Source organism: Phyllobates terribilis, unplaced genomic scaffold (assembly GCF_046119375.1).
Source record: "Phyllobates terribilis strain yellow unplaced genomic scaffold, ASM4611937v1 Scaffold_4__5_contigs__length_816908805, whole genome shotgun sequence".
NCBI lineage: Eukaryota > Metazoa > Chordata > Amphibia > Anura > Dendrobatidae > Phyllobates > Phyllobates terribilis.
The window spans coordinates 160,881,716-160,953,804 of record NW_027362764.1 but is presented as its reverse complement, the minus strand read 5'-3'; the positions used below and the strand labels follow the sequence as shown (position 1 = coordinate 160,953,804).

General features: G+C 42.1%; 1 protein-coding gene across 5 annotated transcripts; it reads right to left on the bottom strand.

Annotated features, from left to right (window-relative positions):
* Positions 1-15,488: 15,488 nt before the first annotated feature.
* NPY (neuropeptide Y) lies at positions 15,489-62,355 on the bottom strand. 5 transcript variants are annotated; one of them, XM_073676551.1, is made up of 4 exons: positions 62,229-62,348; positions 61,049-61,236; positions 55,529-55,609; positions 15,489-15,668 (listed from the first exon to the last, which is right to left on the bottom strand). In XM_073676551.1, the coding sequence occupies exons 1-4, from the start codon at positions 62,235-62,237 to the stop codon at positions 15,644-15,646; spliced, it is 303 nt and encodes a 100-aa protein (XP_073532652.1). In that variant the 5' UTR covers positions 62,238-62,348; the 3' UTR covers positions 15,489-15,643. The 5 variants fall into 5 exon arrangements, with proteins under 5 accessions (XP_073532652.1, XP_073532649.1, XP_073532650.1 ...); XM_073676548.1 differs by lacking the exon at positions 15,489-15,668 and adding an exon at positions 53,511-53,643 and having other exon boundaries at positions 62,229-62,355; XM_073676549.1 differs by lacking the exons at positions 15,489-15,668; positions 62,229-62,348 and adding exons at positions 53,511-53,643; positions 61,723-61,876.
* Between the last annotated feature and the right edge of the window lie 9,734 nt (positions 62,356-72,089).

Below are 72,089 nucleotides of genomic sequence, written 5' to 3'. Positions count from 1 at the left end.
CAGAAAGATAAGGACTGGAAGAAATGGTGTCACAGGGATCATCTCCCTCAGCAAACCCCCCCCTCCTCCATCTCACTGTGCTTTAAAGAATGCTGTGTTCATAAATGTGCCTTTGAATTAGAACTGTGCTGTCCTGTACTACTGGCAAGACTGTGAACTGCTGTGCTGCTAAGGAAACTGTACTGTTTGTCACTGGAACCTGTTTCTCATAAGACTTAACTTGCACTGGCTGTGTGGCTTCTTATTAAATGCTACTGTTCTACCATTTATGAGGATTCTTGTCAAGTGTGTCTGGTCAGCAAGTGAAACATCCTACGTGTCTGTGCCTGAGGGTCAATACCCATGTGTGCCTGAGAGAAGCTGCAGCACATGGTCTATGGTTGCCCTGAGTAATGGTTCCCCCAGGATTCCAAAGAATTCATGTAACCTGTCTCACCCCTATCTGAACTTAGCGGCGTGCCTGTAACACTTGTACCAAAAGTGATCTATTAATATACTGTAACAATAATGTCTCCTTAAGGGTTTGTCCCAACAATGGAAGTGGGAGCTCACCTTGCCTGCAGCCTCCCAACTTCCTGCTTGAGTGAGAGTTTAGGTCAGCAGCATCTTTGGTCGTTGTCCTGTCCTGTACACTCCTGTACACCAGGGTTGCCAACTTGATTTTTTCTTTTTTCTAGACATATAAAAAATTACAGACCTCCAACACTGTTTACAGACATATTGAAGAAAAGGCGCAGACATCCCATTGGTTCAAAATATGGAGCCACGCAGGGGCCCAACAAGTAATGGGATTTGTTTTTTGTTTTTTTTTCAAGAATACACTTTTCTATCTCTATCAGTCTCTTAAGGCCCCCATACACATTTGACTAATGTTGAGTGAGCACACCAATATTGGCAGGATTCGCAGACTAATATGTATGGGGGTACCGACTCTCCCCCAATAGATGATGTTGGGGAGAGAAGGATGCGGCACGTCGGATATCCATTATCCGATGTTTTTGTTCTCCAGGAGATAAGCCATTGCTAGTAGTGTTGAGCCACCCCCGTAGTGTTCGAGTTCGGTTCGGTTCGTCGAACACCCGTGTGTTCGCCGAACTGTTCGTCGAACACCTTCGAACACCGTTAAAACCAATGGCAGGCAAACAAAAACACATAGAAACACATAGAAAACACCTTCAAAGGTGTCCAAAAGCTGACAAACTGCTCAGAAGACACAACTAACACATGGAAAAGTGACAAGTACATATAGTCATGCGAAAAGAAAAGAGGTGGAGGAGTAAAAGGAGGGGGAGACACAAATATAGGCATGTCATGCCCTTCTAAAATCCAAAAAGTGAGAAGCCGACACGTTCAGTCCGCTTCTGCCCGTGCCACCTCCGTGTCGCCGGGTTTGTGCCATAGCCGCGGTGAACCCTGACGGCCAGCCCCCCTCTCCCAATACTGGTGCCTGTCCGCTGGTGGGTCGAGCGAGCCCCCCTGTGGTGGAGGCAGCTCTAAGCTTTTTAATTTAAATTGTCTCTCTAATTTGAATGAATACACTTTAAATCCATTTACAAGGATCTATTGGAGGGCAAGTCTCATGCCAGCAGCCGCGTAATTCCAGCTCCAGTAGCGTCCACTAAAGCTGCTGCAGTTAAAAAGCTTTTATAAGGATCGAGCTCAGCTGTCCACCGCAAGGCATCCTACTGCCAGTCCCAGCCCCTATGCCTTGGGGTGCCTCCTGATGCTCTTCACTGAGTATCCCGTGGTCCCGAAGCATTTCCTTTGAAAAAATTAAGTGTCCAAACTACAGGTGGTGTAGCTTGCTTAACAGCCGGGATAATCCGCTGACTAGCAGACACTGCTACTAGGCACAAAGTATTTCCTGGGCTAGATGCAGTTAAAAATTTGTAATTAGATACTCTCGTTGGATGCTGAGAAAGCATTCCATAGAGTCTCCTGGCACGCCATATATGATTCTCTTAAAAAGCTTGGGGTAGGGGTCTAGGGGACCCTTTTATAGCCAAAATCACGGCCCTGTATCACAATACGTCACCTAGGCTGAAGATAAATGGAACTGTAGCACCCTGAGGGCTCGGTTGCTACAGAGGTATTGCACCTCACCCAGAGGTGTGATATCTCACTCTCAGGTAAGGATGGAGTGTGGATCAGGACCCGACACCTGCATGCATTACACCACATTGCCGTGGGGCAGGGCGACCAATATGCCTCTGAGATGGGCACGACAGTCCCTGTCCCTGGCTGGAGTGGGGGGAGGGAACACTGAGGAAGGGGAACCCTGTAGTGCAGGAGCAGGGAGGAAGCAGTTCCTGGGTGCATTGAGAAGGGAGTATAAAAGGTGGGCACCATCTTAGTTCAGTGCAGAGAAGTCTGAGCAGAAGTGGTAGGGAGCAGGGGCTCTGCATGAGCTCTGCTCCGGAGGCGGGCCTAGTAACAGAGGCCCAGGCCTGGAAGAGGGAGAAGGAAGGAAGAGGAGCGGAGAAGGCTCCAGGAACGAGGAATGAAGGGATCCCAGGGGTGCGGACGGGTGAGTCGCCACCGCACGCCCGAATCCACCTGCGTGGAGGGGTCAGGCCAAAGGGGGAGACCGGTCCCCGAAACTAGTGGAGGCAGGAAACGACCCTCAGCTAGAAACCGGAGGCTCTGACATTTTATGTGGCGTAGCCCCTCGCTACACCCGCTAGGAAGGCACCACATAGGGTCAGGGAAACTGGCGCCAAGTTTACCAAGAGGAGGCCCGAGGCAGCCGGACAGAAGGGTTGGTAAGAAAGGCCAGACAAAGGACACACAAAGGGGGTCCTGTGAAGCGCTCCAAAGTTATCTGGGAGTTGTCTGAGCCCCTCACCTGGTGAGCACAGTACGACGTGGGCAGCCATTACCTGCAGACGTGGTCTGGATAATAAGAACTGTGAGTAAAGGCCCTGGACTGCATCACTGACTCCGTGTCGTTACTGCTGCTGCCCTGCACCATCACCCCCATCCTCCGCATACACTGCCCTGAGGCTATACTCCTCCCGTGGGGAGTTATGCTACGCTCTGCTGCACCCACAACACCAGCCTCAGCGGTCTGCCCTGCAGCGGCGGTTCACTCTGACCGCAATCCACGGGTGGCGTAGTCGGACATTTAAACATCAAAACCACATAAATAGTTCCGCCACTGGTTTGACCACCCTGAGCCACGGAACCGGGTCGCCGCCACGAAGACTACAACCACCAGCATCCACCAAAAAGGGTCCGGCTCCGGATGTCCCAAGGCCCAGGGGGTGCATCAGAACATTTTCATCACCTTTCACAATCACCAATGGGACAAGGCAGGGATGTCCTCTGTCCCCTCTCTTATACATCCTAGTGACGGAGCACCTGCTCTCATCAATTCGCCATAACCCCAATATTAGGTGGATTGAGGTGGGAGGCACCGAGTACAAGTGCTCTCTATTTGCTGATGATGTCCTAGTATATATCACTCAATCACATATATCCATCCATGCTGTTATGGCTGAAATAGATCACTTTGTTACATGGTCAAATTTTAAAATCAATGCAGCGAAGTCTGAGGCCCTCGATGTCTCCCTCCCCAAATCCATATAGGATTCCATCCAGTCCAACTTTCCCTTTGCCTGGCCCTCACAGGGTATCAAATACTTAGGAATTCCTATTCATAGAGACCTCTCCCATCTATGTTATCTTAATTTTGGGCCCTTTATTGAACAACTCCATACAGACCACGGTTGGCAAGTTAGAACTGTAAGATTCACTACGTGAACCACTGGTGTTTTGTGGAAAAGCACATGTACACTGTGTTCCAAATTATTATGCAAAAAGTGTTTAGGAGTGATAAGGGAAGAATTTGTTTGTTTGTCAGTTAAACTCATTGATGGTGATGTGTGTCAGGGCTCTTTATATCACTGTAAGCAATTGCAGACACCTGTGCTAATTAGTTTGGCAGGTGTGTCCAATGAAAGGCAAGACTACTTAAGAAGGCTGTCTCACATTATTAAGCAGCCTACATTTTCTGCCAAAATGGGAAAGAAAAAGGATGTGTCGGCTGCTGAGAAGCAACAAATTGTGGAGTGTTTAGGTCAAGGCATGACTACAATCAACATTGTGCGATGATCAGGATGAAGTGTCTTGGCAATCAAGAAGTATGTAGCTGATTCACAGTACACACGTGTGCGTGCTGATAAGGGCAAATTGAGGACTCTTTCCTACAGGCAATTACGTCAGGTTAAAAGAGCAGCGGCAAAAAAGCCTTGTCATAGCAGCAGACAAGTTTTTGAAGCTGCTGGTGCCTCCAACGTCCCCCGAACAACAAGATGCAGGGTCCTTCAGAGGTTTGCAGCTGTGCATACGCCATCCTGTCGACCTCCTCTATCCACTTCACACAAGCAGAAACGGCTCCAGTGGGCTAAACATTACATGAAGACTGATTTCAAAACTGTTTTGTTCACGGATGAGTGCCGTGCAGCGCTCGATGGTCCAGATGGATGGAGTGGAGGATGGCTGGTTGATGGACACCCCACGCAAACATGGCTACAGCGCCAACAAGGAGGAGGTGGAGTAATGTTTTGGGCTGGAATCATGGGGAGAGAGATTGTCGGCCCCTTTAGGATCCCTGAAGGCGCTAAAGATGAACTCCATAATGTATGTGGATTTTCTCAAACAGCACTTCCTGCCATGGTTCAAGAAGAAGAACCGTGTATTTCACAGCAAGATCATTTTTTTGCATGATAATGCACCATCTCATGCTGCACATAAAACATCTGCATCTCTGGCTGATATGGGCATAAAAGGGGACAAACTTATGGTGTGACCCCCATGCTCCCCTGACCTCTACCCCATTCAGAACCTCTGGAGCATCATCAAAAGGAGTGTCTATGATGGCGGGAGGCAGTTCACATCTAAGCAACACCTCTGGGAGGGTATTCTGTCCTCATGCAAAGCAATTGAAGCAGAAACCATCCAAAACCTGACAAATTCAATGGACGAGAGAGTTCAGAAGCTCCTTTCGAACAAGGGGTCCTATGTGAAAATGTAACATCACCTAGAATAAAGTTTTGAGTTGAAAACTGTTTGATTTCAGTTTCTAATAACCTGCTAATGCTTATAATTTCAAAAATGACCATTTTTTTGGTCTTTATTAAAATGAAAAGGTTGATCGAAAAGTTTGGGGGATCTAAGAGTGTGGCAACCCAGTAGTCATGATTACTTCGAATTCTGACAATATGAGGGTCATGTTGCAGGTAGTGCAGCAAGAAGGCACTTATGTGTCTTGCGCATCTCGGAGCCCCAAAATTATTTTCCGGGCTAGATGAAGCTAAAAATTATTATTAATTTTAAATCTGGTGTAGCTTAGTATAGATGGCCTAATAGGATCAGTGCTGCACACTGCTACAAAGCCCAAATTATTTTCCAGCCAAGATACAGATAAACATGATTAGTAATTTTAAATCTGGTGGAGCTTATTATAGATGGCCTAATAGAATCAGTGCTGCACACTGCTACAAAGCCCAAATTATTTTCCAGCCAAGATACAGATAAACATGATTAGTAATTTGAAAGCTTAAAACGGTTGGTAGGGTGATTTTAACCAATCATCAAGCTTTTACTCTCCCCAGGATGACACAGGGGTAGAAAAATCGTTTCGGATCCATGATTTGTTCATCTTTATGAACTTGAGTCTGTCTACATTATCAGTGGAGAGCCGCGCGTGCTTATCTGTCAGCACACCACCAGCAGCGCTGAACACACGTTCAGACAGAACGCTGGCTGCGGGGCATGACAAGATCTCCAAGGCGTAAGTGGCTAGCTCCGGCCATTTATCCAGATTGGAAGCCCAAAAAGAGCAAGGGTCCAGTGACACAGTCCTGGCTTCAATGTTTACTTGGAGATACTCCTGTACCATCGTCTCTAGGCGTTGACTATGTGTCAGACTTCTTGTCTCCTGTGGCCTTGCAAAGGATGGGCTAAAAAAGTGGTGAAATGATTCCGCAAAACTGATGTTACCAGCAGATACTGTGGTTCTGTTACGGTTTGAGTGCTGAACACTTGACGGTCCCACGGTTGGCAAGTTGGAACTGTGAGATTCACTACGTGCACCACTGGTGTTTTGTGGAAAAGCACATGTAAGATTCTGCAACAGTCTCTGCTGATACTCCTGCATGCGTGCATCCCTTTCTATGGCAGGAATAATTTCGGCAAATTTATTTTTGTACCGGGGATCTAACAGTGTGGCAACCCAGTAGTCAGGATTATTTCTAATTCTCATAATTCGAGGGTCATGTTGCAGGTAGTGCAGCAAGAAGGCAGTCATGTGTGTTGCGCATCCAGGAGCACCAAGTCCCTGTTGTGTTGGTGGCGAGGTAACAATCATGCTTCCTTCCTCTGTCCTCTCCCCCCAACCTCGCACAACAGAAATGTGATCAAGGTCTCCCTCATCTGATGAGTCTTCCATCAGTTCGTCCTCCACTTCTTCCTGGGCTCCTGCACCTTCCTCACTAGTTTGGCTGCTACCATGCGCCCTGGTAAAACCATCTCCCCCACCCTCACATGCCTGCCGCCTTGGTGCTGACGACCGTCTGGACCTTGCAGATGTTAGTCCTTCCGCATACAACTCCTCCTCCTCTACTTCCTCCACCTCCTCTTGTGCCACCACCTGACTCCGAATTCTGTTTAACATGTGCTCCAGCATGTAAATCACCAGAATAGTCATGCTGATAATGGCATCGTCAGCACTAAACATCTTCGTCGCCATTTCAAAACTGTGCAGAAGGGTGCATAGGTCCCTGATCTGAGACCACTCCTCCAGCGTGATTTGCCCCACCTCTGGATCTCGTTGGCCCAGGCTATACGTCAGAACGTATTGCACCAGGGCTTGTCGGTGCTGCCACAGTCGCTGCAACATGTGCAGAGTTGAATTCCACCGGGTAGGCACATCGCATTTTAGCCGGTGAAGTGGCAGGCCCAACGACTTCTGTAGAGATGTAAGTCGCTGAGCTGCGGGATGCGAACGGCGGAAGTGAGCACACAGCGACCGTGCCCTCTGCAGAAGGCCATCTAGTCTGGGATAGTGGGCTAAAAATTGCTGGACAACCAGGTTCAACACGTGAGCCATACAAGGCACGTGTGTGACATTGCCCGGCGAAGGGCCGCACCCAGGTTTGCAGCATTGTCGCACACGGCCTTCCCTGGTTTCAGGTCCAGTGGAGACAACCATTCATGAAATTGGTTCTCCAGAGCTGACCACAACTCTTCAGCTGTGTGACTCACATTTCCCAGACATTTCAAAGTAAAAACCGCCTGATGACGTTGAGCCCTACTGCCAGCATAGTAAGGAGGTGTGCAGGATCCCTTCTGCGCAGTTAGAAAGCTTGTGGCATGACCAGACAGGCTTTGGGTGCAGGTGGAAGACCGAGAGGAGGTTGAGGAGGCAGAAGCAGTGGAGGAACTTTGACATAAAGAGGATTGACGCACAACTCGTGGGGACGGCAAGACTTGGACAGCAGCCCCTTGTCCTGCTGTCACCATAGTTACCCAGTGCCCAGTCAGCGACATGTAACGCCCCTGTCCATGCCTACTCGTCCAAGTGTCTGTGGTGAAATGCACCCTGTCACACACAGAGTTTCTCAAAGAAGCGGTGATGTTGTGTGCGACATGCTGGTGGAGCGCAGGCACACCTTTCTTTGAGAAGTAGTGCCGACTGGGCATCTGGTACTGGGGCACTGCGACGGACATAAGGTCTTGAAAATCCTCTGTGTCCACCAGGCGGAAAGGCAGCATTTCTGTAGCCAAGAGCTTGCAGATGGTGAAATTCAACCTCTTAGCTTTCTCATGGCTAGGAGGAAATGGTCTTTTACTTGTCCACATCTGAGGGACCGAGGGCTGGCTATTGTGCTTAGACGGGGTTGATAAGGGTGTCCCCGGCAAACTGCCGGTCTGTGAGGAAGATGCAGGCGGACATGTTAGGTTGCCTTGATCCAAAGGTGGTGCTATCGATGTCGGACAGCGCTCAACACCAGCTGGTGTTACCACCTCCAAAGAAAATGATGACCTGCCAATCACGCTGGCTGTTGCGGGTAAAGAGGTGGCAGGTCTGCGCCCCAAAACAGGTGTGACTGCTGTCCCCCCAGTCACAGAGGATGAAGAGGCCACGGATGCACAAGATATGGCAGACGGTGGTTGGCCCGGCCGGCTAGGCCGCATTGTAGCACACTGAGCTTCCCACTGCAACTTATACTTCATGTCCATGTGCCGGTTCATGCATGAAGTACTCAAACTATGTATTTTTTGGCCTCTACTTAGCTTTTGCTGACAAACGTTACAGATAACACGAGTTGGGTCATCTTTATCGATCTGAAAAAATGCCCAGGCTATGCAAGGCTTAGCACCCATGCGACCTGAAGAGCCACCACGACTTGTGGTGAGAGGCAGAGTTGTGTTTGAGGATGCAGTTGTTGACGTGCTTCCAGTACTACGTCTCTGTCCAGGAAGGCGCAACCAGACCTCGTCGTCACTAGCATCTTCCTCCACCTCTTCTGCTGACCTCATCTCTTGGCTGACTGTGGGTTGACAGTAAGTGGGATCTCCAACCTCATCATCATCACCCTGTGCGTTATCACACCCGTCGTCCTCAGAGCCAACCTGTTCCTGCCCTGACAAAAAACTAAAGTTGTCGCTCCAATCAGGTATTTGAGTCTCATCATCGTCTTCCTCATTGTCTCCACCAACAGGAGTTACAGTTTGGGAATGAGGGTCTACATTATGGTCAGAACCTTCTGCGTCTGGTCCTGGATCCGACTCATAAAGATTCTGGGCATCAGTGCAGATCATTTCCTCGTCTGGATTCACAGAAGCGCTGGAGTCGACCTCTGATTCCCAGGCTATAGTATGAGTAAACAGCTCTGCAGACTCAACCATCTGTTCTACCTCATACTCAGACGGGCAGCTGGAGATTTGGGAGCTGTGAGGAAGCAAGTGCGATTGGGGTGACACCTTTGAGGACTGGAGTATTTGTGATGTTGAAGTTGATGTGGAGGAGAGCCCACTTAAAGGAGCACTTGATATCCGTTGAAGCACCTGCTGTTTTTGTGCCTCATCTGGAATTTGTAGCGATTGGCGTGGCCGTAAGAAAGGGATCTTATCACATTGTCCGCTAAAAGAAGTAGACATTTTAGTTTGGCTGGAAGATGGTCTTTCTTCTGCAGATGTTACTGTTGCTTTAACACCTACCCCACGGACACAACCTTTTTTCCCCTTCCCAACACGCCTATTCCCCTTTCCACCAGCAGCAGGCCTTTTTCCACTCATTTTGGTGGTTAACTAATTCATAACTCTGGAGTTGTTTGCACAAAAAAACAATGGATGGGAACCGAGCAGAGCTGAGTGGCCAAACTGTGGTATTAGGCCAAAACTATTGGCTGGGTTAGATGGAGAAAAAAATTATATTCGATTTGCAACCTGATGGAGGTCAGTATAGATGGACTAATAGAACAAGTCCCACACACAGCTAGAAGCCCAAATATTTTTTCAGAGGTAGATGCAGAAAAAAAATATATTCAGTTTGCAACCTGATGGAGGTCAGTATAGATGGACTAATAGAGAAAGTCCCACACACTGCTAGAAGGCCAAATATTTTTTCAGAGCTAAATGCAGATAAAAATTATTTTAATTTGCAACCTGATGGAGGTCAGTATAGATGGACTAATAGAGAAAGTCCCACACACTGCTAGAAGGCCAAATATTTTTTCAGAGCTAGATGCAGAAAAAAATTATATTCAGTTTGCAACCTGATGGAGGTCAGTATAGATGGACTAATAGAACAAGTACCACACACAGCTAGAAGCCCAAATATTTTTTCAGAGGTAGATGCAGATAAAAATTATTTTTAATTTGCAACCTGATGGAGGTCAGTATAGATGGACTAATAGAGAAAGTCCCACACACTGCTAGAAGGCCAAATATTTTTTCAGAGCTAGATGCAGATAAAAATTATTTTTAATTTGCAACCTGATGGAGGTCAGTATAGATGGACTAATAGAGAAAGTCCCACACACTACTAGAAGGCCAAATATTTTTTCAGAGCTAGATGCAGAAAAAAATTATATTCAGTTTGCAACCTGATGGAGGTCAGTATAGATGGACTAATAGAACAAGTCCCACACACAGCTAGAAGCCCAAATATTTTTTCAGAGGTAGATGCAGATAAAAATTATTTTTAATTTGCAACCTGATGGAGGTCAGTATAGATGGACTAATAGAGAAAGTCCCACACACTGCTAGAAGGCCAAATATTTTTTCAGAGCTAGATGCAGATAAAAATTATTTTTAATTTGCAACCTGATGGAGGTCAGTATAGATGGACTAATAGAGAAAGTCCCACACACTGCTAGAAGGCCAACTATTTTTTCAGAGCTAGATGCAGAAAAAAATTATATTCAGTTTGCAACCTGATGGAGGTCTGTATAGATGGATTAATAGAACAAGTCCCACACACAGCTAGAAGCCCAATATTTTTTCAGAGGTAGATGCAGAAAAAAAATATATTCAGTTTGCAACCTGATGGAGGTCAGTATAGATGGACTAATAGAATGATGCTATGCCCAAAAGATTTTACTTCACTAGGTGCAGTAAAAAAATTGGTATTCTATACACAGGTGGTATATCTTGCAACACAGATAGGCTACTCCACTGACTAACACACTCTGCAATAGGCCAAAAAGGATTAGCTTTGCTAGATTCAGCCAAATGCTGTGAAAAAAACTTGCACAGCACTGGCACAGACCTGCCTGGCAAAAACTGATAGGAACTGATGTAACCTAGTCCTGAAAAGGACTGCAATTACAATTAGTCTTTACTCCCACAATCTATCTATTTAAGAGCACAGACCTCCCTGATAAAAGTCGTAGGAAATGCTGTAACCTAGTCCTTAAAAGGACTGCAATCACAACTATTCCCTACTCCCAAGCTATCTGTAGATTTGTGCGAAAATTGGCTTGAAATTAACAAGGTATAGCGCACACAGCAACAGCGGTGCCGTCTAACACGCAGCTGCAGCAGTGAGAAAATGGTGGCGACGGGGAAAATGGCTTGGTCTTATAGGGCAAGGACATGTGACATACACTGCCAATGACACATGCCCTTGCTTGTGTGAAAAACAGCAGTTCGCTCCGTGTGTGCGCTGCTGATAGGCTGACAGATTGCACCTCCCCACTGCAAATGCGGGAAAGAGAAAAAAAAATGGAGATCTTCATTATTCCTGCAGAGATCCATCCCCTGCCCCTCCCCCCACCCCGCTGTACACTCAAACTGCGTATTAACATTAATTTTCATCATTACTGAGAAAAAATCCAGTTATGATTTTGGTGCACGAACAGTTATCGAACATAACCTCGAACAGCCAAATTTTTCTCAAATCGTTCGTGTTCGCCGAACGGCTCGAACACCGCCCAAAACAGCTCGAATTTGAGATTGGAGAACAGTTCGAGTAGAACAACGCTCATCTATAATTGCTAGAGGAGAATGGCAGCAGCTTTCACATAAGGGAACACAGGATGAACTGAGTTCTCCTGTATTGGACTTCAGTGTATTGGGGACTCAGGACAGTGATTTATTGTGTATGGGGGCTTTAGACAATGAGTGGAATAGTGGTGTACAAGCTCAACAACTGATCCATGCAATGAGTGCACTCCAGATCCCTATTTTCCAGATCAGTGAAGGATATGAATTAAACTATAATTTAAAGAGGATCTGTCACCAGGTCAGAATGGCCAGACTTTGCTCTTTTTTTTGTCCTACTGCTCTCTTCAGTAATCCACTTTTTTTAAACCCACCATAAGTTCCAGAGATGCGGGGATTTTTTTCTATCTTTTTAGATTTATGGTGTCTACAAGGGGGCGTTGCTTACAGGGTAATAATGCAAAGTAAAGACACGCCAACAGGGAGTACCATAAAAATCAGCATTAAATGAAAAGGTCCATATCTCTGGAGCGCCGTATGGTGGATTTAAGAAAAAAACTAATTTTGTGTTTTCATTGACTGTAAGCCATAATCATCAACATTATCAGAAATAAACACTTGAAATAGATCACTCTGTTTGTAATGCCTCTATATAATATATGCGTTTCACTTTTTGTATTGAAGAACTGAAATAAATTAACTTTTTGATGATATTCTAATTTAGTGAGAAGCAGTTGTACATACAGTCATGGCCAAAAGTGTTGGCATCCTTGAAATTGTTTCAGAAAATAAAGTATTTCTCCCAGAAAATTATTGCAATACCACATGTTTTGTTATAGACGTTTATTTCTTTTGTGTGTATTGGAACAACATAAAAAAACAGAGAAAAAAAGGCGAATTGGACATAATTTTACCTCAAACCCCAATAGTGGGCCAGTCAAAATTGTTAATATTAACTTAATATTTGGTTGCACAACCTTTGAAATAAATAACTGCAATCAATCACTTCTTATAACCATCAACAAGTTTCTTACACCTCTCAACCGGAATTTTGAACCACTCTCTTTTTGCAAACTGCTCCAGGTCCCTCATATTTGAAGGTGCCTTCTCCCAACAGCAATTTTAAGATCTCAGGTGTTCAATGGGATTTAGATCCGGACTCATTGCTGGCCACTTCAGAACTCTCCAGCGCTTTGTTTCCATCCATTTCTGGGTACTTCTTGAAGTATGTTTGGGGTCACTGTCCTGCTGTAAGACCCATAACCTGGGTTGGAAACCCAGCTTTCTGACACTGGGCACTACATTGCGACCCAAAATCCTTTGGTAATCTTCAGATTTCATGATGCCTTGCACACAGTCAAGGCACCCAGTGTCAGAGGCAGTGAAACAACCCCAAAACATCTTTGAACCTCCACCATATTTGGCTGTAGGTGCTGTGTTCTTTTCTTTGTAGGCCTCATTCTGTTTTCAGTAAACAGTAGAATGATGTGCTTTACCAAAAAGCTCGCTCTTGGTCTCATCTGACCACAAGACGCTTTCCCAGAAGGATTTTGGCAAACTTCAGTCTAGCTTTTTTATGTCTCTTTGTCAGCGGTGGGGCCCTCCAGGGTCTCCTGCCATAGCGTTTCATTTCATTAAAATTTTGAAGGACAGTTCGCTTTGACACTGACATGTCCAATTTGCCTTTTTTTCTCTGCTTTTTCGTGATGTTCCAATACACACAAAGGGAATAGACATGTGTATAACAAAACATGTGTAATTGCAATAATTTTCCGGGAGAAATACTTTTTTTTTTCTGAAACAATTTCAAGGGTGCCAACACTTTTGTCCATGACTGTATATATATATATATATATATATATATATATATATATATATATATATATATATAGTACAGACCAAAAGTTTGGACCCACCCTCTCATTTAAAGATTTTTCTGTATTTTCATGACTTTGAAAATTGTACATTCACACTGAAGGCATCAAAACTATGAATTAACACATGTGGAATTATATACATAACAAAAAAGTGTGAAACAACTGAAAATATGTGTTATATTCTAGGTTCTTCGAAGTAGCCACCTTTTGCTTTGATGACTGCTTTGCACACTCTTGGCATTCTTTTGATGAGCTTCAAGAGGTAGTCACCGGAAATGGTCTTCCAACAATCTTGAAGGAGTTCCCAGAGATGCTTAGCACTTGTTGGCCCTTTTGCCTTCACTCTGCGGTCCAGCTCACCCCAAACCATCTCGATTGGGTTCAGGTCTGGTGACTGTGGAGGCCAGGTCATCTGGCGCAGCACCCCATCACTCTCCTTCTTGGTCAAATAGCCATTATACAGCCTGGAGGTGTGTTTGGGGTCATTGTCCTGTTGAAAAATAAATTACAGTCCAACTAAACGCAAACCGGATGGAATAGCATGCCGCTGCAAGATGGTGTGGTAGCCATGCTGGTTCAGTATGCCTTCAATTTTGAATAAATCCCCAACAGTGTCACCAGCAAAGCACCCCCACACCATCACACCTCCTCCTCCATGCTTCACGGTGGGAACCAGCCAAGTAGAGTTGGTTGGAACCAAAGATGTCAAATTTGGACTCATCAGACCAAAGCACAGATATCCACTGGTCTAATGCCATTCCTTGTGTTCTTTAGCTCAAACAAGTCTCTTCTGCTTGTTGCCTGTCCTTAGCAGTGGTTTCCTAGCAGCTATTTTACCATGAAGGCCTTCTGCACAAAGTCTCCTCTTAATAGTTGTTGTAGAGATGTATCTGCTGCTAGAACTCTGTGTGGCATTGACCTGGTCTCTAATCTGTGCTGCTGTTAACCTGAGATTTCTGAGGCTGGTGACTCGGATAAACTTATCCTCAGAAGCAGAGGTGACTCTTGGTCTTCCTTTCCTGGGGAGGCCCTCATGTGAGACAGTTTCTTTGTAGCGATTGATGGTTTTTGCAACTGCACTTGGGGACCCTTTAAAAGTTTTCCCAATTTTTCGGACTGACCTTCATTTCTTAAAGTAATGATGGTCACTCATTTTTCTTTACTTAGCTGCTTTTTTCTTGCCATAATACAAATTCTAACAGTCTATTCAGTAGGACTATCAGCTGTGTATTCACCTGACTTCTGAACAACACAACTGATGGTCTCAACCCCATTTATAAGGCAAGAAATCCCACTTATTAAACCTGACAGGGCACACCTGTGAAGTGAAAACCATTTCCGGTGACTACCTCTTGAAGCTCATCAAGAGAATGCCAAGAGTGTGCAAAGCAGTCATCAAAGCAAAAGATGGCTACTTTGAAGAACCTAGAATACAAGACATATTTTCAGTTGTTTCACACTTTTTTGCTAAGTATATAATTCCACATGTGTTAATTCATAGTTTTGATGCCTTCAGTGTGAATGTACAATTTTCAAAGTCATGAAAATACAGAAAAATCTTTAAATGAGAAGGTGTGTCCAAACTTTTGGTCTGTAATGTATATATATATACGCATACACACATATATATATATATATATATATATATATATATGAACAATATTAATATTTTTCAAATTCGAAGTAAAGAGCAATAATTTGCAGGAAATTTCAAAGACAAATATTAGTAAAAAATAAAGTACTTAGAAAGCAAATTTGCTGACTTTCCAGCCTAATCTCATTTCAGAGGCTCTTACACATATTAAGCACTTTAGTTTAAGGCAGTTTTTGAAAAGGGTTTTAAAGGTTTTTATTTTGCTAAATTGTTCAACATAATTACCATTCACATACAGTATCTTACTTTGTTCCACAGAAAAGATACACATGATGGAGGAAATCCAGTCATTGATGTTACATAAGTGGACTGAAATGGATGATATTTGATCACATCTGTAGATTCATTTAACCTTTTCACTGCCAGAAGTGTTACAGGTGTTACAGCAAGCATCCCTTTGATGTATTTTCTCTGCATCAGCACACACGAGATAGGTCTTTCTAATTTCTTTGTTGCACTTTCAGAGCACAAATTCTTTATTTCAACAATAGATATCTTTATACAAATGTAGTGGAGGAATAAAACAATTCTACAGAATTCAGCAAATGTCTGCATGCATTGGTCTTATTTTTGGAGGGTTGATAAAAGTCTGATTTGTCATATAGCAATGAAATGTGAATCAAAAACTTTGAAAAAGAGTGATGATGGGGTTCCATTTTCATCACCACATAGGAGGGTCTTCAAACCTGAAACATACAAAAACAGAATTACATTTTTTATTGCTAAATTGAATTATGTTATACCATTAATTCAATGCAAGGTGAGTCAAAATTCGGGAACTACCTTGATGTCTTTTTAAAATAAGTTTTGGACTGATTTAAAAGCATAGCACAGGAGAGCAGTGCATGTGCCCCCAGAGATTTGGTGCTAGGGGCACACAGGGACAGTTGTTCATGGCACAAAAATTCAATTGAGGCAGATCATTTTTCTCACCCCCCCCCACCCGGTCAATATAATCCAGGACGACAGCTGCAGTACCGTTACAGAGCTTAAGAATAGAAACAATAAAATTACTATGACATTGGCTGCTGTGCTCTGCATAAGCAGCAACTAAGATGAAAAAGTGCTCAGTATAATGATTATACTGAGCACTGTGGCCTATGCAGAGCATTCTGCTGTGCTGCTGCCTAGGCAGCAACAGAGATACTGTATAACAGATGTGCATCTCTTAGTAAATAAAGACTAAGGTCCCGATTTCACACCAGTCTTGATGAGGGTGCATGTGGGTGTCAGACACTCCTGATTAATTAAGAGGCGCATCTGAAAGTGACATGTGCCTGCATCTGCATCTCGCCACAAATCTTACTCCAGTAGCTCGCCATGAAGTTGACAAGTGGGGGTTGCCACTCCCACGCTTCGCCCCAGCTTCTCTCACTTTGACATAGCTAAGAGAAAATAACGTGAGAATGCCAAAAGTTGCAAAAGAATTCTGGCTTAGAAGCTTTGATGAATCATGCCTCTGTAGCACCCTGAGGATTCGGCTGCTACAGGGGTATTGCACCTCAACCCAGAGGTGTGATATTCCACTCCCGGGTAAGGATGGAGTGTGGAACTGAGCTAGTAGGCTGCATGCACTACACACATCCCATTTCCGGGGAACAGACCGATGGTACTCCCACTAGAGAAATGTGCAGGTACAACAGTGTCTGTTCCTGGCTGGAGTGGGAGGGGGGTGGAACATCCCAGTAGTGTAGGGGCAGATAGGGGGAGCAGCCTGGGTAAAGCTAGGAGCTCATTGGGTGCTGGTCACCTGAGCTCACACATAGAGGAAGTATATAAGGTGGGAACCATCTTAGATCAGGGTCAGTCAGTCAGCCACAGTCAGTCAGTCAGACAGTCTGTCTGAGAGCCTGAGAAGCAGAGCAGAGGAGAAGAGAGAGAGACCCAGAGGCGCAGAGGGGACCCCAAGAGCCCATAAGAGAGCTAATAGGGTGAAGGGTCGGCAACAGGGTACCGGATCCCAAGCTGGCAGAGGCTACAGCACACCTTAGCCAGGAACCGGAGGTCGTGGGCAGGATCTGCCACGATCACCCACTAAATCCACCCGGAAGGCAGACCAAGAATAGGGTCAGGGAGCCCAGAGGAGGCTTGACCAACAAGAGGCCCGAGGGAGCCGGACTTAGGTGGATCCCTGGTGGGAACGGCCAGAAGAAGGGAGAGACAGAAAGGAGCTCAGGACCACACTCCGGAGTTGCCTGGGAGTTGACCGAGTCCAGGACCTGGTGGACGCAGCACGGCTTGGGTGGTCACTGCTGTACACAGTGACCCGAGCAACACCAGTAAGTAAAACCCTGGAACTGCATTTTATGCCTCTGAGTCTCCTTGCTGCACCTTCACAACCACCATCCTCCACGGCTGACCCCCTGAGGCTATACCCCTCCCGTTGGGGGTTATACTACCTAAGCTGCACTCACATCATCAGCCTCAGTGGACCCTGCTGCAGCGGCGGCCGTATTGACCGCAAATCAACGGGTGGCGTAGTCGACACAAAAGAACATCTAGTAACATCATAAGGACTGCCACACACTGAGCTTGACACCCTGGGCACGGACCGGGTCACAGCCACTCGGAGACTACAACCCCCATCTGATCCGGCTCCGGGTATCCCCAACAACACTGGCCCAGGGGGCGCGTCAACTTTTGGCGTAGTCGGCAGGATTACGTGCCCGCAACAACCGGGTACTGCGTGCCTGAAGAGAAGTTCACCGTTACCTTAAAAAGAAGTCTCCCGCCGGTTCCGGAGGGTCCCCGCCAACGGACCCCATCACAGGTCGTTTCCCGCCGGTTGTCCGCCATTTGCAGATTTTTCCCGCCATCCATGGAGTTTCCCGCCACTGGGAGACGATTCCCGCCATTTCCGAAAATTTCCCGCCTTGGGGGAGCGGACGCCATTATGGGCGTGCCAGAGGGTGGCAAAAGGCCACCTCCCATCGTGGGCCAGGTCGAAGAATGGCGCCAAAAGCGGAAACCGCGCCCACCAACAGAGACTGTGATGCTGGAAGTGTCCATCAGCGTAAGAGAACTGCCCCTGGAACTGACAATCACAAAGTTGCCCCGGGACTACCCTCGATGTGGGCGGAGACAGAACAAGAGAGCAAAGATGGGTGTCGCCTGGAGCAGTCTGGAGAGAGTGCACCCGGAGACGAGACATCTGGAAGAGAGTCCAGAGAGAGCCTACCCGGAGATGGAGGGAGAGTCAGGCAGCACCGACCCAGTGGTCAGGAGCCTGTTGCAGGTCGCCACTCCAGAAGGCCTGCTGGAGATCCTAACACAGCTCCCCCGAGACCGGGAGTGTGCACAGACCACGCTGGAGGGCCTCGCACGGAGGATGGCCCGGGTGCAGCGAGAGACGTTGGCGGAGTGGAGCCGAGAGATGGCCCAGCAGACCGGAACCCGTCAGCGGAGCACGCCGCCCGAGACGAGGAGACAGACCGCCTCTGAGGATGGCGCAGGAGGAATGAAGGCAGGAGACGGCGCCGAGAAGGGAGCTGAACGGACGGAGGCAGGTAAAGGGGACGTCTCTACCTCGAGCCGGGAAACCGCGTGCCTGCCCCAGCTCCCCGTCGCAGAGCCCGAAATTCCCCCTGCCGTGCCCGTCGCTGCATCGTCACCGCCGCCGACTAGGCCTCAACCGGAAACCGCGGCCGCGACCCCTGTGACGTCACACGCCTCGACCTCGAGCGTGGCCAAGCAGGAAATACCACCGGCCTGGTCGCAAGGCCTAGTACCTCCGGGCGCCGCCATTCCAACAGCGCCCCCTACCTCCGCGGAGCCACCGGCCTGGTCGCAGGGCCGAGTAACCACGGGCGCCGCCGTTCTTACGGTGCCCTTTGCCTTTAGGGTGCCCCAAGCCTGGTCGCAAGGCCTGGTCGACCCGGGCGCCACTACCATCAACGTGCCCTCAACATCTAGAGTGCCGCACCTGGGTGAAAATCTATTTGCCCAGCATACGTGCCCGGATGGGCAGCCCTTTATATGGCCACCGGAGTTTCACCATCCCCGACTCCGGAAAGAGAGACCCCTAGACGAGCCCCTGATTCCGGCTCCGAAGCCTGTAAAGAGGACCTCGCCCCCGCTGGAGGAGGCACAGTTCGAGTGGGACCCCACCGGAGAAGACCTCATGGGGTTCACTCAGGAGACTCGGGCGGCCGCAGCGGAGCATGCAGAGTGCTGCCGCCAGCAGCTCGAGGTCTTCGAGAAGGAGCGGAGAGAGAGGCGGGTCCGGGAACAGCAAGCACAGATAAGGAGCGCGGAGCAGAAGAGCCGGACCAGGAGAGATCCCCGTGCAGCTCATGGTCCCCCTTCCACCGGGACTGTGATAAAATTCAACATGCAGCACGGATGGGGCTTCATTAGAGACCATCAGACCCCCGGCGACGTCTTTGTAACTCGCAGAGACGTAGAAAGCCATCTGCCGGAGGGACACAGAGGTCGTGACCTGTACGTAGGGGACGAGGTCACCTTCACCCGGCACAAGTGTGCCAAAGGACCCTACGCCCTCCATGTGCATCGCCTGACGGAGGAGGAGCTGCGGTGTGAGGAGGAGCAAGAGGACCCGGACGGGTCTGAAGAATCTAAAGAAGGAGCAGGAGGACGCCGTCGTTGAAGTACGGTAGAGAGAGACTGTACATAGTTACCCGTCAGGGTATAAGAACTGTTCTAGTTAAAATATAGTCCCCGTTGGGACCAGCCAATTGAACTGAAACCCGTGTGTCCCTATTCCCACTGACCGAGGACTGAGAGCGGTCATTCCTCCCTAATACATGGCCGAGGACTGAGAGCGGCCATATTTCCCTTGTATATAGTTGCGCTTCCTAAAGCGCCCCCTACCGGTTTTATAGGAAACTGTTTTCTTCAAGAGACTGTAGCACTTTACCCGGTCACAAGTTGCACCGTGACCGGAGGAACCAGAAACAAGAATGTTATTTATGAAAAGTTTTTATATGAAGAGTTTATTGCTGCTGATGATGTGTATGATGTTTTATATGTTTTATATGTTTATGAAAAAAAAAAAAAATTTTTTGTATGTTTTGGATGTTTATATTTTACAGCCCGAGGACGTGCTGTGATTTACCAGGGGGGAATGTAGCACCCTGAGGATTCGGCTGCTACAGGGGTATTGCACCTCAACCCAGAGGTGTGATATTCCACTCCCGGGTAAGGATGGAGTGTGGAACTGAGCTAGTAGGCTGCATGCACTACACACATCCCATTTCCGGGGAACAGACCGATGGTACTCCCACTAGAGAAATGTGCAGGTACAACAGTGTCTGTTCCTGGCTGGAGTGGGAGGGGGGTGGAACATCCCAGTAGTGTAGGGGCAGATAGGGGGAGCAGCCTGGGTAAAGCTAGGAGCTCATTGGGTGCTGGTCACCTGAGCTCACACATAGAGGGAGTATATAAGGTGGGAACCATCTTAGATCAGGGTCAGTCAGTCAGCCACAGTCAGTCAGTCAGACAGTCTGTCTGAGAGCCTGAGAAGCAGAGCAGAGGAGAAGAGAGAGAGACCCAGAGGCGCAGAGGGGACCCCAAGAGCCCATAAGAGAGCTAATAGGGTGAAGGGTCGGCAACTGGGTACCGGATCCCAAGCTGGCAGAGGCTACAGCACACCTTAGCCAGGAACCGGAGGTCGTGGGCAGGATCTGCCACGATCACCCACTAAATCCACCCGGAAGGCAGACCAAGAATAGGGTCAGGGAGCCCAGAGGAGGCTTGACCAACAAGAGGCCCGAGGGAGCCGGACTTAGGTGGATCCCTGGTGGGAACGGCCAGAAGAAGGGAGAGACAGAAAGGAGCTCAGGACCACACTCCGGAGTTGCCTGGGAGTTGACCGAGTCCAGGACCTGGTGGACGCAGCACGGCTTGGGTGGTCACTGCTGTACACAGTGACCCGAGCAACACCAGTAAGTAAAACCCTGGAACTGCATTTTATGCCTCTGAGTCTCCTTGCTGCACCTTCACAACCACCATCCTCCACGGCTGACCCCCTGAGGCTATACCCCTCCCGTTGGGGGTTATACTACCTAAGCTGCACTCACATCATCAGCCTCAGTGGACCCTGCTGCAGCGGCGGCCGTATTGACCGCAAATCAACGGGTGGCGTAGTCGACACAAAAGAACATCTAGTAACATCATAAGGACTGCCACACACTGAGCTTGACACCCTGGGCACGGACCGGGTCACAGCCACTCGGAGACTACAACCCCCATCTGATCCGGCTCCGGGTATCCCCAACAACACTGGCCCAGGGGGCGCGTCACCTCCCTAAGAGTGAAGACTGTAATAAGTAATGAGTGGGGCAGAGGGTACTATTCTGAGGGCACACTGGGGTAGCCATTGGCACTATACTCAATAGGGGTAATAAACTCAGGGCACGCTGAGTATTCATGTGCAGTACAGCCAATGTTTGCTGTGCTCTGCATAGCAATCTAATTGTCTACTAGATTTGGGGGTCAAAGAATACATGCTTTGGCATGGCCACTGGCTGGGGGAAGTGCTAACCAGTCACTGTGTCTTGGCCAGGAAGATGTCATAATGTGCATCGAGACCTAGTTGGAGCTGGAAGCCCCTGTGAAGATTTAAAAGAAGGCTGGAGCCAGAGCTTAGGGAGCCAGCTGCGGAATGGTGTGGTGCTGTGGCAGCAGAGACAGGTGAGAGGCGAGGTGTGCATGATATTATATTGTTTGTTATCCACTTACCAGCGCATCCGTTTAATAAGCTTTGGCATGGGGAGACACCAAAATCTAATTTATTTTACTCACTTACAGTGGGTACGGAAGGTATTCAGACCCCTTTAAATTTTTCACTCTTTGTTGCATTGCAGCCATTTGGTAAATTCTAAAAAGTTCATTAAAGTACACTATGCATCCCATCTTGACTGAAAAAAAACAGAAATGTAGAAATTTTTGCAAAATTATTAAAAAAGGCTCACAATCTAAATTCCCTATCACTATGTCTTTGAGGTACAGAAGGAAACCAATGCAGACACAGGGAGAACATACAAACTCCTTGCAGATGTTTCCTTGGTGGGATTTGAACCCAAGACCCCAGTGCTGCAAATCAACAGTGCTAACCACTGAGCCACCGTGCTGCTTTTTTTTAAATGGTAAATGAGGCACATTCAAACTGAATTTCCCAGACAAAAATAAAAAATTCATTCATCTCTAGCATACATGTAAAGTTGCATGAACTTGCCATTATCGGTGTACAGATATGAAGTCCTACTAAACGCATGCCGTGTGTGGGAAACATATTATAGAAGGAACCAGGTCCTGAGGAAGAATGTAGGAGGGGAGAAACTGTCAGAAGGTAAATTAGTGACATGATAGGCCTGTCTAAAAAGATGTGTTTTTAAGTCACAGTTAAAATAATGATCATTAGGAATTAACCTGATTAGCTGGGGTAGTGCACTCCAGAGAACTGGTGCAGCATAAGAAAAGATATAATAAAAATATATATTATAATTTATTTGTAGTATTATATTAAACAAATGTATTTCTATCTTCTCTCAGTTTGGCAAAATAATCTGTCTGTACATAATGATACAATATATTAGGAATGTATATAGTTAATTCCGTCATTGAAATCTATGAATCCTGCAACTCATTGTGATGCCTTATACACATTGGTAATTTATGGATTCTTGGTCAGATACAGAATGCAGTGTCTGCAGCCTGTGCTTTGCCCATACTGTACCTGCAAATTTATAATGGGGCAAGCAGTTATTTTTTCTTGCGTATAATTATATTCAGTAAACCCTATAAGTTATCATATCCTACATGTGACTTGTATCATTGTGGTGTTTTGTTTTATTTTTTTAAGGAGCAATTATAGTACTATGAAAAATCTCATTATGTACAGGAAAAAAAGCCTGTGAGCTTGATTGTGATACAGTGATCAATCCAGTAAATTGTTCAAGGGTGAACACTCATCCCATTAATTATTGACCTTATATTTGTTTAATGTAAAACAATAGTGAGCTCCAAATAAGTGATGAAAAAATAAGCAATTATTCAATTGTGATGAATAAATAATGAATAAATTAGCAATTATTCAATTATGCACAAATTTGTACAGTAAGGATATTTTATTTCTATAAAAAGAACATATTTCTAAGATCTTGAATTCTCCTCATAACCCCAAGTGTATTATATTATACTCTTTCCAAAATAAAACAGCTATGTTGGGATATCAGCAAAAATGTTGTTACTTTTAACACTGCATTGGATTTTATTCTGTGGTATTAAAACTAATGTACACAGGGGTATAACGATCCTGGGCCTGTGCGGGAGGGTGGTCAGCCAACACCAGCCCTTATTTCAATTGGATGTGCAAACTCCCTGCAATGCAATACACGTGTAAGGGGGATGGACGCCACCACCCCTTTAAGAAGGACTTTTCCCTGTGATTATTCCCACGTGCAGCAGTACTTGTCCCTGTGTGAGTGTAATGTCTAATGTAATGTTGATGCTTTTATGTGCTCTCCCTGTATTGTACAGTGCAGTAGTTGCCTAGTTACAGCAGCATGGCAGAGCTGGCCAGGGGGAGGAGCGTAGCAGGGAGGAGCAGAGGCAGTGAGCTTAGAGACAGGAGACAGGAAGTCAAGGAGCAGTGTCCGGTGGCCATGCCCAGGACAAGGTGTCAAAGAAGAGCTCCAGAGAAAGGGAGCTTGTGCTAAGACGGGGGTGTCCCCGCAAAGAAGGAGTCGAGACAGAGGGAGCCATAAGCCCATGAGTGAGGACCTGTTCGTGACAGGTCGGGACCGAGGACAGGTCGAGGCAGTGTGGCTGGGGCCGTAAGCCCATGAGTATGGACCAGTGATGGTGTAAATGCACTCAGAGAAGAGGCCAGTACACGAGACATCAAGAGTCCATGTGAGTACCAGAGAGTCCGGCAGCCAGAGACCTGAGCCAGGGTTAGAAGGTGCACGGATCCGAGGACAGAGACTAGGCACTAAGCAGAGTCCGGCAGCCATAGACCCAGGCCAGGGTTAGAAGGTGCGTGGGAGAGAGAGAGAGTGCCGACAGCCCTCAGCAGGAGCTGAGGACCGAACAGAGGCTGTGGAAAAGGGATGTACATATATATATCTATATCCGAGTAGCACAGCGAGAGAGAACAGGGACTGTGAAAAAGGGATAGGAGCTTTATCCGAGTAGCACACCTTCCCTAGGACAAGCGGCCTCCAGGGCAGAGGGTGTGCTGAAGGTGAAAGTCTGCCTGCTGTGATAAACTGAGTCGGAAGGTAGAGAAACTGCTTATTGTCCCTGCATAAGACCTGGGCCTGAGAATATCTGCTGCACCTGCCTGTACACTGCATTCTGTCAGTAAAGTTGGTTTTATTTAAAAGCACTGACTCTATCCGTTTATTCATGTGCGAAGTGCCGGGGTGCTCACTGAAGGTTGCTCAGTAGACTCGCCCACGACTACCACCCCGTGACACCTTGTTACACACGCTACCGGGCGGTAGCGGATATCAGCGTGTCCATCACGAGTGGTGCATGGCAGTAATGTCATGTTCCACTTGTGGTTGGTACAACGAAGTCAGCTGCTGCCCTTTGCGCCGGCTAGAGAAGAGGACATCGCACATCGTGGGAGCGGGGAAAGGTAAGAAGAATTGTTTATTTTTTTAATGTTTGAGACAAAAGAATAATTACAGGAAGGAGCCCAGGATGGGAATCATTATACCAGAAAGGATCCCTGTATGGGGGACAATATACCAGCAACGGACTCACAATGAGGAACATTAGACCAGGAAGGGGCCCAGGATGGGAGACATTATTACATGAGGGGTGAAAACGTATGTCTTTAGAGGATCTAGATCTCTACAAGGGTCCATACAACATGCAGTGTTGGACCCAGGTCCAAATTTTGCACCAAAGCCCATCGGACTCTAGTTGCACCACTGCATGTGCATACATGTTGTTATCATGGCCCAGTATATTTAGCGGTTAGAACAAGATTGTATTGTTTCCCTTCATCAGAAACCAAGAGAGCTTTCTTTTCTCCAAAAAATGCCATATGTAAGTCATTCATGAACTTCCAGGATGGGATCGAGTCCCATACTTGATAATAAATATGTGACTCCTGTACGCACAAATAATACATTTATGAGCATTAGAAGCAAAATCTTAGTACATTCTGCCAATAATAAATTTTGCTGTAGATGAAATGCCCAGCAACTACCATTAATTGCACAGGATAGTCTATAAACTTTACTTTACTTAGAATTACCATATGAAAGTCCATTGCTATTAAAGAGGACTTTTCACCAAATTTTTTATGTTGAGCTGGACACAGGATTTAATACTGGCTGCAGAGCAGAATAAAAAGTTTTTGTTTATTTTTTTATCTGTTCCAGAGATATTGGTAATCCAAGTATTTGGTACCTAATGAGTAAACTTCTGTTACTTCTGAGTGGGTGTTATCAGATACTTTTCTCTGGGGGGGGGTGGGTATTTATTTCCCCCTGTATGAGTTGTTATCTGATTATCTGATAACATCCACATTGACAAAAGTTAACTCATTAGGTACCAAATATTTGATTGCTACTATCTCCGAAATGGAGAGGTGAAATGAAAAACAAACAACGTTTTAATTCCGCTCTATAGCCACTATTACATCCGGTGTCTAGTTTAACATAAAAATTTGGTGAAAGGTCCTACACGTCTGTTGGCTATTCCTACACACCAATTTGTATTATGGACTAGAACTGCAGTAACAATTATTATAGCTGTTGGGTTAACTCTTATCTTTCTTCACTTGACTAGTGTCTACATTGCACTTGTTCTGAGGAATTAAACTCTGTAATGTGTAGCTTTTACAGCAGGCATTGTGCATTGTGTGATAATCTGGTGCAGGACAAAAGAAGATCATATGTTATAGTGTTAAATGGAACCTGCCACCCCCAAAAATGCAATTTACCTGCAGGTATAGGGGTAATTTGCAAATAAATAGCTTATAAACCCTGTTTAGCCAGCTAACTGGAGCAACTGGAGCAACGGCCATGGAAAGAAAATGAAGTTATATTCTCCCTGCAGCTGCTCTCTTCCAGTTATTGGGGTGGTGCAGGGGACTGTAACAGTCCCCGCTCACTAATCTGTGAGTGCGCTGGAAACACTCTCTGCCACTTTATCATCATGCTGCAAACACACATTATATAGCGGGTTGTCAATCAATGTGCTAGGGAGTGATTACAGCACACTCACTCTGTAGTAAGCAGTCACTGTTACGGTTCCCTGCACCGCCACAATCACTGGAAGCAACCGTCTGCAGGGGGGATAAAAGTTTATTTTCTCCCTGTTGCTGCTGCTCCAGTAAGGCAGCCAGGCAAGGTGTAAACATTACTTACCTGGCGATTACCAGTATGTCTGCAGGTAAATAGTGTTTCTGGAGGTGACACGTTCACTTCAAGGCCCCCATACACATTGGATAATTACATCTGGCAATCGTCCAATGCTTTTGTTCTGCACATAGATAATCCCATGCACGATGACTAATCTGGAAAGATGGCTGGTCTGCCGAGCAATCATTTCGCTGACAGCTACCTAAGGTCTATGTCCAGCTTTTTTGCTGTGTCTGTCAACAAATTGTTGACTGTTTTCATTGGCAACTAGCAGAAATATTAATATCTAGGTTATAATGCAGACTTTAGCTCATGGTCAGTGCGATGTAATGCAATGGACCTGCTAAGTTACTAATTTATTTATGCAGATTTGATCTCTCTGTAAACTGAAATGTTTTATTCAAATGTGAATCTATGTCTTAAAATTTACACAGATCAACATTTCAGTGAATAATACAAGAAGCTTTTAAAGCCCAGAGCAACCACTGATATTCCAGCTGTGATTTTCTTTAGAAATTGACCTTTGGTTTCTACTTTATCCTTGCACCAGTTTTGATAGCTCCCCCAACCCCACTATTTTTTATTTTAAAAGTGCATTGAATTTCATGGTTGGTAATATTTTAGAAATGAAAATCCAATAAGTACTTGGTTAGCAATAATAATAATAATCATAATAATAAATAAATTACACATTGAGAAGCATCCTATATTGAGTTAAAAAAAATTGCTTCAGCAGAGAAGAGCAAGTAAAAGTTCATGGAAATAAATTACTAGAAGAAAAAATATAACAGGAAATTTAAAAAAAAGGAAACAAACAACCAAATGATAGTATTGAAATCACATTGACTAATATGACTAATATGTTATAACATGTGCGAATAAAGAATATGTGTGAGACTTGTGACTTTATCATGTAACGGCCTCTATCACGCCACCCACTTTACACATAGTTCACTTGAAAGCAGAGTTGCACTTTTAGGATTTTTTTGCCATTTCATAGAAAATGTCATAAGTTTTAGTGGAAGTCCAAGTGCTGAGGTAATCATCCAATCAAAAAATTAATTTATCAGAATTGCTTAGCCAAGAACTTCAGTCTCTAAGGTTGAGGTCACACGGCCATCAATTCTTTCATGCGAGAGAATCTGCCGATTATGCTAATGTCACTTGGATCAAACTCCTTGTCAGAGTGTCACCTTAGTGTAATCAGATTCTTTTGCATGAAAGAATCGTATCACAGGTGAGGAGAAGACGGAGAACTTAATTTCTTCCATCTTCTACATTCTCTGTGTCCGTGGTAATCAGACTGCTCACGGATGACATCTGAGTGCAGTCCCATATTTCACACGAACCCATAGAGTTGTGTGGATGCGTGTGATCCGATCATCGCATGCACTCGCAGTATGCTGCGATTATTTTCTCACGCCAGAAAAACATGATAAACATAGCGCTGTTAGGTACTGCCCCTTAGTATAACATTTGTCCAAGTGCTATCGGATAGCACTCGGCCGTGTTATACGCTAGTGTGAGCGAGCCCTCAGAGTGAGAATGGACTCATAGTCTCTCTGTTGAGCTTGAGTCTTGAAGGATTGTATTGACCCTCGGCAATCAAAACTTCTAACATGTCAAAAAGTTTTTTTTAAGTTCAGTTCCACTTTAAGCTTTCTCTTTGTTGCTAATCACAAGCAAATATCATAGTGCCAGTGAAGCAGCAGTTTTAGTACATGACACTGTTATTCCAACACTCTAAGGAATTATTATGTGCGCTTAACATGGTGTAAAAGGGGGTATTCTCAAGGTGTCTACTGAGCAGCTCAGAGCTATGCAGTCTCCTTACTTCCTAATTTCTTGGGGGGATTGGTGGGTGAGTCGACACTACTCCTTGAGTGATAATTCTGGTCAGAAGCTCCATAATAATTCCAATTTTGTCATGTTTCAATCCCTCAATGGTTTAAATAGGTTCTACAGAGGAATTTAAATGTTGCTGTAACACTGGGTGAATAAACCCAAATCACTTTTGAATGAAGCAATTGCTTTACTTCTTTTTGTTTAAATTATTTAATAATATACATTGCACCCATTAATTACTACTATGTTCAGATTGTCCTTAGTACAATACTATAAGAAACTGGTTACAGGCCACACCATTAGTGACAGTGTGATAGTAATGCAATATCTAAAGCATGCGTAGTTCTTAGTATTCATAGCCATAAGAAATGCCAAGCTGTGGTCTGCTCAATACTTGGCCAAATAAAAGACCTGACCCTGACCTTACCCTTTATAGCAGTCACCTATATAAGAGGTTATCGTACATCCTAGTCATGCTTTCCACTGAAATCTATGGGAGTTATGGAAACAGTCATGCTCCTTTAGACTTCAAAAGACAGAGACATATTACCTCTTTTTGGCTAGATGATATCAGCAAATGGCCATCAAGGTGGATGGATGGTGGAAGCCTCCTACATCCTCAAGGTAATGAAGGCTCTGGCGCATCTCTCCTGTGTGTTCCACCAATAATTTGCTTATAATTTTAATGTATATTGCTAATTGTTAATACTTTATGTAAATTTCTTACATCTAGTCATTTAGGGATTCTTTATCAAAATTGGCCTCAATACAATGACTACTAAAACTTGATGAACCTGATTTATTCATACCTAATCTTCCATTGTTTTCTTGAAATATTTGAATTACAAAATGTTTTTCAATCATCTTTAGGGTTCATTCAGACAACTTTATTATATGTTTGTGTGCTGCACCCATTATAGCCAATGTGCTAGTGCACATGGACAGTGTCCCACACGGACCATCGGTTTGCGTGGAAAAAATTGCAGCCTACACTATACTGGTCTGATTTACTGACCACACTAATGCATGTTAATGGCAGACAACTCCTGCACTCGTCCGATATGTGAATGAGCACGTGGAGCTGCACTCGGAGCCAGTCACATCCGCAATTTGTGGACATAACTGATTTGAGTTTTCGTATGGCCTAAACCTGGCCTTATTCTGTTACATCTGTAACATGCATTTTTTTCTGATGTTTTTCAAGTATTATAGAAAAAATTGTGGGAAAAATGACAAAAATGCCATATCCAGAGCATGCTGCACTTAAAACTGGATGGAAAAAAAAAAAGTCAGAAAGTTTGGTAATGAAAATTGTTTGCGCACTTTAGTCAGCAAGCAGAATAGTAGGTGGTAGTCATCTGATTTCTGTATGTTTTTTGCAGCTTCCTGATAGAGGAGGTCGTGTGCAACAGGGTTTAGTGTTGGGAATCTTGGTCTGAAATGATTGCTCAAGACTGGCATTGTTCACGTTCAGTGTTGTGCGCCTATGTGCACGTCACCACAAACCTTACTCCAGTCAGAGACTAGAGTCAAATTTCTGGTATAACTTACAGCTCGTTATAAATTAGACCCCGTTCTGTCCCACTTTGGTAAAACTGGCATGAAAACTCAAAAAAGTTGCTAAATTTTTGTGCAACTCCATGTTGATTTCCACATGATTTATGCCAGAATTCTGCTGTAATTACTTTAATGAATCAGGGCCAGTAAGTGTCATTCAAAATTATGGTGTTAAGTATAAAAGGCTCTGAGCCCTTTCAAGAGTTGGTTTATGCAATGGAGTTAGGTGGTCTGTAGCAAATGTTTCCATTTGCAGCCAAAAGTTCTGACCAGACATGCCCAAAAGCTATTAAATAAATTGTCATTAGAAGTAAAAAATTAAGGGCACGTTGTAGTAATTAATTAAATGTATTCCCTTCCAACTGTTTTTAATGCCATGTACCACTATATGGTTTAGGGGACACTTTTGAATGTCTTCTAATTGATGTCAATTAGATCTCTGGAAGATAGAATGGAGAAGTGTTGTAGCCATCTTTAAACTACTTACTGTGATTGTGAGTAGTCTATAGATTCTATTCTATAAAATGATAGTCATTCACATGAAGTCAGAATTGTTAGTGAATAGATAGAAAGGTACTTTCATGTTGTGACTGTTAAGGGGAGCGGTTGCAGACAACTTTATTTAATGGAACGCAACCGACCTCGGGGTCCGCGATGCAGCCTAGAGGACTGCTGCCGAACACTTCCCGGGTGGAAAGGCAAACGACAACTAAAAGATAAACCCTTCCGTGTTAACTACACACCGGACAGGGGAGAGCGGTATGCTCTATCCCCGTTTACTGCACGGAGGAGAGAGCGACCGGCGACGCACCTAACAAATATCTTAGCCCTTCGTGTTAACGCACACAGAAGGGTAAGACGGTTCGCACAATCTCCAAGAACCGCAGGGAGACGTGCGACCGTGGGAACAGCAGTAGCCCTGTCTTTGATACAGGCGCTACGCTATGGGGATTGGCGCTAAAGCGGTTCACACAATCTCCAAGAACCGCAGGGAGATGTGTGACCGGACTATGAGCAGTAGCCCTGTCTTCGGTACAGGCGCTACGCTATAGGAGACGGCGCTAGCGTGCGGGTGATTCCCGCCGGGTAATCGAGCACTCAGCCGGCGTGCTACAGGACTGAGCAAACCCGCTCTATTTAGCTCACAGGCGGCTCGGGGTGTAAGGCGAACCCCCTGGTTAGAGCCAGTCAGCGAGGCGAAGCTACCTGCCTACTAAAGCTATGTCTCTTTGACCCCGGCTTGCCTAACTAAAGCTATGGCTCTTTGAGCCCAGAGTAAGCGTGCACACCAAACAGCTAGCTCAAATGATCTGAGCGCGCCGCCATGTTTGTGGGCGGGCCTTTTAAAGACTAAGCCCTGCCCAGCGACGCGCTATTGGTGACGTTACCCGTGAACCAATCAGGGAGTGCCAGGTCACCGAGTCAGGTGGGTGCCAACCCACCAATCATGATCCGCCAGGTCACGGACATGCTCAGTGCGGCGAATCCTGGACTTAGACTCCACGAGCCCTGTCTCCCTCTGCAGCCTATGCTTAACACTGCTGGGCACAAATGCCTGGGAGACAATCTGCAGGGCTCGTGGAACAGCTAGGCGTTGGGACTGACAACAATGCTGAGCAGTATCAGCCCTGGCTGGCCTGGAATAGGAGACCACAGAAGGTCCTGGGCCCATTTCAAATCCAGCACCAGACCAACACCTAACAGTGACAGAGAATAATCTCTTTATTGTCATGGGCTAGGTTCTCACCAGGGTTGCCACCCATCCAGAAACTCCTGGACAGTCCATAAAAATAAGGCACTTTTTTGCTCTGTCTGTAAAAAAAATTAAGTCAATCATGGCAATCATATACAGAATATTTTGACTGTAATTATTATCATTTTACAGATTACAATGCAGCTGATGTCTTCATATCAGAATTATGAGCTGTAGACATGGATCACTTATAATCATAATGATTTATTATGGTTTTCCAAAGTGTCCATAAAAATATTATCTGTCCGTGATTTTTTTATAAGCTATCCAAAAAAAAAAAAGTTGAGTTAGCAACCCTGGTTCTCACATACAGTTCTCTATGCTCGGTGCTGATCACTTCATTGTGATTTCTGCCGTAATTCGAGAAAAACTGGAATCTGACGGAAACCCGACATAGTTCAATGGAGCCATTTAATAAAACTGGAATCACTTTGCACACAGTATGGCCTCAATCTTGGCGGTATTTAATTTTTCCAGTCATGCATAAAAACATAAAAAAGGCGAATACTTCCAACCCAGAGTCTAGTGTCCAACGGGCCTGTTGGCTTCATTGAAGTGAATAACTCCATAGCTTGGGAAACATAATTTTCAAAGGATTAGTTCTGCCTAAATTTGGTAAAAGACACACTTCAAAGATCATACAGCTTTACATTAAAAGTGTAATTTAGGTGAAATGTTTCGTTTGTAGAGGTCCTGTGGATTACGAGGTATTCATTCTCCTAGGTATTTAATATGAGATTGGGAATATTTAAGAGGATGAAATCAGGTTGGTATCATTGGGCCTATTGAAGAAGAACCTCCGATTTTGTCTGGGTTAATGGAAAAATCTGAGAGTCTCCCATATTTTGTTATGAGATCTAGGACTCTTGGGAAGGTATGTCAAAGATATAATGGGAAAAGCAGTAGACCAGGCCGGTTTAGCATTTAGGTAGGTTTGTTTGTATTTTTGCTGACTTGTGTCATATATTTTAATTACAATTTGTTAAAGGATAACATATTTTGGGTACATTGCTTCTTCTGGAAAATGCTTCCAATATTGTAAGCAAAAACACTGACAATATGCTCAAAATTATGCATGGGTTTCTTCTGCCGTCTTTTTAGCCTTCCCATTGATTTTTATTGTAAACTTTTGAGCAACTTCCCAGCGGAAAACACCAGAAAAATGTACATCACTTCATTTAAACACTTGGCATACTTGAAAGACTGAAGCATTTACAAGACATTTAATAGTCCGAACATAGGAACAGTCAGTCATTTTCACGTGCAAATTAATAGGACCATTCTTTTGATTGTTTTGTTAGCGCTTTTTCCGCCATTATTTTGAGCAGAGTCGCTCTAAAAATGTAAAAAGAAGGCAAACTGCGGACATACCCTAACACAGAAGTAAGGGGAGAGATGAGAAATATAACTCCTTCCTTTTGGTTGAACCTGACCAATAGTTAAAAAAAAACACAAAAAAAACCCCACAAAAAATTTAATTAAAAAAAATGCATGTCAGTCCAACATTAAAGGGAATCTGTCTCCAGTTTTCTGCTACCTAATGTGAGAGCAGCGTGATGTCGAGACAGAGACCCTGATTCCTGTGATGTGTCACATACTAAGCTTCTTCCTGTAGCTTTGCTAAAATTACTGTTTCAACAGCAGGGCGTTATCATTATAGGACTAGTTAACCTCTTGTTATCTAGTCTATATTCATGGCCTCTGTACAACCCCACCCCAACCACTGATTGGCATCTTTCTGCCTATGCACAGTCTACACATCAAGCTGTCAATAAGTCTTGTGGGCAGGGTTATACAGAGCTCAGCATTCAGAGAACTGATAGTTCTGAAGCACTTAAAAGTCATTTTATCACTGCAGCAAGCAGCCCAGTAATTGACACATCACTGTATTCAGGGCCTCTGCCCCTACATCATGTTGCTCTCAGATGGGGTAGCAAAAATCTAATGACTGATTCCCTTTCAAAGGGCAGGACACCATTTTAAATAGTAGAAGTTGTTATGTCTAAGGCTATGTGCCCATAATGCAGAAATGCTCTGGATTTTTCCTGAGCGTTTCTGCATCTCCCTGGCAGAAAAAAACGCATGCGGATTGTACATCTGTTTTTCCTGCCAGGGACAAGCAGAAGTGAAGTGTTTTTCACACACGATTTCGCATGCGGGTTGACAAGCACTTTCCAAGCAATTTTAGCATCACTTGGAAAGTGCTTGACAACTTGGTCACACTATATAAATCCATGCAACCGCCATGGATTTATATAGTGTGACCAAGTTAATAGTAAAAGAATGGTAAAAAATAAAAAATAAACATTATACTCACCTTCTGATGGCCCTCGGTCTCCTCCGGTGCGTCCGGTGTGTTGGGCGGCTCACGGTGGTCTAAAAGGACCTTCCATGAAGTCATTTAATCATGTGACAGTCGGCTGCCGCTAACGTTGGCGGTCCGTAACTTGTCACATGACTAAATGACGTCATGGAAGGTCCTTTTAGACCATCGCGAGCTGTCGGGGAGCCAGAATGCATCGCTAAGGAGACCGGGGCCATCAGAAGGTGAGTATAATGTTTATTTTTATTTTAAAATCTTTTTTTTTACAGGTACTATGTTACCCGGGTCTGGATGAGAGTCTCCTCTTCTCGAGACCCGAGTACCATTCGCACATCGAATCGCTTAATATCCGCATGTGCACATGTAGTCATGCAGATATTAAGCGATTCAATACAAGTCAATGGCGGCTTACGCAAAATAATTGGTAGTGCTGTGGATTTTTCCGCAATGATAATCCGCAGCAGAAATTTCCACAGCATGTGCACAGTTCATGCGGATTATCATTGGGGAACATTGCAGACCTTCTACCAAGCACTTTTTAAGCATTTCTGCGGCGGAACTGCCGCTGCAGAAACGCTTAAAAAACGCATAGTGGGCACACAGCCTAAGAATTGTTTGATCAATAGACTTGCATGTATATTTATCATTATTTTCACATTATAAACATACCAATTAACTTTTCCATTAATGTATAGCACATTTGAAAAAGGGGAGATTTGTCATCTGCAGCACCTCTCATTCTCCATTTTATCCTCAGGCTGCCAAGTATCATGCCCTGTTACATTACTATCAAAAAGTTTGTCAGAAAACAAGAAAAGTGTCATAAGGCTATGCGCCCACGATGCAGAAATGTTCCGGATTTTTTCCTGAGCGTTTCTGCATCTCCCTGGCAGAAAAAACTCATGCGGATTGTACATGCGGATTGTACATGCGTTTTTCCTGCCAGGGACATGCGGATGTGAAGCGTTCTTCACATGCATTTTCGCATGCGGGTTGCAAAGCGCTTTCCAAGCGATTTTAGCATCACTTGGAAAGTGCTTGTCAACTTGGTCACACTATATAAATCCATGCAACCGGCATGGATTTATATAGTGTGACCGTAAAGAATGGTTAAAAATAAAAAATAAATATATACTTACCTTCTGATGGCCCCGGTGTCCTTGTCTTGGCTTGCCGGCAGCTTGTGGTAGACTAAAGGACCTGCCGACGTCAGTGGTCGCGTGACCCGTCACATGACTAAATTACGTTACTGCAGGTCCTTTTAGTTTACCGCGATCTGCCGGCAAGCCAAGACAAGCACATGGGACCATCAGAAGGTAAGTATAATATTTATTTTTTATTTAATTTATTTTTTTTACAGGTACTATGGTACCCAGGTCCGGAGGAGAGTCTCCTCTTCTCCAAACCCGGGTACCATCCGCAGATTGAAACGTATGGAATCCGCATCTGCAGATGCAGTGATGTGGATTCCATGCGTTCCAGTGCAAGTCAATGGCGGCGAAAACGCTGCGATTCCGCAAAATAATTGGTAGTGCTGCGGATTTTTCCGCAATGATAATTCGCAGCGGAAATTTCCGCAGCATGTGCACAGCACATGCGGATTATCATTGGGGAACATGGCAGACCTTCTACCAAGCGTTTTTTAAGAGTTTCTGCAGCGGAATTGCCGCTGCGGAAACACTTAAAGAACGCATAGTGGGCACACAGCCTAACTTTGGCACTATTATCATATTGCCACTTATTATCATCCCTGACACAATCTGATGCAATGAAAAAGCTGGTCCTAAGAGAAAGATTGCACAGATCAGACACAGTAAGGCAATGTTCACATATGGTTTTTTTTTTACATCACAAATCTACAGCAAAACTGATCTCTGGCAGGAAATAAGCTGCATCAAAAATGCTGCATTTTTTATGCGGGTTTTTTCAGCGTTTTTTTCACTGTCCTTCTGTCTCTATTTATGCATGTATATAAAGTTCTGTGAAAAAAGAACTCCATTCTATTTTGCCATCAAAAAAGCTGAAAAAACGCTGATGCAAATTTTGGTGCGTTTTTGATACGTTTTTTTCAGCGTTTCTTTCACCACCCATTACTTCCTTTAAGTGAAAAAATGCTGAAAAAACACTGAAAGAAGTGACATGCTCTATTTTCCAAAACCCAACAAAGGCACAAAATACGCAATGAAAAAAAACATGATGTGTGAAAAGAGAATTCTGGTTTCTCATAGACTTTGTTGGTAATGCAAAACGCAGCTGAAAATTTGCATAAAAATCTGCAGCAAAAAATGCTGAAAAATACAACATGTGTGAACATAGCCTAAAGGTGGAATAAATGATGTGTTGGAATTTTTGCTGAATTGCACAAGCCCAGAGCCTGCAGAACAGGACGTGGACTAATCTCCTAACCCAGTTATTATAAAGGCTGTAGACTTCAATGGAATTTAAAGAACTTTTCCTTCAATCCTATAGAAATGATTGGAGCAGCGGTCATACATGCGCACTGCCATTAAACTCACTCAGTGGACTTCGAGACCCTGTATTTAGTAGAAATGTAGATAGGATAAGAAAAGCTGATATCAGTTTGCACCAATGTGGGAATGTTGTTAATTCAATGGAATTGTGTTTAAAGGGAACAAGAAGGTCATAGAAAGCTGAATAAAATGATACCTTGATATATGTGACCTGATGTCTCATATTATAAAAATCCATATTTTTCTTATATGTAAATGAGCTGTTAAGATCTATTGGACAGATATAGATCTCCCTGAGAATCTGTCTCCAGAGATTATTTTAAATAAAAGGTGCTTTACCAGTATGAGACATCTAATGACTGACACTTTACTCTCATAATCACACACAGCTCAGCAGCAAGATCAGAGCTAACACAGTACAGCAAAGCTAGCGCTGTACAGCAGAGCTAGCACAGTAGAGCAGAAGTAACACAGTAACAAGTGAAGTTCACCTCATTACAAACATTTTCAGCAATACTTGTCCTCTCATAGTGCTGTCAGCTCTGCTGCAGAGCTGTGCTTGAATATAACTAACATGGTACAGCAGAGTTGAACTTTGTAACATTACAATCACAACAATCATATTTGCAGTTGTCTTCTCACATAACTGTCAGCTCTGCTGTATGGCCCCTCTGCCCGTTAGATGGCAGCTGAAGCACTATGAGAAGACTGCAGCTGCAAATGTTTTTGTAATTTTTGTAGTTTTTGTAATGTAATTTTTGTAAGGAAACTTCTCCTGTACTGTGTTACTTCTGATCTCACTGTAGATCTGTGTGTGATCATGAAAGCAGACTGCCAGTCATTACATGTCTCACACTAGTAACGCCCCCTTTCAGTTAATGTAAGCATTGAAGACAGATTCTCAGGGAGATCTATGTCCGGCCCATAAATCTTAACAGCTCATTTGCATATAAGAAAATTGGATTGGACCTGGATTTCTCTGGAATAAGACATCGGATCACAGATATCAAGGTATCATTTTATTCAGACTTGTTTGCCCAAATAGACGGCTTAAGGGGGTTGATCCTACTGACAGATTCCTTTTAATGTCGATGTTAGATTCCTAAAAATATTTAAAGCTGCCATCATCATCATCATGTTCAACATCATTCAACACTGTCGTTAACCACAGAACAAAACCATTCGCCAGAATGCTTATGCATATAATCTCCAAAATCAGCAGATTCTCCGATTTCCACATGAGAATATAATAATAAACCTTGGGTTTTGCTCGCACTGATCTTGAACTCTGAATGCATAGACCTATCTTAAAGTGTCCATTACGCTGTCTAATCTTTGTTGATGATTAATAATTAAGAGTTGTACTGTAACATAACAACCTACAGAAGGCAGCACCAGAATAAAATAATATCAGGCTTTAATGTAACAAATATATATGTAAAAAAACATTATATCAGCAATGTTTTTATAGATTGTTTTCCATTAACGTGTTACAAAAATTCTTCCTACAAGTATTATAATTATGGCTCCAAGCACTCATAGTGAAAAGTATTGATATGCTAAGTTCTGAGAAAAGATTATACAATCTGCCGTGAACTATAATGATGCTCTTTTAGCTGTAACTACCGTAAATTACATCTTCTGAAAGACGGGATGCTTTAGTATGCCATTTTCCAATGAGATATTAGTTTATATATTTTTCCTAAAGCGTTACAAAGTTATAGGGTCTGGAAGACCCCAATCATTGTAGCCATTTCCGACAGATTCAGTTACACATCCCACTTCATTTCCCTATCTGCAGCAATACACGCCACAACCCACAGCAAAAAGATTTTTGTCTCCTACTGGGCAGAAACCATGTGTCCTATACTAAATCGAGTGTACATATTCCAAATCCAAAGTCAGGAAATTTTGTTATGCATAAGTTTTTCCAGATGAATTAAGCACTTGGAAAGCATTGAATAATTTTGTACAGAGCGAGTTTTACTCTAACAATTACCTGATCTACAACAAAGTTTTTGTAGTAAAAAGTATATAAAAATGTAATGCAATAAAAAAAATTCCAAAAGTTTCGTATTCCAGTTTAAAAGTCTTACTTGAGCAAGGCCCAGTACTGTTAAAAGTGCTTCAGGCATCAGCTTTTGCGCTTGTGAGCGGTCATATGTGCCCATTGCAAACACCAGCAGTAGTCCCCCAACATGTTGGGATTCAATTGGCCTTGATTTCTGTTCTCCATTGTAGAAATATCTTTATGGAACCTCTCTCGATGTTCGCCACTTACGTGTCTCAAATTGGGTGGAAAAAAGTCAAGATGGGAATGTAAGAAATGCATTTTCAATGACATTTGACATCCAAATTATTCATATGCTTTAAGCATATTGTCTACTAGATCAGCATAGTTTTCAGCTCGTCTGTTCCCAAGGAAGTTCTCCACTAGTAGCAGAAATGCATCCCAAGCTGCAAATTCCAGAGGGTTGAGATTTGTTCTGAATGTGTCATCATGCATTAGTTTGTTAATTTCGGGGCCAATAAAAATTCGGCCTTTATTTTAGCCTCAGTTTTCTATGTGCTAAACTTCTCCTTCAAATACTGGAAACCATTTCCATCATGATCAATTGCAACTAGAGTTTTTTAATAAACCAAGTTTAATGTCAAGTTGTAGAAGATAAACTTGAAATGGATCAACCAGATTTGTGTTGTAAATTGTACCGACCAACTGTGTGCTCGACTCTGAGAGACCACTGTCTCATTTTGTAATGATTGCTGTCATCATGACTGTTTCATTGGCCCAAGAAACACATATGCTTCGTGTACCCGAACTGTAGGCTAAGGAGCAGTGCTACTACTTTCAAGTCAGTACAAATTTTCCATTTATGTTCTGAGTATTTGATCAATTTCAAAATTAGCTCCATAAAGCACGGGTCTCTTTCATTCCAAAGACATGAGCCAATGGGACAGATGGTTTTTCATTATCATTGTACAAGACAGCTTTCAAACTCATCTAAATCTGATTGGCTCTGCAAGTGCGGCTGATCCACCGTTTGTTCTGGATCAGGAAATACATCATTCCAATCAACATCTTCTTCTTCATCAGGATCAGAACCGTCAGTACCAATTGCCGTTCCTGCTGTGTGAGCGGCAGGCACTGGATTCTTTACATTGTGCGGTACTGGTTTAAGAGTAGACTCACTCAGGATACACAATTTTTGACTTGTTTCTCTTTGAATAACCGTCAATTTTAGTAATGAAAAATAACAGTCTGAATGGTGATTTTTCTTCTCACGCCAAATTATCGGCTCTGCAAAAGCCATTCCTTTCCTATTGCCATTCAACCACTGCGTTAGCCCAGGGTAACACACAGAGCAACAAACTTGACGTGTCCAGCTTTTCTCTTGATCTCCAATTTGACAGTCAAAGTAATACTTGTAAGCAGGACGCACTCGCTTTGTCAGATTCTTGCGCTGATCATAAGTTATGTATTTTCCACATATGTAGCTGAAATTGTCCAGATTGTTAACACATTTGCCTCTATTCATCTTAAATTTCAAAACTGACAGCACTATAACAGATCACTTTATCGAACTCTGTCCAGTGTCCAGCTTGCCTTATATACTTACTGCTGACATCAGCCGATAGACCTGTCTGAGCGCAACCGAACAGGTCCGGGCATGTCCGTTGGAATATTTCCAATATATAATGCATTAATACAGGTGCATCTGACTAAATTAGAATATCATCAAAAAGTTAATTTATTTCAGTTCTTCAATGCAAAAAGTGAAACTCATATATTATATAGAGTCATTACAAACAGAGTGATCTATTTCAAGTGTTTATTTCTGTTAATGTTGATGATTATGGCTTACAGCCAATGAAAACACAAAAGTCATTATCTCAGTAAATTAGAATACATTATAACAACAGCTTGAAAAATGTTTTTAAAATCCGAAATGTTGGCCTACTGAAATGTATGTTCAGTAAATGCCCTCAATATAAATAAATAGTTCTATCTTATGCCAGAAGATCAGCCATTTCCTCCTCCGCATTTCATATAATTCTGGTATATAGTCTACTGATTTGTTAATTGACTGCAGATTGAGTCTCTCCCACTGCTCTGTCTGGGTATCGGGAACATAAAGTCCAACCCACAGCTTAGCCCCATCCCACTAACCATTTTGACAGGTTTAAAATGGAAGGCATTTGAAGAATGTAACAAGATTTCTATAGGACTGTTTGTTTAACTAACATGTTAATAATCTTGCAGTTGAATAGATCGTAAAGTCAAGTTTACCTTTGGTTTACTTTGACAATGCACTGAACTCATTTAGTGAAGGACCCGATCACTGTTCCTTCTAAGCTCTGCGGTCTGGAAATGATAGAGTTAAAAATTCCAAACTGTGCAGAATTTTTTTGGGCTGGTTTATCCTAATTAATATATACAGTCATGGCCAAAAGTGTTGGTACCCTTGTTCCAGAAAATTAAGTACCATATTTTTTGGACTACAAGATGCAAAATTTTGGAGGAAAGTGGAGGGTGCATCTTATAGTCCGAATGTACCTTATAGTCCGGCTGTGGATGGGGGAGGGGAGCGGCAGTGGTGGAGGAGCGGGTCACAAGAGGCAGGAATCGGCTGCTGCACCTAACACGTATGCCCTCTGTTAAATATAATTAATATTCACTGCTCCCGGCGCCCATAGGTCCGCTCACCTCTATGCTCTGGAGCCGGTGCCGAGAAGTGGGTGGGACTATGGGAGTGGAGAGCAGTGAATATTCATTCTCTTTAATAGCGGGCACAGGTGATCGCCCAACCGCTGCAGGAGCCTGCGGCTCCGGATACCAGTGTGATCACTATTAAAGGGAATATTCACTGTTCTCCACACCCATAGTCCCGAGCGTGAGGAGCAGTGAATATACCGGCAGCTGACCTCGGTGTGGGGGCACATGGCAGTGACATCTTGCGCTGCTTACAAGCTGAAATCAGCTGTTGGCAGCAGAACAGGACACCGCGCTGCTAAGGAGCAGAGGGAAGGTGAGTAGAATTTTTATTTCTTTTTGTGTGTGCAGCGTGATGGGGGCCATGTATAAAAGGATGGAGATGGGAGTCCATGTATACCAGGATTGGGATGGGGGACCATGTATACCTGGATGGGGATGGGGGACCATGTATACCAGGATGGGTATGGGGGACCATGTATACCACGATGGGGATGGGGGACCATGTATACCAGTATGTGGTGCCATATATACCAGGATGGGGATGAGGGTCATGTATACCAGGATGGGGATGGGGGATCATGTATGCCAAGGTCAGGTGCCATGTATATCAGGATGGGGGGCCATGTATACCAGGATGGGGGGCCATGTATACCAGGATGGGGGGCCATGTATACCAGGATGGGAATCATATATATCAGGATGGAGGGGCCATATATACCAGGCTGGGGACATGTATATACCAGAATATTAGTACAGAACTGGGGGACATTACCCCTATAACAGTGTCAGCAACAGATCCCCCCCCCCCATAACAGATAATCATGACCACATTTTTTGTTTACATTTTTTTTCTATTTTCCTCCTCTAAAACCTAGGTGCTTCTTATGGTTCGGTGCGTCTTATAGCCTGAAAAATACAGTATTTCTCCCAGAAAATGATTGCAAATACACATTATATTTGTGTGTATTAGAACAACACAAAAAAACTAGAGGAAAAAAGGCAAATTGGACATGATTTCACACAAAACCCCAAAAATAGGCAGGACAATATTGTTGGCACCTTCAACTTAATATTTGATTGTACACCCTTTGGAAAAAAATGACTGCAATCAATCGCTTCCTATAAACATCAACAAGCTTCTTACACCTCTCAACTGGAACTTTCAACCACTCTTCTTTTGCAAACTGCTCCAGGCCTTTCATATCTGATAGGTGCCTTCTCCCAGTAGTAATTTTAAGATCCTTCTACAGGTGTTCAATGGGATTTACATCCGGACTCATTGCTGGCCCCTTCAGAACTCTCCAGTGCATTGTTTCCATCCATTTCTGGGTGCTTCTTGAAATATGTTTGGGGTCATTGTTCAGCTGGAAGACGCAAACATAGCTTTCTGACACTGGGCACTACATTGCAACCCAAAATCCTTTGGTAATCTTCAGATTTCATGATGCCTTGCACACAGTGAAGGAACCCAGTGCCAGAGGCAGCAAAACAACCCCAAATCATCTTTGAACCTCCACCATATTTGATTGTAGGTATTGTGTTTGTTTCTTTGTAGGCCTCATTCCGTTTTCGGTAAACAGTAGAATGAAGTGCTTTACCAAAAAGCTCTATGTTGGTCTCATCTGTCCAAAAAATGCTGTCCCAGAAGAATTTTGGCTCATACACGTACATTTTTACAAACTGCAGTCTAGCTTTTTTATGTGTCTTTGTCAGCAGTGGGATCTTCCTGGGTCTCCAGCCATAGAGTTTAATTTCATTCAAATGTTAATGGATAGTTTGCGCTGACACCGATGCACCCTGAGCCTGCAGGACAGCTTGAATTTCTTTAGAACTTGATTGGGGCTGCTTATCCACCATCTGGACTATCCTGCGCTGCAACCTTTCATAAATTGTTCTCTGTCATCCACATCCAGGGAGATTAGCTACAGTGCCATGGGTTGTTGTGCACCATGGACATAACAACATCAACATCTCTGGAGATGAACTTGTAATTTTGAGATTGTTGATATTTTTCTACAATTTTGGTTCTCAAGTCCTCAGACAGTTCTCTTTTCCTCTTTCTGTTCTCCATGCTTAGTGTGGCACAAACAGACACACAATGCAAAGATTGAGTCAACTTCTCCCCTTTTTATCTGGTTTCAGGTGAGATTTTCATATTGCCCACACCTGTTACTTGCCACAGGTGTGTTTGAACAAACATCGCATGCTTGAAACAAAGATGTTTACCCACAATTTTGGAAAAGTGCCAACAATTTTGTCCAGCCCATTTTCGGAGTTTTGTGTGAAATTGTGTGCAATTTGAATTTTTTTTTCTGTTTTTTTTGTGTTGTTCCAATACATACAAAGGAAATAAACATGTGTATAACAAAACATGTGTAATTGCAATAAATTTCTGGGAGAAAACCTTCATTTTCTGAAACAATTTTAAGGGTGACAACACTTTCAGCCATAACTGTATATAATTGTATATATTTTAACTTTTTCTATCCCATAGCATACATCTAAGGATATGTGCACACAATGTCTTTTTCAGGCAGGTCCGCTCTAAAACCCACTTGAAAAATTGCCCCAATTATACTCCAAAGTATGAACATATGAGCTTCTATGTCAAAATGACTTGCTATTCAAATGTTAATTTTTTATTGTAATTTAACCACTTCAGATTTCAAAAGATGCAAAACGGTTCAAAGAAGTGACTTTTACAATCTTCTGCTATCTGGTGGAAGATGCCACAAACTAAATAAAGTCTTGAGGGAGCCGAAAAAGACAGGCAGATGATGCATGGGGTCTTTTGTAGTGTTTTAAAAACACGAAAAAAAAACGTTGGTGTTTCTTGAAAAAGTAAGTAGTTTCGCCCAAGTTTAAAAGACATCATGTGCACATGCCCTTAGAGGGAACACGTGATCCAATCACTGGCAGGTTATATGAAATGTTGATAGTGGAATATTTCATAGGCATCTTATTTTAAAGGGAACCTGTTAGGTTATTCATGCTTCCCAAACCATGACAGCATGAATCTGGAACGCTCTTCTTAATTGTTGACATCTATGTTTTTCTGTGAAATACAGTTTAATGCTGTTTAATCAGCAGACAAGAATGAGCAGACAAGTCACTGGGGTGGATATCCACCAGCTTCACCCCAGCTCATCTACCTAAATTGACACATCTTTCCCTATACACACATAAAGAGAAGCATAGAGTCTAGATCACTGAAGTACTTATCCCCCTCTACTCCTCCATGTTAGACCTCATCTGGAATACTATGTCCAGTTCTGGGCACCACATTTTAAAAAAGACATTGAAAAACTGGAGCAAGTTCAGTGAAGAACTACAAGGATGGTGAGCGGACTGCCAACTATGTCATAGAGGGATCATCCTTATTCTCATTTGCACATGGAAACATGAGAAGCAATAGAATGAAACTGAAAGGGAGAAGATATAGATTAGATATTAGAAAAAACTTTTTTTTACAGTTAGGGTGATCAATGAGTGGAACAGGCGGCCACGAGAGGTGGCGAGTTCTCCTTCAATGGAAGTCTTCAAACAGAGGCTGGACAGACATCTGTCTGAGATGGTTTAGTGAATCCTGTATTGAGCAGGGGGTTGGACACGATGACCCTGGAGGTCCTCTCCAACTCTAACATTCTATGATTCTGTCAATCAACCAGAGCCAGCAGGGGGAAGTAAATGGGGATCCATCTTGGTCTCCTTTCCTTGTTTAAAAAATCTCTGTCAAAATCTCTCCTACGCCATGTTATCTGAGGGTAACAGAGGATATATAAGCTTGGAAATACACTATACATCTTCTATGATTTGATTTATTATTCTTAGAAAAAAACAGTTGAGTTCTGCTTTCTCTGCCCACACATTGTTAATTGACAGATCTCACTGTATTTAAACCTATGCAGGAAAAGCTAGCAAATTCTGTGATTGGGGAGGCAGTACTGACAGACTTTTCTCATGAGTCCATAGTCTGTCAATTAAACAGCATTTTTATAAGACAATGAGTTGATAAGAAAATAAGTTGAATCTTAAAAAGCTATATACCTACAAGTTAAGTGTATCTACCTGAAAGAGCTGCTTTAAAATGTTTATGCCAAGTTTTGACAACTTCACAATCCCTTTGGGTTCGACTGATTTGACTCACACCAATCCCAATAACAGAATTGTGATGAGCCCCATTGAATAAAGCCAAAGTTGAGTATGTGCTCCTCTGCTCCATTTATTCTCTATGGAACTGCCAGAAAAAGCAAAGTACAGCGCTCAGCAAATCCAGTAGTCCTATCGATAATGAATGGAGTGGAGATGCCCAGGATGCACCATCTCCTCTCCATTCAGATGGGGCTCCTCAGAGCCATGGTCTCGAGATTGGTGCAAGTCCCATTTAACAGAACCCCAGTGATCCTAATGTTATCCTCCATCCTATGGATAGGGAATAATTTCAAAATGTAATATAAACCCTGTAGCAGTGCATAATGAATGCCATTGCAGTGGTTCTGGGGGTGCAATGCAACCCAAAGAAAAAGAGGCCCCCGACATGTTCAGAGTCTCCTGATCTGAGCTGAACAGATTGACATATCTGTTTATGAGGCTGTTGAGTTTGGTTCAGAAAACCCTCGACTGTTCTGGAATTTGCAGTCTGACTATGTATGTCGGATAAGTGAAAGCAGCCTCACAAGCCATAATCATCAACATTAACAGAAAATAAACACTTAAAATAGATCACTCTGTTTGTAATGATTCTATATAATATATGAGTTTCACTTTTTGTATTGAAGAACTGAAATAAATTAACTTTATGATGATATTCTAATTTAGTGAGATGCACCTGTAGTTCTGCGGTCTGTACATTGCAAACACCGCTCCACTATGCACACATTTGTTGTCACTATAGGTGGGAAATGGGAATGTATGTAATGTGTCCACAGTGTAGCTGTGTTTGCAACATGTAGACGGCAGAGCATGTAATACACAGGTAACAGAAGTGTGCATGCAATACCATTAGGCACCTGCACAAATATGGTGGTGTGGCATGGACAGCATATCCAAAATTTGTTCGGGGTACATGGAATTCCAGTTCCTGCACTTTAATCTCTAAGATCGTCACTTGTTTCGATGCAAAATTTACTGGCATGTCATAAATCCCTTCACCCATCTCATCCCATTGACCATCTCTAGCACTTATGATACAAATGTTATGAACATCGACATGTATAGGGTGAAAATAGATATGCATTCAGGAAAGGTTGTACAAAAGGTATGAGTTTTGGCCCTACAAAAAGCGAAAACCCTAAAGATTTGTACTGTTGTAAAATTATTACCCTATTTTAATTTTGTAAATGCTATATACAGTACATACTTCATTTTCTTTGCTTTTTCACAAAATGTTTGGGATGAAGATAATAGCGTCACTTCCCAATGTGGTTATGAAGTCAACTGGGTAAAGTATGTGACCGCATGGTGGAACATTGTATGGTTTCATCGTTCACTTGCCATGCTAGTAAATGGACGAGTCTTTCATCCTGTGCAACTGAATGAATATACATTTTGGTATTTAGTTCATTATTATGTAAAATATCGATTTCCTGATAATTCACTTGCTGTTATAAGGATTTGTTTACAATAATTAGATCACTGGGTGTCTCACTGCTCGAATCAGTTGTAATCCATGAGAAAAGCTGTGGGAAAATCAGACATCAAGTGTTTATTTTTCGGCAGTGCCTCCACAATTAAACTAAAGCATTACAGAGTTCCTATAGAAAGGTGCTCTTTGTGGTAGGTATCCTAGCCAACTAGGAGAAAAGGATTATAAACAGGGAAGATCCAGGCTATGAATATCATAACGTATTTGAAAATGTATATTGGAAACAAGACAATCCCTCTAATTTTATACATAAATCATACAAATAATTGGAGACTTGCCCATACTGTTTCTCAGTCTGCAGGAATTTCTGCATTTTGTTGAAACAAATAGGTATCAATTCATCAAGCTTGTTTATGACAAAAAAAACTGCTTGAAATGTTGCAAAATTTTTTCAAACTTTTTGGGTTTATACTCCAGCTCTGCCAATTTTTTGAAAAGTGGGCAAGGCTTAGAGGAAAGGGGTGTGGCATGTATAGCCAATCAGACCAGACTTATCAAGAATCCCTGACTGGTGCACTTTTTCTTATGCTGGTGCAAACTAGCTGAAAGATGTACCAAATTTATTAAAAGGTATATAGATACCTCTTAATGAATTTGGGGTCATAATCTTGTAGAAAGAAGGCTGAGAAAACAGGGATAATTTTCTGCTAATCTGTTCCACTTTCAGCTAAAAAATAGCTCAAAGGTTAGGCTTAACCAAGGGACAATGGATAAATGATCTTAAAGACAGTGCAGAGAAAGGGAGCTTCTGCCCTAGCCAGTTGTCTTACAGCAAGACACAATACACTGCAGAGGAGGGGACATTTTCTTTTCTTAGCCAATTTTCTGAATGCTAAGCTCTGTATAATCCCGCCCACATCACTGTGCAGAGGCAGAAAACTACCAGTCAGTTGGGGGGCAGGTACACAGAGCAGGAGAACTACATGTCATGAGACAAGTAGCTCTCTAGTGATAATCTCCAGCTGATATAACACTGATTTTATTGAAACTACAGCAAGCAGCCCAATATGTGACATATTACTGTAATCAGGGTCTCTGTCCTTATATCATGCTGGTCTCAGATTAAAAATTAAAAACCTGCTGACAGATTCCCTTTAAAGAAAAGAAGGTGATTAATAGCAGATAGGATTTTTTATAGGCATTTTCTGACTTTAGGGTTCCTATAAAATTCTAAAAATGTACCTGAATAAGTATCTAATCTGCTGGTCGTGTGATGATCGTAGTATTCGAGTTTCATCAAAACTTAACAAAATGAAGTTTAATGCACAACACAATACTAATATACAGCAAGTAACAATTGGGTTCCATACATTAATCATAACTTATAGTTACTAATTATCCGCAGTAAAAACAGAAGTCAATATCAGTGTCCAGATGGGATATAAAACCAGCTCATTAACTATAAGCCGGCTTTATATAACTGCTGAAAATAGCTGACATGATTGAAAGAACCCTAGTACCATAGTAAAAAAAGGACATGTAGAAAGCATGTAAACATTTTATGCTTGATGATTCCACATTGTGCAGAGGCCACGTGGCCAAATGTGACAGTGAGCGAATAAGAAAAAAAGCTTTTGCATTGTAATACAGTGGGGAAAATAAGTACTTGATACACTGCCTATTTTGCAAGTTTTCCCACCAACAAAAAATGGAGAGGTCTGTTATTTTTATCATAGGTAGACTTCAACTGTGACAGAATCTTAAAAAAAATCCAGAAAATCACACTGTTTGATTTTTACATAATTAATTTGAATTTATTGCATGAAATAAGTATTTGATACAATAGAAAAACAGAACTTAATATTTGGTACAGAAACCTTTGTTTGCAATTACAGAGGTTAGACGTTTCCTGTAGTTCTTGACCAAGTTTGCACACATTGCAGCAGGGATTTTGGCCCACTCCTCCATACAGATCTTCTCCAGATCTTTCAGATTTTGGGTCTGTCGCTGGGCAACATTGAGTTTCACCTCCCTCCAAAGACTTTTTATTGGGTTCAGGTCTGGAGACTGGCTAGGCCACTCCAGGAACTTGAAATGCTTCATACGGAGCAACTCCTTAATTGCTCTGGCTGTGTGTTTTGGGTCATTGTCATGCTGAAAGACCCAGCAATGACCCGTCTTCAATGCTCTTACTGAGGGAAGGAGGCTGTTGGCTAAAATCTTGCCATATATGACCCCATCCATCCTCCCTTCAATATGGTGCAGTCATCCTGTCACCTTTTCAGAAAAGCAACTCCAAAGTATGATATTTCCCCCACCATTCTTCATTGTTGGGAAGGTGTTCTTGGGGTTGTATTCATCATTCGTCTTCCTCCAAACAGGGTGAGTGGAATTGATACCAAAAATTCTATTTTGGTCTCATCTGACCACATGACCTTCTCCCATGCTGCCTCTGGATCATCCAGATGGTCATTCACGAACTTCAAATGGGCATGGACATGTGCTGGCGTGAGCAGGGGGACCTTGCGTGCCCTGCAGGATTTTAATCCATGATGACGTAGTGTGTTACTAACAGTAATGTTTGAGACTGTGGTCCCAGCTCTCTTCAGGTCATTGACCAGGTCCTCCCATGTAGTTCTGGGCTGATTACTGACCTTTCTCAGAATCATCCTTACCCCACGAGGTGAGATCTTGCATAGAGCCCCAGACCGAGGAAGATTGACAGTCATCTTGTGTTTCTTCCTTTTTCTAATAATTGTGCCAGCAGTTGTTGCCTTTTCATCAAGCTGCTTGCCCATTGTCCAGTAGCTCATCCCAGCCTTGTGCAGGTCTACAAATTTGTCCCTGGTGTCCTTAAAAAGCTCTTTGTTCTTGGTGGTGGAAAGTCCAGAGTGTGATTGATTGTGTGGACAGGAGTGTTTTATACAGATAACAAGTTCAAACAGGTGCAATTAATACAGGTAATGAGTGCAGAGTAGGAGGGCTTCTTAAAGAAAAACGAACATGTCTGTGAGAGCCAGAATTCTTGCTGGTTGGTAAGTGATCAAATACTTATTTCATGCAATAAAATGCAATATAATTATTTAAATTTTTTTTTTAAGATTCTGTCTCTCACAGTTGAAGTGTACCTATGATAAAAATGACAGACCTCTCCACTCTTTGTAGGTGGAAAAACTTGCAAAATCGGCAGTGTATCAAATACTTATTTTCTCCACTGTAGGTTTGTAGATTGAAATATTACAGTGCTGATTTCCATAGACTCAAGCTGCAGCACCGTGATGAGGTAGTGGGGATGACTTAATAAGAGTATAATGACTACATGGCCACTATCATTACAGCAAACTGCAAAAATCAATAGCGCAAGTTAATATAATAAACTTTGTAATGTATCTTTTCAGAAAAATCTGCTTATTTCTCCACCTATGACACCCTTCATCCCCTTCATTTTACCTCCTGTACTCATCACCCACTCTGAAAAATAGCTGAAATCGGTCTTGGTTAATGCAAGATGGATTACCAACACAGTGACATCTCAGGTTGCAACAACCAGCTATTAAAACCTACGGAGAGGGGAAGAGGGAGTAAGAGTGAGGAGCAGAGTGAGAAAACAAGCAGAGACAGAATAGTATGATTGTGCTGCAGTTAGTGAATGATTCAGCTTGTTGTAGTGCTGGAGTCACAGCTGCAGTGCTCAGTATTGCTAGATTTTTTCCAAACAGGCTGTTTCTGCTACTCATGTACATATTATAACAGAGAAAGAAGAGCAATGAATTGCTCTTTTTCGGTGTCATGTGTATGGGAGGCATCATAGCAGCTAGTTTCCACCCACTATCTTAAAAAGAACTGAAAATTTGAGGTAGAGCCTACAGAGAGGAAAACTGATGAAAATGCAGGCTACCTACAAGTCATATAATGGCCATAAATAGTGTTGATTCTCATGTACTCACAAGACACTTTACACTGAAAAGTTATCTGAAATTACAGGTATCATATCAAAAGGTACTGAAGGTACTTTAGGGCAATAGTCTGAAGACAGAAGTCACATTTGTAGAAGAAAATATAAAGGACCATAAATATGATATTATTTCTTTTATTGCATGCGGAAAGAATAATGCAATGCAAAAAATAGATAAATGAAGAACATAATTGACAGATTAGTTTTGCTTTTTTGAATGGAAACAGTGCTTCATTTTTCTTTAGGCCACGTTCACACGTTCAGTATTTGGTCAGCATTTTACATCAGTATTTGTAAGCCAAAACCAGGAGTGGAACAATCAGAGGAAAAGTACAGTTATATGAAAAAGTTTGGGCACCCCTATTAATCTTAAGCTTAATGTTTTATAAAAATTGGTGTTTTTGCAACAGCTATTTCAGTTTGATATATGTAATAACTGTTGGACACAGTAATGTTTCTGCCTTGAAATTAGGTTTATTGTACTAACAGAAAATGTGCAATCTGCATTCAAACAAAATTTGACAGGTGCATAAGTATGGGCACCCTTATCATTTTCTTGTTTTAAATACTCCTACCTACTTTTTACTGACTTACTAAAGCACTTTTTTTGGTTTTGGAACCTCATTGAGCTTTGAACTTCAGAGCCAGGTGTATGCAATCATGAGAAAAGCTACTTAAAGTGGCCACTTGCAAATTGTTCTCCTGTTTGAATCTCCTCTGAAGAGTGGCATCATGGGCTCCTCAAAACAACTGTCAAATGATCTGAAAACAAAGATTATTCAACATAGTTGTTCAGGGGAAGGATACAAAAAGCTGTCTCAGAGATTTAACCTGTCAGTTTCCACTGTGAGGAACATAGTAAGGAAATGGAAGAACACAGGGACAGTTCTTGTTAAGGCCAGAAGTGGCAGGCCAAGAAAAACATCAGAAAGGCAGAGAAGAAGAATGGTGAGATCAGTAAAGGACAATCCTCAGACCACCTCCAGAGAGCTGCAGCATCAACTTGCTGCAGATGGTGTCACTGTGCATCGGTCAACTATACAACGCACTTTGCACAAGGAGAAGCTGTGTGGGAGAGTGATGCGAAAGAAGCCCTTTCTGCAAGCACGCCACAAACAGAGTCGGCTGAGGTATGCAAAAGCACATTTGGAGAAGCCAATTTCTTTTTGGAAGAAGGTCCTGTGGACTGATGAAACCAAGATTGAGTTGTTTGGTCATACAAAAAGGCGTTATGCATGGCGGCAAAAAAACACAGCATTCCAAGAAAAACACTTGCTACCCACAGTAAAATTTAGTGGAGGTTCCATCATGCTTTGTGGCTGTGTGGCCAATGCCGGCACCGGGAATCTTGTTAAAGTTGAGGGACGCATGGATTCCACTCAGTATCAGCAGATTCTTGACAATAATGTTCAAGAATCAGTGATAAAGTTGAAGTTACGCAGGGGATGGATCTTTCAGCAAGACAATGATCCAAAACACCGCTCCAAATCTACTCAGGCATTCATGCAGAGGAACAATTACAATGTTCTGGAATGGCCATCCCAGTCCCCAGACCTGAATATCATTGAACATCTGTGGGATCATTTGAAGAGGGCTATCCATGCTCGGCGAACATCAAACTTAACTGAACTGGAATTGTTTTCTAAAGAGGAATGGTCAAAAATACCTTCATCCAGCATCCAGGAACTCATTAAAAGCTACAGGAAGCGACTAGAGACTGTTATTTTTGCAAAAGGAGGATCTACTAAATATTAATGTCACTCTTCTGGTGAGGTGCCCATACTTATGCACCTGTCAAATTTTGTTTGAATGCAGATTGCACATTTTCTGTTAGTACAATAAACGTCATTTCAAGGCAGAAACATTACTGTGTCCAACAGTTATTACATATATCAAACTGAAATAGCTGTTGCAAAAACACCAATTTTTATAAAACAATAAGCTTAAGATTAATAGGGGTGCCCAAACTTTTTCATACAACTGTATAATAGAAACACGTCACCACTTTTGTATTTTTCACTCACTCCGGGTTTTGACTTACAAATACTGATGTGAAATACTGACCAAATACTGAACGTGTGAATGTGGCCTTAAGGACATATCTGCTATTGCAGCTCTATTCATTTTAATGCAACGGTAGACACTGTTCATGAATGGGGGTGGCTTCTGAATTAAAAAGGAGACCCTTAATTCTTATCCTGGACAGACTCTTATGATTTTCTGAGCATATCCACTGTAATTACATTCGTAAGAAGTGTTATTTAAAAAAACAGATGTCAGTAAATGGTAGAAATTTTCTTGCCACTTCATTAGGCTAACTGACAATACTTCATTTCATAAATGGTTTATCCTTCTGCTCTATATTATAGCAAATACTTTTGTTATGAAAATGTAACAATTTTTCATGTCAAAACAAGAAGATTAAAATGTGTGATCAATTTTTTTGTAGTTTTTGTCTATTTAGAGAGACAGGAATGTTCCAGTTTATTTTTGCCTAGCACAAGTGGCTTCTAAACTGGACTAAATGCTTCCGGAATGTCAACTATTAGGATACATTGGGTTTAACTGTGTGACATATTGGTTATCTGTGTTTGCAGCTTTCTACAACTAGACTGATATGAATGAAGTAAATATAGCGCTGGCACATTCCATTAATATTCGCGGATGTCTATAACCTCCAGCAATCTCTTTCATTATGGTAATAACTCTTATCCCCTTAGATATGTTTCTTTCTGAGTCAATCACAAGTGCTGACCATAGCTAACTAGTCTTAGAAACCAGAGAGGATATACAAAAGATGTCTAACACGCTGAAAAATATGTTACTTTGGAGACCAAGCGAGATTATACACAGTTTAACTGGGAAATACTGCAAACAAAATCTATTTCACTCGTCTCCAAAAGTAAGAGCCTGGGCGGTTCTAATCTAAACTTTGCACCCAGCATAAGCCATTCAGCCATGAAGGATGCACAGACGGACAAACCTTATTTCACACTGTGTCACATCACGTCACCGGCCTTCAGCAAAGGTGCGAGATAATCATCTGTACTGTTAAAACACTTTGCAAAGTTCTCAGTTGTTTCTTTTGAAGTACTCCCAGTATGGATCATGGTGCATCTGTGAATGGATCCTGTCTTCATCAATTTTTTTAAATTATGAGATTGTTTTAGCATATATTATATGATTTGTTTTATCTTTAAAGTCAAAAGGTTAGAGCCATGAAAGTGAAAATAACTTTGCATGTGTACTTTTTTATATTACGTTTTATTTTTTTATAGTTTTATTCGCTTGTATTTATTTTTTTAGTTCTTTTTTTTTCTCTTCTCCTTGAGGTATATTATTGATTAATGAAAATAAATAATATTTGAGTTAGTGATGAGCGCAAGGGCTCGTTATTTCAGTTTGTCGAGGGTGCTTGGGTATGCACACAGTATCGCGGGTGCTCGAGTGACATGTCCGAGTCCCCGCGGCCGAACGTTTCACAGCTCTTACACAGCCACAACACATGCGGGGATTGCCCATGTTTGTCAGGGAATCCCCCCATGTTTTGTGACTGTCTAACAGCCGTGAAACATGCTGCCGCGGGAACTCGAACATATCATTCGAACACCCGCGATACTCCGTGCACTCATCACTAATTTGAGTGAAAAAAAAGGTCAATGGGAGATGGACGGGGCAGCATGGTGGCTCAGTGGTTAGCACTGTTGCTTTTCAACCTGTGATCAGGTCCCACCAAGGACAATATTTGCAAGGAGTTTGTATGTTCTCCCCGTGTTTGCGTGGGTTTCCTATGGGTTCTCCAGTTTCTTCCTACACTCCAAAGCCATACTGATAGGGAATCTAGATTGTGAGCCCCAATGGGAACAGTGAAGATATCTGTAAAGCACTGTGGAATATGATGCCACTATATAAGCAATGCATAATATAAATATAATATATAATGGATTGTAAAATTAATGTAAATTTGTTATTACTTCTTCAATCACTTTAGAATAGTCACTGTGGGATAAAATTTGTTTTGCACATAGTCCTGTACGTATGGTTAAGGATGGGTTTAGAGGTGGTGACATCTGATATGCCTCAGTGGTTGGCACTGCAGCCTTGCAGTTCTGGGTCCTGGATTTGAATTTGACCAAGGAGAACATCTTCATGGAGCTTGTATGTTCTTCGCATGTATCAGTGGGTTTATTCCAGTTAAGTGATTTTATTTGAAATTAGGGCTATCATGTTTATAATAGGGAAGTTGGATTATGGTTATTCCTGCCAAACACATGAACTTAACTGAATAAGATTAATCCATGTACACTGCTGTGGAATATGTAGTCACTATAAGAGTAATTGGAAGTAGATGAGTATGTATCACAAAACCTCATATGGGAGGAAGACCCCATATTTAATATATACACATGTAAGAATAATTCCTAAACTAGACACCAAGAGATAAATGACATTGTTTCCTGTTAACAAAATTATTATTATTACTATTATTATTATTAGCATGTTGGCTCAGTGGTTAGCACTGTAGCTTTGCAATGCTGGGTTTAAATTCCACCAAGGACAACATGTGTAAGGAGTTTGTATGTTCTCCCTATGTTTGCCAGGGTTTCCTCTGGTTTCCTTCCACACTCCAAAACATACTAATAGGGAATGTAGATTGTGAACCCCAATGGGGACAGCGATGATAATGTCTGTAAAGCGCTGGGGAGTCAATGGTGCTATATAAGTGAGTAAAATAAATAAACTATTATTATTATTATTATTATTATTTTGTTAAAGCTCTCAGTAAAGTATGTAACCCTGTAAGCTTGGTACAAACAATTTAATTTGGCAAAATTGAGCAAAAAAATATATGTAACTTTCAGGAGCATACAAACAATTGCAGTGGGCATACTGTATTTGGGTGATGACAGGCAGAGATTTGTCGTCCATATATCAATATATTTATATTGCAAAGAACTTTTCATTATGTTAATACCATTTCTAAATACAAAAGCCTTCTTACCGAGATCGTGGAATGTTTTCTGTACTTTCTCTCCACCAAACATCTGACAGCATTGCTTCAGGATTTGATCTCTTCCCATATCTGATAAACCAAAAGCAGAGTTATAATGCCACAAGTTTAGAGGTAGCTGTAAAGTGGAAATAACGTAAAGCCTTATAACTGAATTAAATGACATTTTCCCTTCTACTGGTCTCAAAAAAAAAACCAAATCTTCAATTAGTTTTTACTGTAAAACGACAATGAAAAAAATAGATAAAAATATCTAATTCATGTAACTTTCTTTTATTGGAAAATGAGATGTATTTACTGTAATTTATTATTATTATCTATTATTATAGCGCCATTTATTCCGTGACGGTTAACAAATGAAATTTGATTCTTCAATGAAAACTAGAAACATATATGAGTATTATTGCAATCGATTTTAGACCAGAAAGATAAAGTATGTTGCTACAGATATTATATATGATATGTTATAGTATTTTCCAAAAGATAAAGACAGGGTTATAGCTGTGATGAGGATTAGTGGGACATTTGAGTAGATTATAGGGGGGTTTGCCACCAAACCCCTCTATTTTAGGCAGGATATCTGGTTAGGATAGTGATCTGAATCTAATGTTCTACTAGAAACGTATCAACATCACCTGTTATTTAATGACTTGATAAAGAGACTACAAGGGTTAAAGCCGCAGATTCATCTCTATCTGATTACATATGGTCTGAATCTACACTTCAGTGAAAGAAATCCTATGATAAAAAATTCTAAATATGGCAATGTAGTAATGGAGAATCAATAAAAATGTTGAAATCTGAGATAGATTTTATGTATATAATATTTCTAAATATATCGTAAAAGACTGTTGTGCAGTTGATGCATGAAGTAGTGGTAAATAATTATTAAATCCCCAAAATATAATCTGGCAATGGGTATTTGTATGTATTTGTATCATCATAATCTATACTTCATCACAATTCACATTTATCATAATGCATGGCACTGACATTATATTAACCATTTCAGTTGCATCTCCTTCATCCATTATTCCTTCACATTGTTACCATTCCTAGGTGATATATCTGCCTGTTTTATCATTACATTAAGAGCCCATTTCAAGTGATAAAACAAAAGTAAATTCTAATATTTTCACAAAAAAATATTATTTTTCCAATGCAATTATTTAAAGAAAATGGGCAATAATGGTTATACCCAAAGGCAGCTTTTTTTTATCTAAAGTAGTTGAGACGACTGAAATGCAAATATGTCAGCTGATTATGTAAATGAATACTTTTCAGAAGTGATAAATTTAATGCACCAAGTAAAAGACTTGACATGTCTATTGTTAATATATTTCACTGACTGCCAGACTGCAGCAAACACACACTCAATGTCAATTGTCAGATTAGAATGAAGTCCAAAATGAGAAATTGTGTGTCTTAATTATGTATTTATAGGTGTAGCAGAGCTGAATTTGTCATTGAATTATTAAATATGTATACAGATTTACTATGCACATTTTTATTTCTATAGAAAGAGTTCTACCTGCTTTGAAGCTTTAAGAACTCACTTGGCTTGTAAGAACTGACTAGACTTTCTTCACTGAGTAGCTGCACAACTTTCCTCCCTTGTTATGTCTTCTGAGTTTGCTTTTGCATAATCATCTGGGTGTTAAATGCCCTAGAGAGCTATCATCATCTATTGGGTGCTCTGTCAGCCGCTTTCTCTTTATAATGGGATGCTTAGAAATGTGACTAAAGCTTAGCTTAAAATTGGGGACAATTTCGTTACATGTTTCAGCGCTCTCAGGCACTTCTGACTTTCCAGAATGTGCCATTTCCCCCCTGTATTTTTTAATCAGCTCATCGCAGTGTTTCGCTAGCGGAGTGTCACAATGCATAAATCTCCATTGCTTCTCTTCATCACTTTCCACTAATCATTTCAGAAAAACCCGGAAAACTAGTTTACTCAAATGAAGTATATAGCATGCCAAATCATCACATCAGAACATTTATATAAGGGCACACGGGCACAGATAGGGAATTAATATATCCCACCACCTCCTACAGGTCATACAGTGGTATATATCATATATCCTCCCACCTCTATTAATATGTAGCATATAGCTCTTATAATATTTTCAGTATATTTACCCATATACCTGATGTCCATCTAATGCTTACAGAATGGGCTGTGCATTAACAAAACTATTATAGTATATAATCCCATCTCTTATGGTATATACCATATGTGCACTTAATGCATATACAGTAGAATATATTGCATGTTAACCAAACTATATACGCAACCAATTCCTATCATGTATACCATATATCCATCTCAATCCTAAAATATATACTGTATATTCACCTGGTTCTTAGGGTATACTCCATATTCATGCCCAATGCTTATACTATTTCTACCCAACTGTTATCGTCTATAATGAATATTCACCCAATTGCTATAATATATACCATATATCCACCTAAATCTTATATAATATTTATTCACCCATCTTAAAGTATATTCTGTATGTACACCCAATACTTATACTATGTACTGTGTATTCACCTATCTATCAAAGTATATTCTGTATGTACATCCAATACTTATACTATGTAATGTGTATTTACCTATCTATTAAAGTATATTCCATATGTACATCCAATACTTTTAATATGTACTGTGTATTCACCCATCTATTAGAACATAAAGTGTATATTCACTCACTTCATATAATTCACACCATATATTCACCCAACTCTTATATATAGTATATTCCCCCACTTCTTGATATATTGACTATAAGTACTTCTAGAGCTTATGTATATACCGTATACACCTACTGTTTATGTATATAGCCACATTTACCATAATACGGATAGCGCAGCAGAAATTCAGGCTCTTGATAAAAAATTGATTTATTCCATATTGGTTAAAGTCATAATAGGAGGACAAAGCAGGCCTGATTTTAACTAATATGGACTAAAAATAAAGTTTTTATCAAGAACCTGCTGCCTTGGTGCCCCGGCTTCTCTGAATTTCTACATTGTTTCTGGACCCGGTAGGAGGCCCTGCCGAGCTAAGCACAAGTTTGGTCAATGGTGCAAATTAATCTACCATTGGATGGATAGCACAGCTCAAAAAAGCCTAATTTCACAAGTAACCTGACATCAGATAATGACTTCTGTAATGTTAAATTATCCTCTTAGACAAGATAGCCTTCTGTGTCAGGTTATCAAGATGGTGTGTTATTTGTCAAGGTAAACTTGGCTATTTCTGTATATTCAGCCAACTAATATAATATACACTGTATATCCACCAAACTTGTTTAATGTATATTATATATGTACAAAACTCATATATTTTATATCCATTCACCTATTATATCACCCCTTCCTTATATATGTATATATATATATTTATATATTGTACCTACCTCCATCCAGCTCTTATAGTATGTACTAAATATGCAGATAAGGATATTAGCAAGTAGTACTAGAGAATCTCTCTTGTAAGACCCAGTTCTTACAATATACACCATATAGCCAAATACTCTTACATTATATACTGTCTATCCATTCACCTAATATACAATGTACTTTACTGCATTTTCAACCACCTCTTATTAAATATACCAACTATCCACCTAACCTGTTACTAGTAGATATACATCACTATAGTAGATACATATTATATATCCATTATATCCATCCACCTCTGATAATAATGTCTTAAACACACCTGTTTTAATGCACATTGTTTATCCAACCAGTCCGTCTAATATTTTATTGTATATATCATATATATCTACCAACCTGCTGTCATTTATAGTTTATATCTTCACCCATCTCTATTAGTACATACTGTATACTCCCCAGTCCCCACCTCCTATATTATACAGCATGAATCTACCTTCTGTACCTCTTCTAATTTATACTCTTATCTTATATACTAACTGTTCCCCCATCTATTTTAGGGTATATTGTATATTCATACACTTCCTAAAGTACATATGTATGCAAATTAGTTCAATACAGGCTAATGTATGTATAGAATATTAAAAGTTACCCCATGGCTAAAGGCAAGGAGAATACACACTGCAGTATTACTAGAGCATGAGCTGCATTTAGAACTAATTTGTTAATTCTTTACAGGATAATGAAGTGAACATGTTACTTCTGCTCTATTTGACATATTGTTGTATCTGTGCTGAACATTTGAGGGAAACATCCTGCATTTCCCTAAATTGGTGATTATCACACTGCACAGCCAAGTATTAAATGACAAATTCAGCTCTGCTATGTTTCACTTGCAGTTATAGAAGTCTGTGCTGAAGTTATTCACATCAAGTAAAACTTTCTATCGATCAAGATGGAAAAAGTCCCTCACTAGGGATGAAATGTCGCCACTTTGTGACATGATGGGTCAATAAAAGCACAATATAATTGATCCTCTGGAGTGCTGCTTTGATCTTTTTTGGATTTATTCAAGGTTTTTTGGTGTTACCTATGAGACTTTGCATCCATCTTTAAATTCTTGCTAATGCTGCATCTTTATTTCTTGCTATCTATCTATCTATTTATCTATCTATCCTTTCCTATCTATCTATGCATCCTTTCCTATCCTCTATCTATCTATCTATCTATCTATCTATCTATCTATCTATCTATCTATCTATCTATCCTTTCCTATCCCACATCTATCTATCTAGCCTTTCCTATCCTACATCTATCTATCCTATACTATTCTACATCTATCTATATATCCTTTCCTACCCTACATCTATCTATCCTTTCCTATTCTCTATCTATCTATCTATCTATCTATCTATCTATCTATCTATCTATCTATCTATCTATCTATCATCTATCTATCTATCTATCTATCCTTTCCTATCCTATATCTATGTATCCTTATCTATCTATCTATCTATCTATCTATCTATCTATCTATCTATCTATCTATCTATCTATCTATCCTATCCTATATCTATGTATCCTTATCTATCTATCTATCTATCTATCTATCTATCTATCTATCTATCCTATCCTATATCTATGTATCCTTATCTATCTATCTATCTATCCTATCACATATCTATCTATACAATTTCAAAGAAGCCAATGGAGTTACAGATCTTTTGCAGATTATTTTCTTTGCTGTTCATTTTGATAATCCCTTTATTTTACAATATAGATGTAGCAGAGCCGAGATTGCAATTTAAATCTTAAAAAGAAAATCAAAGGGACCAGGGAGCTCCCATGTGTGATATTGTTATAGATTTTGTTATAGCGACTGTAATGTAATATTTGATATCCTAAATTATAATCTGTGGCTTAAGAAAAGAATGATGCTGATCACATTGCACACATGATGTAGCCCCCAAAGCGTTCAATGACAAATTCAGACCTCAGCTACAGCTTTCTATTGTTGGTGCTTTATAAAGACATCATGTATTTCATAATTCACTGCACACTATTCTCTAAGATACTCAATATAAAGAAAAATAGCAAATGCTTTACCTTTGCCTCGTTATAAGGTTTATATAGTGCCTCAGTGCTGAGTAGTATTTGGCCATGTCCTCTGCTGGTGCGTCCTCTCCAGGGTTGTCAGGTTTTGATGGGTAAGCCTCTGCAAATGTCCCCAAGCAGATCAACAAGGATAGACCTATAGTCAGCACTGACATCCACAACCTCATGCTTCCCTGCATCTGGAAGAAAAAGTAACACAGAATGAGAACTTCAACAAGTGACCAACCCTTCATCCATACACTAACACCTGTGCATGATGCATGTTTGCTTGAATGTTTCTTAATGTAGCAGAGCTGAATTTGTGATGAACACTTCTGGGATAAGAAATTAAAGTAGGTTGCTTGAAACAGGTGAAATTGAGGTCTGCTCCATCTTTACAGGCATTTGCTTTAACTATGCAGAATAATAACTCTTTGTATATGTTGACCTGACATATGGTGATGATGGTTGAGATGTATTAACCTACAATATTATAGTAGAGCAATCTGCACTAAAAGAACCTTAGCTAGCTTACGCTAGTTTTCTTTTAGATTTCAGTAATTTTCAGCAATAAAAACATGGAATTATTTGTAATAAAGTAAAGTGAAAACATCAAACTCACAAAGAGTAAAGTGAGGAGAAGAGGAGCAGAATCAGCACTGAGGACAGCTCCGCTGGGCACTTACACTGACTGGGGAATGTGGCTTCTCTCAGATCTGTCTTCTTCCAGTTGCCTGACTGTCTTCTTATGTGTCTCTTCTCTGTAATTAGACTGTGTTCTCCCTAATACCCAGCTTGAGAGGGCTCTCTGCCATACTGTGGCTTTTATAGTCTTTCTTCTACAGGAGGGGCTATGGGGGGGGGGGTAATAGTGGATGACTAAAAATCTACTATCTCCTCCTACCTCTGAGCAGTAAGCACGTCACTAATAGGTGAGACCTTGCAGACATGGGTCATGTATAAAGGGAGGGCAATTATGCCTTTTATTGTTTGATTTGTCAAAATGAGTTATGACTGAAAATTGGAAATATTTAATGCAATATAAAAGATGCGTCTCCCCCCAGTGACGTCCCCTCACGTTCCTCCGAGCATAACCCCAACCTGATTATACGTACATTTTAATTTTATTTTAAGAGCTACTATTGTGTGCAGTGGAAAGATGTTCTAGGCGTTCACCCCTCCGGTTACTCACCATTAGCATATCGTGCAGCTGCAGCAGTTGAAAAACCTATTACTATTGCAAATCTCACACAAACTTACACGTATAGACGATGACGAGTCTCTGACTCATCAGAATGTGAGTGGAAGATTTGGACTTAGAAAATGATTGATTTTGAACACAGGGGTAGAGATGTCAAAACCGTTTATAGATTGGAACTATAAAGTGTTTGCTTATAGGGAGGTGTCTGTGAGGATGGATTAAGGGCTGTATTCTACCAATAGAGCAGATATACAATTTATGTCTAAATATAAATGTTATAGGCAATGAACTTGTATTTGTGTTTTCAAATCTTAGTGAAATATTCACTACCAGAAAACTCAAGACGCAGAAGCTTCTCGGAAAGCTGGATTATACATTATGGCTTTTGCTGCATGGCATTGAATTGAGAAACCTGTTTGTGCGTGTTGGGGGGGTGATCAAGAACTTTGTAGTTATATGTATAATATCTGGCCAAAGGAAATAATCTTTCTATTTCTAATATTGTCTAGTTTAAATACTTTAATGGCTGTATATAACCATGTACAGTATGTAGCAGAGACTGGGGAACAAAAAAGCACAATAGGGTCATATCTAATTGTAACGTGGTGCGGGGCGGTAGCCGCGGGCAAGGTACTCGTCTCTTGTGCCCTGGCACATTACATGAACATTATGTGGACTTATGCTGTGAGGGCGATGTTGCTGGTTGGCCAGGACCAGGTGTTTCACAGTTCAGTGAGGGAGACCACCATTTAAAAATAAACTTTTTACTGAACGGGAACTTGGTAGGGAATAATTGCAAGAGACAGCGGGCACACAGTCTTACAAACGTTTCCTTCACAACTCGGAGCATTTTCCACACAGTTTTAATTCCTTCCTCTTTACTCTCTCTACTTGTCCTCTGCCTTCACTGTTCCTCACTACTTCACCACAACCCAGCTCAATACTACAGTTCTGTTTAGCAAGAGTCCTTTACTCATCCCACAGTTCCATGTCTTCTTTCTCCTTAGAGGAGCTATGGTGCCAGTATGGCCGGTACTTATCTTCTCAAATGCTGACACTCTGGAACTTCCGCCAGGGGCACTCTGTTCCTCTCACGTACTTGGTCTTGGCTAGGCCCGTTAACTTCAGGAGTTATAAACTGTTACTCGTCCTCCCCCAGGACCCGTCTTCGGAAAATCACTCTGTCTCTCAATCACTTCTGCTCCAGGTCTCACTATCCCTTTTCTCTGGTCTCTGCTCACTTCAGGGAAACCCAACGATGAGAAACTGCTCACATTGGACCTTAGGTCCTTTCTCTATACACTCCAGACCCTATCTGACTCACTACCAGGAAACTGTCACTTTCAACTATTCCCTCCCACTCTGGGCTAGTCCCAAACATTAACGCTCACTGTCTCTACTGTTAAACTACACACATTATCAACATCATTAACACAAATCACAATTCACCTTATACATCACATTGCTCACTCTCCCCCTTGAAGAATATGTAAATTGTTGCAATGCGTAATGTGAACTCCGTCCATCTCCTTACATGATGATCAAGGATAATAAGGTGAATGAGGTGCTCACCTTATTCAGTTGTGCTGATAAAATCCAAAGGAAATGCCAAGAAACAGAATTGTTAGCGATGCGGTTTGTTATCAATGCATTTCGAAGTCATCTGACTTCTTCATCAGGAAAAAAACACTCAGATTATTTTGACTGTAATTATCATCATTTTACAGTTCACAGTGAATGCAGCTGATGTCCTCATATCAAAATTATGGGCTGTATACATGTATCGCTCATAATCATAATGATTTATTATGGTTTTACAATGTCTGTAAAAAATATTGGTTGTCCGTGAAAAAATAAAAAGTCAAGCTGGCAATCCTGTTACTTACATTGTTGGACAACTAGCCTGATATCATTGTATGGGTGTGAGGAATAGGTTGTTAGCCAGAACATAACTCTGTGACTAGCAGGAGTTATATTATATACATCATAGGAGCTTTACTTGTGTGCATTTAGCATATGAAGCATCCATCCCCATGGATGATACTGCAGGTGTGTGAGTGGATGTCTATCAGTATTTTGTGCCTGTGCTGCCCCCATCATGTCTGCATCCTGCAGTGAACTTTTATTTTAACCATGTATTGGTAAGTATGAATGTGGTATGTATATTTGTGGAAATAAAGTAAATTATTCACTGAGTTTCTGAGTTGCTTTGCATCACGACTTGTTACATGCTATTTTCCTGCCTTAATATGTTAAACAGTTAAAGGAGGAACTTCATTGACTACAGCAGCTGTAATGCACATTATGGGCATTGCTTGACAATATTATGTTCCTTAAACCCAAGGTCACTTTTTCACAACATCCGCTAAGTAAATAGTGTATATAGAAATACAGATCTTTACTATGGCCTCCTGTAAGTGGAGATGACCTTTAAATTTAGAATTCTGTTTGTTTCCTTAAGGGCTCGCTCACATGAGCGTATAAGACGGTCGAGTGCTATGCAACAAAACATCACATAGCACTCGGACCAGTGTTTTTCCATGCTGATTCGGCATGAGAAAATAGTCATAGCATGCTACGATTGCATCCGATATTCGGATCGCACTCACTCATAGAGCGGGAGAAAAATATTTATACATATTATAGGGGTTTTACTCACTTTACTCATATATACAAAAGTTTTTTCCACCCCCTCCCCCTTTATGCCTCTGTCCATTGAAACCACTAATGAGCCTCTTTCCCTTAGATCTATTTGGGACACCAGACTACCCCAGCTCTATAACAGTCATATTAGATGACAACTTAACCTATTATTGGTCAATATCCTCTCTGCACTCCCCCACACCCCCCCCTCCTTTTCTTTCTTTTTTTTTTTCTTCTTTCCTTTTTTCTGCCTGAACCCTCTGCAACATCTCACTTCCTTACCTCCCCCACCTATGAAATAAATTCTCTTTCCTTGGCTTTGTGCATATAGCTGGTTTCAGTTTTTTTCACTCTATTCTCCACTGCAAGAATAAGTTCTTTTTACGTGGTAACTTGATGTCATGATCCCTCAACCGCGTGTCACAGTAGCAGATACTGTACTGTCCTTGAATGACTTACCTTATTTCCCCTTTGCTTCAGCCTTTATATGTAACTCCTTTAGGTATTGTATTATATTCTCTTTCATTATGGAATCTTGATAATGGATTGTATTCTCCTGATTTTATCACCTGTATATATGCACGGCACATTGATTATGTTTATCTTGTTTTAGCGATTTTGAAAAAGACCCATGCTTGGGTCGAAAAGATGAAAAACTGTCGCTTTACCCACCGTTTTGTTATACCAATCACTGTGGTGAATTATTGTCTAAACAATAGAAAATGAACATTATTCACAATTTCCTGCTAGAGAGGCTGTGTGTCTTCTACCAGAATTGGCACATTAGATGCGCCAATTCTGGAGCTTTACCCGGCTCATCCAGATGTCCTGGTGCGGTGGCAATCGGGGTAATATATGGGTTTGATGACAGCTGTGATTTGTCAAAAATCACAGCTGCCATCAAGCCCTGGGGTTAGGAATGGAGAGGTGTTTATCAGACAGCCCCATTACTAACCCAGTAGTCAAAAGAAACAAACATGCACACACACACACACACACACACACAGAAAAGTCCTTTAATTGTAAAAAGTACACCTGACAATTACCCTCTTTTACCCATTTTTTTTTATAACTGTAATTTTTATTAAAATTTTTCACATATTTTAGCAAACATAGAACACAGAAAAGTCATTCACATTTTCATATCAGAGAAAACACTTAGGCCTCCAACAGGGCGGCCCATTAGAGATCACTTTAAAGCTTTCAAATTTAAATATCTGATATGACATCCAATTTAAATAACAGTCCATGAAACACAAAGAGAAAAAAAAAAAAAAAGACAACACAGAGAGAAGGAAGGGAAAGGAAGAACGATATAGACAAAAGATCAAGAAGCAGTTGATCATTCACTACGCTGCGCCCAATAGTAGTCCCATGGGGCCCATACTGTCTCAAATAGGTCCATCTTTGCATTAAGACTTGCAGTCAAGGACTCCATCCGCCTCACATCACAGAGCCTAGCGTAGTACTCTTGTCTAGAGGGTGGTGAGTCCCTTTTCCAGCAAAGAGCAATCTTGCATCTCGCTGCTGTCAACAAGTGGAGGAGCAATTTGGAAGAATGTCTACCCATTCCCCCAGGGGTCACATTGAGAAGGAAATCAGAGGGCTCCAGAGAAATCTCTGTAAAAAGCACCTCCTGAACCAGTTTTCTTATTGTTTCCCAAAAGGGAACTATTTTGCTGCAGGACCAGAAAACATGTGTCAGAGTGCCGACAGATGATCCACATCTCCAGCATATACTCGGGACCTGCGGGTTCATTTTATTCAGGACATCCGGCGTGTGGTACCAATGCATTAAAATTTTATATTGGTTCTCCTTATATAGGGTACAGATTGATGTCTTAGCTGCTTTAGACCATATTGTCTGCCATGTCTGAGGGGAAAGCCTCCTTCCCAAGAATCCCTCCCACTTAGACATATAGGGGTGCTGGAAGATGGGTCCACCCACCGGTGAATTGATTATTTTATATATATCGGAGATCAACCCCTTGGTAGAGGGACCTCTCCTGCACAGCCTCTCAAACTCCGTGGGGATGGACACTTTATATGAGCCAAACAGGGATCTTGCAAAATACTGAATCTGTATGTACTGATAGAATTCCCGATTAGTGATGTTAAAACTTTCTTTTAAATAATCAAACTGCTGTATTACTAAGGTGTTTCTGTCCACTATATCTGCAAATCTAAACAATCCCGGGTTGATCCAGGGATGAGCGATCGATGATTCTTCGCTCTGAGGGAGCAAAGGCTGAAAGACAAACAATATCATCGGGGAGTGTTTAGAAGAAAGAGGAAATCTCCTCCTACAGGTGTCCCATATGTCTCTAGTGAATTGCATAGGGCCCAGTAAAGTGGTTTGGAGTTTAACAGATTTCTCAGACCACAGTAGTGAATTTGGATGAACTGAGGCTATCCATAATTTTTCAATTTCTGTCCACTTATTATATGCCCAAAGGGATGACCACGAGGGAATCCTTCTCAAGTGAGCCGCCCAATAGTATTTAACCACATCCGGGACTGATAAACCCCCCTGCTCCCTCCCCGAGATCAGTACCTGCTTGGAGATTCTATACCTCCCATTATTCCATATAAGCTTCATTATGCAGGATTGGAGAGCCCTCAACTCCCCCATAGGAACCCCAACTGGCAGAGTTTCAAAATAGTAGTTGAGTTTAGGAATAAGGGACATTTTCACCGCCGATATACGCCCCAAAAATGAGATATGAAGATTGGCCCACTTGACCATAAGACCCTTCAGTTCTTTAAAAAGGGGCGGAAAATTATGAGCAAACAGGGTCCCATAGTCTGATGTCATGTTAATCCCCAGATATTTGATACTCTCTGACTTCCACCGGAATTTGTAATTCAGCTTAAGATGATCTAATTCTTCATGGGGAAGGTTTAGTGGAAGTGCCTCTGTTTTTTTAGAATTAATCTTATATCCTGAGATCATGCCATATTCCCGAAGTGTCACTTTAAGATTAGGGAGGGTGATATGCAGATTCGTGAGGGTCAGTAGCCCATCGTCTGCAAATAGGGAAATTTTAAATACTTTACCCCTTACCTCCACCCCCGATATGTCAGGATTGACTCTTATTGCTGTCGCTAGAGGCTCGATACACATGGCAAACAAGAATGGGGATAAAGGACAGCCTTGCCTTGTACCATTTGCTATAGAGAAACTGGGTGATACAAAATGGGGAAGTTTAATGTAAGCCGTTGGAGAAGAATGAAGGGCCTTTAGTGCTGTTAGAAAAGCACCCGATATCCCAAAAGTCTTCACTGTCTCAAACATAAAGGGCCAATTAAGGCGATCAAAAGCCTTTTCTGCATCAAGACTGAGGAGAAGCGCCCGAGACTTATTCCTATTGACCACATCCACCAGGTCCACAGCCCTCCTTGTGTTGTCTCCTCCCTGCCTGAAGGGCACAAACCCCGCCTGATCCTTATGAATCATGTGCGGAAGCCAGACATTCAGTCTATTTGCAAGAAGACGGGTAAATATTTTTAAATCCGAGTTCAAGAGGGCTATGGGCCTATAGTTGGCGCAGTCAAGGGGATCTCTACTAGTCTTGTGAATTAACAACAAATATGAATGAGACAGCGAGCTAGGAATCGGGGTTCCCGTCAGGAAGGAGTTAAAAAGGTCAACCATATAGGGGAGTAGTATATCCCCAAAAGTTTTATAATATAGATAGGTCAAACCGTCCGGGCCTGGTGACTTACCCAGGGGCAAATCTTTCAAAATGTCAGTTAATTCCTCAAGAGTGATCTGTTTGTTAAGGGACTCTTGTGCCTCCGTTGAAAGAACTGGCAGACTAATCCTCCGAAAAAAGCTGTCTATCTCTGATCGCCTATATTCTGAAATGCCTGCCAGTGGGTCCTGAAGATTATATAATTTCTTATAAAATTTATAAAAGATATTTGACAATTCCCCCGGGTCATAGTGGGTAGTTCCCTCATCATCTCTAAGAGCCTGAGGAGCCGCGGCCACAGAGCGATCCTGCAATTGCCTAGCCAACAGGGTATGGGTCTTGTTCCCTTTTTCATAATATCTCTGTTTTGAAAATACAAGCATCTTCTCCACTTTACGGATGGAGAGATCCTTCAATTTGTCCCTAGTGGCCAACAGCTTCCTCAGAGTCCCAGTCGACGGAGAAGAGGCAAATCTACGTTCCAGAAGGCGAATCTGAGAATTAAGATTCAAGAAAAGTTGCCTTGAATTTTTTTTAAGCCTCGCTCCCTCTGCAATACAACACCCTCTTATTACCGCCTTATGCACTTCCCACAAAATAGGAAGGGAGGGCACAGATCCCAAATTTAGTTCAAAATACTGGGTTAAATGATTTGATAAAGATTTTTGAATACAGGGATCCTTTACCAGAAATTCATTCAGTCGCCAGTGACAGGCTCTGGAGGAACTGAGACCCAACTTTAAATTTAATATCCGACCATGTTATGGACCCCACCTCCACATTCTCTAGCATTCTAAGTGTGACAATATTAGCAAAAAAGTAATCGATTCTGGTATGAGTCTGATGCGGATTTGAATAAAAAGTGTAAGCTTTTTCTTTGGGATGATCTATTCTACACATATCAAAAAGGGAATTTGCCCGGATCAATTTTCTAAATTCCAATGATAATCGGGACGAACCAGCAGATGGCGGGTTCCCCCTCAAAGCAAGCCTATCATTTATTTCTGAGAACGGGATAGTAAAAGTCCCCCCCCACCAACAATGCCCCAGGCTGCAGCCGTCGAAGGCTAGTTAGAACCTTGCGAATAAAGGGTATTTGGCCCGAATTTGGGGCACAAATGTTGCACAATATTATTGCTTTGCCCTGAAAAAAGCCCTCCAGTATCAAGAATCTACCTGCCGGGTCCTCATGAGATTTAGAGATTTGAATTGGACATAAAGATGATATAAGTATGGCCACTCCACCCTTTTTATTATTATTATAGGCAGAGTAGGCAGAAGGGTAATGATGGGCCGCAAATCTAAACGTCTCACTCCGGTCATAATGGGTCTCCTGTAAAAAGGCAATGTCCTCTCTCTGAGCCTTCAACTCCTGCAGTGTGAGCCTTCTTTTTCTAGGGGAATTAAGCCCCTTTACATTCAAAGTTATCAACTTAACCATTGCTAGTGAGAAAAGGTGAACTACTGCTTATAATCATACTCAGTGACAATCGTTGCAGCCTCCCGCCCCATAATGACCTGCCATGGAGCTTCATGAATGACCCCTGCTCTCTTGATAAGGAAAAGAAAAGTTAAAAAGGAGGGAGGGGAAAGACAGTGGGATGTGGGGGAGACACAGACTGAAGCAAACCAACATTAAGAGAAAACATGTACAAATATCAAAACAGATCAGAACAATTTTCCCAAGAGTAACTCTTGGAGAAGGGTTGTTACCGTGGCACAAGGTGAGCCCGCTAAGTTTCAAAAATGTACTATGCAGTTAAGGGAAATCACAATGTCCTTGCTGTCCAACAACCCTTTGGAAAAATATATTGGAGGGAGTCCAGAAAAAGGGAAAAAAAAACCTTCCTGTGAGAAGAGAAACAATAACCAAAATCCTTGTCCCAAAACCCAAGGAACCCCACTGAGCATTTATAAACAGGTTGTCAAAGTGACACTTTAAAATATTAATTCATTTAAGGCATAGAAAAATATCAAACATAAGTATTTCAGAACTTGACGTCGAGTACCGGCTTGTAAGTGAAAAAGAGCGATAAAGACAAAAAGTAAACCCTCAAGCGAAGCCGCTTATGCTCCGGGTTTTACCGTCAACCATAGTTATTCTTATGCACTCCAGAGGGCGGGCCCTGCTCTCCAGGCCTGCGAGGTGTCGTTCCCTCTTTGCCCCGCCTCCCCACCTTTTGCCATACGGGAGGTGGAGCCTCCGGGGGGAGAAGATAGTCCCATTCCGGAATGTTCGGTGCTGTTAGTTGGAGGTCCCCACAAAACTTGCCCAAATCCCCCATAGAGCGGAGCACTGCCGACACCCCATCCCTGCGAGCCATTAAAGCAAAGGGGAAGCCCCACCTATAGGGAATCTTCTTATCCAGGAGCATGCTGAGCAGAGGTTTAAGATGCTTTCTCTTCTGCAGGGTAATTCTAGACAGGTCCGGGAAGAGCTGGATGTCCGCCCCCCTATACTTTATGGCTTTCTGGGCCCGTGCCTTGGCCATTATCTTTTCTTTCAGCTCAAAGTCATGCAAGCAGCATATTACATCCCTCGGAAATGCTGTAGTACCTTTTGGCTTCAAGGCTCTGTGAGCTCTATCAAATTTGATCGAGGCAGGCTGACTATCACCCAGGATAGAGTTAAAGATCTCCTGAAGTATAGCTCTGAGATCCTCCACCCCCTCCGACCCGGGGAGACCCCTCACCCGTATATTGCTCCTTCTTCCGCTATTATCAAGATCTTCAATGTGGGCATGCATATCCTGCATCACTGAGTTTTGCTGGGTGGTCACTTGTTGTAGTTTGGTTACATGAGCTCTAGTAGTATTATGATCATCCTCCAGTATTTCTATACGATTTGCCAAGTGCCTCAGGTCTTGTCTCACACAAGCAATCTCTGACCTGCAGGTATCCTTGACTTCCTTTATAAGGTTTTTGAAGTCTGTCTTGGAGGGTAAATGCTCTAGGTAACTCTGCCATGCATGGGCACAGGGCTGCAGGCTCCCAACCCCCCATTCATCCTCAGTACAGCCAGGGGAAGAGGACAAGTCTCCACCCCCTTTACCATGGACAGTGAAAATATTCCCCTCTCCCTCAGTCTCCCCGGCTGCCTCTCCGTCTTCTGATGGGGGCTTGGGATGATCAGCAGCACATGCTGTTATCTGTGCAATTGTCTGTGGGGAGGAGGGGGGGGGGGCTCTGATGTGCACCTCGTGTGAGCTGTAACAGTCTTATTTGCAGAAGAGACGACTCTCACAGCTCTGCCTCGGCTTTTTGCTGTTAGGTGCCCCTGCAAATCCACATCAGCAGGGGCCACAAGCTGAGATTGGTTCCCACTCCCCTCACCTCTGTGCTCTGTCTGAGGCCGCTGCAGCCCGGTCTGTTCCAGCCAAGATGGCTCCGGGACACCATGAGGTGCTGAGTTCTTCTGAAGAAACGTGTCCAGTGCGGTCGCTATCACTGGCCCTGGAGTGGATGCCGGTGTCCTAGCACGTCGTGGCCTCATGTGTGCTGTAATTGAGGTGAA

Coding starts and splice junctions, on each gene's coding strand:
- NPY (XM_073676548.1), bottom strand. Junction 55,610..61,048: donor AACCTTATAACGAGGCAAAG/GTAAAGCATTTG, acceptor TTGGTTTATCAG/ATATGGGAAGAGATCAAATC. Junction 53,644..55,528: donor GAAAACATTCCACGATCTCG/GTAAGAAGGCTT, acceptor ATCCATTCACAG/ATGCACCATGATCCATACTG.